This window comes from Mastigoproctus giganteus, chromosome 13 (assembly GCF_048544385.1).
Source record: "Mastigoproctus giganteus isolate SK-2022 chromosome 13, ASM4854438v1, whole genome shotgun sequence".
Lineage (NCBI taxonomy): Eukaryota > Metazoa > Arthropoda > Arachnida > Uropygi > Thelyphonidae > Mastigoproctus > Mastigoproctus giganteus.
The window spans coordinates 53,683,427-53,739,959 of record NC_143587.1 but is presented as its reverse complement, the minus strand read 5'-3'; the positions used below and the strand labels follow the sequence as shown (position 1 = coordinate 53,739,959).

At 39.1% G+C, this 56,533-nt stretch overlaps 1 protein-coding gene across 1 annotated transcript; it reads right to left on the bottom strand.

Annotated features, from left to right (window-relative positions):
* Positions 1-14,183: 14,183 nt before the first annotated feature.
* Positions 14,184-51,338, bottom strand: LOC150076059 (uncharacterized). Its single transcript, XM_090387245.1, has 6 exons — positions 51,010-51,338; positions 34,760-34,923; positions 22,541-22,636; positions 15,884-16,206; positions 14,784-14,892; positions 14,184-14,599 (listed from the first exon to the last, which is right to left on the bottom strand). Exons 1-6 carry the CDS (start codon positions 51,336-51,338, stop codon positions 14,274-14,276), a joined length of 1,347 nt encoding a protein of 448 aa, XP_090243371.1. The 3' UTR covers positions 14,184-14,273.
* Between the last annotated feature and the right edge of the window lie 5,195 nt (positions 51,339-56,533).

Here is a 56,533-nt window from a genome sequence, read left to right as displayed (position 1 = left end):
ATTTGCACATCTCCAGTCCATGGGTACCTCCCCTGAGTCCAAGGAAGCTCTCATAATTATGGCTAAGGATTTGCTTACTTCCTTTTCTGCCCCCTTTAATATAACTGGATAGATCCCATCCACCCCAGGTGCCTTTCTTGTGTTTATCTTCAACACGTCATGCATGCAACACGTCACAGAACCTGCTATAAATATGCACACTGGGCTTCAAACAGACAATTGCAAAAGTAGGCATGCAAGATGACACGTTCAACAGAATTGATCACCTCAACAAATGCTAGACGCCGATGAACATGGTATAAGGAGCGTGAATCCTAGACTGTAGAGCAGTGGAAAACACTCCTATGGACAGAAGAATCGAGGCTCGCATTCTACCAGTCTGATAGCTGTTCCTTGGTGTGGTGAATGCCAGGGAACCAGTTCCTGATTGTATACTCCCAACAATGAAGTTTGGTGGAAACAGTGTCATGGTATGGGGCTCCTTTCATGGTTCGGTTTGGACCCATTAGTTGTTATCAACAAAACTATGAATGCTGTGCAATACCAGGACAACCTGGACAATTATGCACTTCGAGGAAGGCCCACACCTGTATCAGCAAGACAATGCGCCATGCCATACAGCTTGGGTCGTAACATAGTGGTTTGAGGACATAGGTGTGGAACAGTTGGATTGGCCAGCCCAGAGTTCTGATCTGAACTCCTTCGAGCATCTTTGGAATGTATTGGATCACCAGGTACGTGCACATTGATATCGCCCAAAGAACAAGGCCGAAACGGTGATTCCGTTAAAGGCTGAGTGGAGGAACATATCACCTGACATTTATAAAAATCTGGTTGGGAGTATGCTGCGAAGATTGAAGGACATCATAAAAGCAAAAGGCTTTGACACAAAATATTAAATGACAACAAAAGCTCTCTCTCTTTTTTTTTTATCTAAAGAAGGTGTCTGGATATTAATGGTAGGGCAGTGTATATACCATTATGAAAATATAGCACCAGATGGATGAACAGGAAACTCACCAGTTAGAGCTGAAAAACATGCAATAGAAAAGTTACAAAATAAGGAAAAGTACTGACGTCTGCAATAGCTACAAGTTGATCTTTAATACACTGCTCAACAAAATTAATGGAACAATGTTTTTCAAGAATAGTTTTCGAAGGTGAATATTTGATATAATAGGCATCCTGGCATGCAAATTCCTAGTATACAATAGAAATCGATTTACCACCTTACAGAGCTGCAAGTTATTCATGTTTCCTATACAAAATGTTTTGTGACCATTTCATTTTTTGTATTGCTCAGTGGGTAGCCACATCACCAATACTCAGGATGGCAAGCCATCATCATTTTGATGAATCTTTGAGGTGGTAGACCATTGGATGACAAAGAGCAGGCGGAAGTGTTACACTGGCTTAATGTGTCACAGTGTTGTCTTGGCACTGAAAGCAGTTTTCAGGAGACAGGAACCATTACAATAAGTGCTAGCCAAAGTTGCCCGAGAGCTACGTCAACCAGAACAGACCGCTACCTGGCTCTAACAGCAAGATGGAATCCTACAATGTCCTGTCAACTGTCACGGTTGCTGCGGCCACAGGTGAAAAGATTTCCAACCGGATTCTGTTAAGAAGGCTCAATTCAAGTGGATTCTATGCAAGAAGCCAGTGCTTTGTGTCCCATTAACCTAAAACAGCTGAGCTCGTTGAAATGGGTGCCATGAACATGATTTGGAGTCCTGATAAACGGGGTACAATTCTGGTCTGTAATGAGTCCTGTTTTAGCCTACAAACAGATTCTATACATTTCATCCGGAGACAAGGAATGTAACCCTGTAACGGAGAAAAGGACACGTGAATTAATGGTCATTAACCATAACCCTCTTCATGTTTTTGATAGGAATACTCTAACTGCAGAGATACCGAGAATACATCCCAACACCCGATGTGTGACCTTTTAGAGGATACAGTTGGCCCAGATTTTCTTGCATGACAATACCACTACACATAAAGCTCAAGTGGTGGAGGAATATCTTTAAGCTGAAGATGTCCAATGACTGCCATGGCTAGCACAACCACCAGACTAAAGAGAAAAGAATGGAGACAAGGAGTTGTTCATGTATGTGAATACCAAGTGGAAAATGAATAAAATTGAACCAAGGGTTCAATTTTATTCATTAAATAAAGGATGCGGGAAAGTTAGATAACTCTGCTGATGATAGTTTGCATCTATCTGTGCTGACAAAAGACCATGCTGAAGAGTGGCTGTGTGAGTGAGGCTGACCCATATGAAATTACTGATGAGCGTTTATTACAGAAAACTTTCGAGAATATAGCCAAGTAAGGCTCCTGGAGTTTTAGGGAGAATTATGAGGGAATCATTGGACTTGGGAGAGTTTCCCATGGATTGGAAAAGCGCCTCCATATTGCCAATACATAAAGACTGTTCTAAGAGCAAAGTCGGTAACGACAGCCGCTTATTCTGATTTCAGTGGTAGGGAAATTTTTTGAGGGGACAATGATTAAGAGTCTACAGATATACAGAGTGCAGAGAAACTCTACCGACAAACTTGAACAGGTGATAGAGGGTACCAAATGAAACATTTTTTTGTCATGTAAACATAGGTCGTAAATGAGTCGTTATAGCAGCAGAAACTATTAAAGGGTTGTAAAAATCGAACAACACATTCAGTAATTTAATGTCGTTTAATGCATACAAATTATTTGCTGTTGCACACAAAATAGAAAAAACAATACAACACAGTGCTCGAACGTACGACTACCATCAACATTAATGTATGCATGCGTTGAGAGGTCCTCGGAGTGGTGCGTATCTGCCGCTAATAGCATAAACGCGTAATGTCATTTTATGTTCAGTATGGGTACAGACATGGAAACTGAAGAGAGACTCGCAGGATTTATCAAGAACGCTTCCTAGGCAGAAGGTTGCCTCACCACACAACATTTGCTGCAATACACCAAAGATTGGGGGATAGTGGCTCTTTCGGTATGAATATGCATGATACTCGACGTCGACACACTGCTAGGACACCCTGGTTTGAGGAACAGGTTTTGTAGTTCTTCGTTAATACTCCTTCTACCAGCACAAGTACCGTTGCATGCCGATTGGGTGTGCAGCTTTGTTTGGTGTGGGATGTGGTGCACGAAGCCAGACTACATCCTTTCTGATGCCAGAAAGTGCATGCACTAGAACTTGCCGAGTTCTCCCACTGATTTTTACAGGAAATCAACTTGCAGCCTGATTTTGCGAATAATGTGCTTTACACTGATGAGGCACATTTCACCCAAGAGGGACTGTTCAACAGCTGCAACAGTCATGTGTGGGCAGAGAATAATCCCCATGCAATGGTTGAACATGGCTACCAACACAGGTTTAGCGTCAATTTATGGGCTGGCATTGTGGGAAGCGTTTTAGTTGGACCATACATGTTGCTTGAACGTTTAGTTGGACGACTCTGCGTTTTCTAGAGCAAACATTTCCATAGTTGTTGGAGGGTGTTCTTCTGATTGTCCGATCACAAATGCGGTTTCAACATAATGGCGCACCACCACATTTTCACAGACGTGTACGCGCACACTTACATACAACCTTTCCAGGCAGATGGATTGGTCAAGGTGGACCTGTAGCCTGGCCAGCAAGATCGCCTGATCTGACTTGTTTGGACTTTTTCTTTTGGGGATACATGAAGACTCTTGTGTATGAAACGCCAGTTGAGGAACTTAAAGCACGGATTGTCGCAGCAAGCGCAGAGATACAAGACAATCCTAGGAACTTCCAACGCCTACAACATTCAATGATGCGTCGGTGTGGGTTATGCATTGAACATCATGGTCTCCAGTTTGAGCACTTCCTAAGGATTTTTTTTTTCTATTTTGGGTGCAACAGCAAATGATTTGTATGCATTAAACGACATTAAATTACTGAATGTGTTGTTTTGATTTTTACAACCCTTTAATAGTTTCTGCTGCTATAACGACTCATTTACGACCTACGTTTACTTGACAAATTTTTTTTATTTTGGTACCATCTGTCACCTGTTCAAGTTTGTCGGTAGAGTTTCTCTGCACCCTGTATAGAAATGGAATTCTGAATGACAATATGGTTTTATTAAGGAAATATGTTTAACTATCCTGTTAAGCTATTTTGACACAGCTACTAATGAGCTGGATGTAAAGAACAATTTTTACATAGTTTATTTGAAGGTGCTCATCTTGAAGGAGCTCTGCTTGGCACCGTAGTTTCCGATTTTCATAAACTACATCGACGAAGGGATAAAGGGTGTGGATGCCAAAATTTGGAGATGATGGAAAGATTGGGAGAGTCGGCAATGATCAGTGCCAAGCAGAGCTCCTTCAAGGTGATTTGAGCAAACTTCAAGAATGATCAGAAAAGTGGCAGCTGTGTCTTAAAGCAACGAAATGGTAGTTTTTATACTTGGGGAATGGCAACCCCAAAATGAATTATACACTTCGTGGGTTGATTTAAAAACAGTAATGGCAGAAAGGGATCTGGGAGTTACGATACGGACTGTTACGAAGTTTTCTGAGCAGTGTAAGCAGGCAAGCCCATGGTGTCCTATCGATGATTTATGGAACAATTTCCTGTTGATATAGGGAGGTCATAATTTCACTGTATAAGCCAATTGTAAGACCATACTTGACATACTGTAGTCGGGCAAGGAGCTCTCATCTAAAAAAGACATTGAATCTCTTGAAAGAGTCCAAAGCAGGCAACCCACATAGTGACATCAGTAAAGGGGTGACTATATGAGGAAAGGCTTCGATTTTGTGGGCCTAGCTACCAGACACTTTAGAGAGGACCTCACTGAGGTCCTCTCTAAAGTGTCTAAGTTTCTTATAAGTTTCACTGTTTTAAAGAATTCCAGAACTATGGGCTATAAATTCAAATTATTATCTTTTTATTTAAACGAAAGATTTAGCCCTTACACAGCCGGAAGTTAAGGAAGCCATGATATAAATTAAAATCCATCCATCTCATTGAGATTCACACACGCATTCAAGAAGTGAATTGACAGGAAGTTTGGTGTAACATTTTTTATTTTTGCAGATGTGCTTATATATTCAGGTAAAAGTTACAAGTGAGAAATGAAAATATGTATAATTATTTTCAGATAGTTCGATAATTATGATTATCACCGGGATATCGTCTATACCTATTTACAGTTTATAACAGTATTTTCAAATTCAGGCTGGAATTGAATATAGTTTAACTCAGAGACAATAAACTATATTTTCCAGCACAACACATTTCTTCTGAAGATGCAAAGTAATCTGCAGCATGCCTGCAGGAAGTTCGGAGGGAGGATGCATTTTTTAATGATAAACGTCATCACAGTTACTTCGCTCTTATCCAATATCGGAAATGTGCTATATCTCAATGAATTGGTAAATGTTCTTGAGTGCATCTTTCCTGCGGTTATTGTGTTTGTACTGATCTATGGCCAAGCGCATTGTAGGGACCAATCGTTTTGGATAGGAACATGTTTTGAGACATACTAAATTGTTGAATGTAATCCCGAGCGGAATTTTCGTGTATCCTGATTCTCAGCCCACCCGGCTTTTGCATCTAATAATACTTGAAATTGAAAATTGAGGCTGTATGTATGGTCTCTGTGACGAATTTGCTAGCAGGTTCAGATTTGCTGCTGAAATCTGTATTTTCCACGGAGTCAGACTGAGTTTGGATTGGAGAATCGACCTAGAGATTGTGAACCATCGCCCAGTTAACCCGCCTCAGGATCCAGTATTTTAGCTCATAGTATCTGCTGAGCTGTGCTTGTGGAGCTGAGGACCAGATAACGGAGGCGTAGAGAGAGATCGGGGAGTGACATCCTTGGATGTATTGTATCATTAGTGTAAAATCCCTTACCCCATTAGCTCTTGCCTAATCGCCCACAATGGCTGCATATGCTGCCTTGCTTTTATGTAATCAAAAGTGCCTTCAGAAAGTTAATCCTTCATTCCATGTATGGCCCAGATCCCCATGGGAAGAAACTTTCTTCACTGGGGTGCCGCCTATTTGGATGACAATGTTTCAGGTTTTTTTTTTTTTTTTTTTTCTTGTCACTACTTTAAATTGACGTTAAATAGGGTTACCATCTTCTGCGCTCATAAAAAGAGGACATTTACATGTTTTGGGGCGAATAAAAGAGGACAAAAAGTTCATCTTGGATTAAAAAAGAGGACAAATATATTATGCAAATAATAAAATAAAGACAATGTAAACTACATTTACTGATGTTTAGGATTAGTACATTTCATATTTGTCTTGAGAAATTATTTCTTTCAATAGCTCTGGATTGCCTTCCAAATATGTGTAAAAATCAACGCATGACATATGTTTGAGATTGTACTGCAAAAACAAAATACCTTTTACAGAATTGATATTTAACCTATTCCTTTCTTTCGTCCACTGACTTTGCATTAGAGAGAATACTCTCTCTAAATTTGCATTGTGAGGAGGAATTGCAAAGAAAAACTGGGCAATTTTCAACAATTCTGAATGGAATTCAATATTTTTTGAATTACTGAAATATTTGGCCCACTTTTCATGTATAAGCATGTTTTTAAAGTCTTTATTATTCATTTGACCCTCAAAAAATGTCTTCAAATTGTTAAATTGGTCAAAACACTTAACATCATCAATTGTTACCCCTTTGTCAGTCAAGTAGAACATTCTACATCGTTCCAGCTTGGTACTGCATCCATTTTTATCCAAATAAAACTGGAAATGGATTCCATATGGTGAAGCCACTTATCTAAATATTCCATGCAATTTCTATACAGATTTTTTGTATCACTAGAAAATTTTTCACATTCAAGTACAAGTCCTTCATCATGTTTTTTGTATAGCATTTCCTTTACTCTTAATGGCATGAAGTTGTGATCCATCCGTTTCGAGATAATTTCTTTCACTGAGACTAACACATCTAGCACTTCTGCAGCTGAGTTACTTTCCCTTTCAATTCGTTGTATGTGTGTATGGAATACACTCATAAGTGATTGCATGAACCAAAGATGAATCTCACTAAATCCATTTTCAAAGAACCTTGTTATGGGAGGTTTTTCACAGAACCTCACAATGGGAGGTTTTTCTTGGGAGAGAAAATAAGCCTATAAAGCTGGAAACATATCTATGAGCCTTGTGATGCTTCGAAATAATGTAAGCCATCTCGTCTTGCTTTGAGAAAGGAGCTGTCTATATTCAATCTCAACAAACTCACAGTATTCCTTAAGCTCTTCAGTCCGGACTGTATAATTATGAAAATACTGGTAAATTTTAAAAACAATGTTCTCTACATCAACTTCCCAAAGTTTTGCGGCATTCTGAAGACAATTGTTCAAAATATGTGCAGGACAGCCCACTCCAATCAAAGTCTTGTTATGCAACAATTTCTTTAATTTTGCAAAGACATTATTCCCTTCTTCATTTCGTCTCAGTCCTCCAAACATTGTATTGCAACTGTCCCCAGTGAATGCAATACATTTTTCACACGAACCATTTTTTTCAAGAGTTTTTTTAAAGAAATGATATCTGCAGTCTCGTTAGGCATCTTCTAATTAATTAATTCTGTTTCTTCAATTAATTTTGTTTGTAACCCTCCTTCATTTACATCAAAATACTGAATAATTAATGGGAAGTTTTTTTCAGAACCATGATTACTTCCATCAGTTGAGACCCCACAGTATGCAATTTTATTTTCTTTTAAAGTTTTTACAGTAACATTAAGAGAATGATTTGCAAGTACAAAGTTTACAATTTCTTCTGTCTTGGTTCTAGCGCAGGAAAATCTTTTTTGCTATCTCAGAATCAAAAAATAAATTTTTTAACATGACACTTGTACAATCCATCGATTTGTAACTGATGTTTAACAGTGTTAAAAGCAAACACGCGTTATCTACTCTCTAAACCAAAATATTGTATTGCTAGACTATATAAAAATTTATATATGCGTAAATTCTGAAGGTGGGTTGGTAACAATCTCAATGCACTAAACTGAGCGTCGTCGGGGTACCTCACCGTGATGTACCTCTCTGTTAATTGAATAAGATACCTGATGATTTTTATGGGTGACTAAGAGGTACCTAGGCCTAATCATTGTCTTAGTAACCACCAGCTCTTTCCTGTCTATGTTAAAAGTATCTTCTGCGTATATGTAATAGAGCAAGTAACGTCAAACTATCATAAGCAGGTTTTTATATTCAGGAGAAGGACTTTTCTATTGATTTTTCCGGTTGCACACGGTAGCCCAGGGCTGTAACAGAAGCAGTGTTGAACAAGATCGGACTGCAGGAATTACAGGGTAATAATAATACTAAAATTGAAACACAGATTATACTGCATCAACGTTTAGAAATAGTTGATTGGGTAAGGTACATGAGAAGGCATAATTCAAATTCCAGATTCAGAGGAAAACAAAACGGCTGGATATTTACTTGGTTTTAGACTTTGCACAAAATTGCAAAATCTTAAAAGCGACCGAAAAACCAGCCATGTTATTTATTAATTAGATGTACGTGAATGTTTCTATCCCTTCCATCTCTGGCGATAGCAGAACCAGCAGATCAGTCGAGCTCAGGCGAGGATTGCATGGTTCCTTTTTCCTCCCTGAATAATACTCTGGTTTTTCGTCCAGCAAATAGCAGATCGACCAAAGAATAGGTGCAATTGCAGACGCAATATACCGACAACTCGTAGCCTTTGTAATTTTGGCGCTTAACGTATCTAGCATCTCTAATAGCAAGCAGTGTGAAAATCTGTCTTAAGGTAAACCAATAAAACAAGTTACTTAGCCAGCCTATTAGCCCGGCCCTGAATTCAGTCTGACTTTGGGATAAACGGAAAACCGTTTCAGTCGCAGGAAATACACCCTCCTCTTCTACAGCTGAATTTCCAACTACATCGAAAGAGAAACTGGCCACAGATTTCGGCTATCTATTACAAGGAACTTGTCAAAAGTTTTTCACTATGTATATAATTATGCTGTCACCCACAGGTGTTTTCAACTGGTCATGCCAAAATGTGCAAACAAAAAAAAAAAAAAGAAAAAAAAAAAAGAGGTTTTTTCGTTAGAACATTGCTATTCCACAATATTTAAACCAGATAAAGATCTGCCTAATCGTTTAATTTCAAGTTTATGATCATGACAGCGACGAAAAAGTTGCTTTTTTTATGTTAATAAGTTACAAATTATCTTATTTTTTGAATAAACAGTAACAGAAGCATGCGAGACTAGAAACTGGAGCCAATCTTCCTTTGGTACAATCTAGTCATTCTTCGACGTTCCAAAACATCGCTATGCGCATGTGTGGATTATTTGCTATACAGTATGTAACAATGGCAGCCAGTTTGAGAGTGGGACGTCGCTTCGGTCTGTTCTGTTAATTTACGAATACGAGTATGTTAAATAACATCAGTTATAAACATAAAATTAATGTCAATCAGTAATGAATAAAAATAAATATGAATCAATAATAAATACAAAAAAGAAAAAAAGTGTGTTTTATTTTTTCAGTGTTATTGTGGCAGTGCCATGGCGTTATAACCAGCCAGTTATAAAGTGTCATTAAAAATAGCATTCTATAACCAGCTGCCACTGGATGCTGTTATTGGTTTCAAAGACAGGCCTCCATCTTATTAATTTATTCATTAAAACTCCTGTTTTGCCAAACAATTGTGACTGAATACTTTTTGATAAGGTAGTGTAGTTACTGCGCCATTGTATTTTAAACTCTTCATTCATGTGTATGAATGAAATCGTCAGTGCTTCGCAGGATTGTGGTAACGTGGGATCCTAGAAACCGCCACAACCAATAGGCAGCTTTCAGGGGTCACAAAATGAATATTGAAGTTTTCATATTCGAGATGGAGCTGCTGCAAAACGAAAACCGAAACCTTTCCACGTTTTTTTTTTTTCTTTTCAGGAAAGGGCAGCAGTTTATTTTTTGGATCCAGGTGCTGAAAATTGAAATAGGAAATAGTCCTGGTAAGTGAGTTCACAGCTTGTGTTATGAATATTAAATAAACGTTCACAGCTTGTGTTATTAAAAATTAAATAAACATTCATTAATATGAATATTTATTTAATTTTTATAATCATAAAATCATGAAACACTTCTCAACTATTGTCGAACGTGTAGGAATCAATAACTAGAATTTGGTGTCTGCCATTACAGAAGGAATGCTAATCGAACAAACTACTTTTGAAATATGTTCATTCCTTCTTTATTAGGGTATTTTAATGTTATTAAAGTTTTTGTTGTGGTATTCAGTTGTTACGATCCACCATTTCGGTCACTGCTATATATGAATATAAGCATCACTGTAAGCAGTGGGCAATGAGATTCCTGCCCTTTCGAACACAGTTTCGAACCCGGGAATGTGAAGAAATAAATCACTCTGATTTAACACTTCAGTCAAGGCCGTCTTCATATGATAGCGAGATTCTGACATATAGAATTTCTTAAGGCTTCTTTAATAACGTTCGTACAGACCAGAGAAATTTTGAGATCCCTTTCCATCAGCTGTGGATGTTCCTCGTGGGTAGCACAGTTGATATAATCACCGTCCTCCCTACACCGGGTGAAAAAGACCCGAGTCCAACCCAGACAACGACGCGAGGAATTTTTATGGGATTTTTTCCACTTCGTGGCTGAGTGAGTGGGTCTCAGGCGATGGTTGCATGGTTTGTTCTCCCGGAATATTTTTGGTCTGCAAACAGGCAAATCGACCACATAACGTATGCAATTTACAGGCATATTATATATGGTGCAATATGGTCTAAATCGCTAATGCGCCTAAACCCTACTACTACAACAGCCATCTGCTGTCCCCGACACGTGGCTTAGAGAAAGACGGCCCTGTTCCCACTCAGCTGTGTTCTGAACAATGTGGCCAAATTATAGAACATGTTCCCTGTAAACACTTCTGCAACGAATTGGGTACCGGATACGTTCTACCAAAATAAACTGAAACAGTTGAAAAGCAACCATTTGTATCACATACTCAGTGATCCGCATTTTTCCAGTGGAACCTAATTCTAGAAAAATTTCTAGTGGAGGGGATCATTGCACACGCTGTGAAAAATTTGTAATGATAAGGGAGGTCTGTCGGCTGTATAGATCTAGTATATACAGTTCTGATAAGAAGATAATAAGGATATTTTTCAGATGTGTGATATATAAATATTAAACTCCCATTTAGTAATGAATTTAAAAATATCTGTAAATTCCAGCTGCGTTGTTATTTTAACAGCATTGCTCAAATGCATTCTAATCGGAACAACTACTAGTAGAGCGGATCAATAAGTAATGCACAATTACTCACATACATACGTGCATGGGGAAGGGGGAATTTATGATGTACACTTGCTGTACTACTAATAACCCATTAACATTAAGTGTGTTAATGATATTAACACACCTAATAATATCATTTCTGGTGTTTTTAGGTGTGAAGATAATCGGACAAAGCAATAGCCATTTCCACCAACGGTGTGTAATGGAGTTCGTGTTCAAATCAGCTGATCAGTCGGCCACATCTATTCATAGAAACCTCCTGGCAGTCTATGGGAACCACATAACTGATCGAAGTAATGTCCAGAAGCGGCTCCAACAGTTTTGGGAAGGTGATTCGAAAAAGTCAAAGGGAAGTGACATCAACATACTGGAATACAGAAAAATCTGTTCTCGGTCGGTGCCTAAGCTGCTTACACCAGAGATGATGGCTGCGAGGAAAGAGATGTGTGGAGATCTGCAGAGGTTTGGTGCTGGTGGTCCTGAGTGCTTTAAAGGGGTCGTCACATGCGTTGAAATATGGATTTTCCATTATGATCCACAAACCAAATGACAATCCATGAAATCGGCACACCCGACATCACCTGTAAACAAAAAGCCAAAACTTTTCAAATTATCGACAGGACTTATGGCCACCTTCTTCTGGAATAAAAATGGCATGATTTTCATTGATTTATTGGAAAGTGGAACAACTATCAACAAACAAAGAAAGATACTGCTTATCCCTAAAAAAGCTTAATCGAGCTCTGAAAACCAAAAGATCTGAACTTAATCGGCAAGACAACAAGTTTCACCAGGATAACGCAAGGCGGCACACAGCTGTCAAATATCTCCCAGCTGAGGAAGAGCATAATGCCTCACCCACCCTATAGCCCTGAACGTGCTCCATCAGATTTTTTGTTTGGTATTCTGAAGGCATACCTGCGTAGTAAGGTGTTTGAAAGATATGGAACTCATTTCTGACCTTAAACACTGGTGCAAACGTGAGCCTAGTCTGGTTTTTACCAGAATGTATTCACCGGAACGCTGAAGAAGATGCAGCGAGTGTGGTGGTTCTTACATTGAGTGATATTTTCACAAAGTTGAAAAGTTGTATTTTATGTATGTGAAGTACAGTTACAATATCTCATATAATAAAGACGCTAGAGCTTATAGTGCGTTATTTATTGATCCGCCCTTGTACTTATTCACTCAGAAAAACAATAAAAGAAACCATTCATTAAATCAGCACTGACTATATTTTTAAAATCGGTCTAAAATTTCACAGTTCCTTTCCCAGATCTACAGCATCTTAATTATCCATAATTTCTGATATTCATTGCTATTTAAGTGGTGTTACCACGTGTGTGATGAGTAATATAAATGACCCCCCTACCCTTTTCAGAAATCTAGCTGTCTTTAACGCTTTTTGAGGATTGGTATTAATCTTCATCCCGTCTTAAATCTCTAAGGTGCACTTAAAGTGGACTATTAAACAGACGGAAAAAAGTTTGCACACTTACCCTTTGCAAATCGAATTGAAATTGTGCACATAGTTTAAGTAACTGATGCAAATCGAAAAGGATCGCACGCGTATGTGAAAAGAATTTTAAATAACGTAATGGAGTGGTTTGACCGTCCAAATATGATATACTGATTGTGGAGTCAGTTACAGGCGAAGCATCCTGAAGAGCCGTACAAGGTCACTGAAGGATCACGTCAGATGGTGGCCAATACTGGCCCTAACTACCAGACAATACAGGGGATGACAGCGCAATTCTCTTCCAAGTTTGCAGCCATCTCACGGCGATACATCCTCTACCAAACTGTATTCCGCAGATTCCAGTAGAATGACCAGCACGCAAGATGATCCGTGCTCTGTATCCCTGTCACCCCACCGCACAAGAGAGATCCTCTTTCATCCAGTGTCTTGAAAAGGTATATTGGATTTGAAGTGTTCACGGATGATTCAATGTACAATCCGATTCTGGAAGTATTCTCAGCTGGAGAAAGAAAGAGGCGAAGTTCACCGAGGTCTTCAAAACTAAACTCCATTGAATGTGTATGAGATACTCTCTCCGAAGCAAATTTTAAAATTCACTAAAATCTAACACCTTTTTGTCCTATGACACCTTACTTGAGTTAAGATTTGTTCTTTTTGAGATCCCTTTGTAAACGTTGTCTGACTGTGAAGAGTAATCACATCCACCATATACAACCTTATGTGCGGAAACTCATTTTGAGGAATATGCAGATTATTTAAGAAACTATTTTCCTTTTGCCATTTATCCTTAACTTTCGTATTCCTGGCTACTTTGGAATAGGATAAAAACCATGAAGTGGATAAAAATAAAAAAAGCATTACTGTTTTTGGGTTAATAATTCTTGGACACAATATCTACTCAAAAACATGAAAACAGAAAATTAAAACAGAAATAGTTAAAACACTTCGAACTGCAATTATTTTCTAAAAAAAAATGGAATGGAATATGTACTTTGTAGTTCTGGAAGGATCATGGATATTCCACGCTCACTGGGACTGTAAGTATATTTTTCGAGAGGAAAACTCAAGCCAAACTATTCTAATTTAAATAATTGACTTTTATTATATTTTTTTTTTACAAATATCACCTTCCTTTATTAACTCAAGTGCGTTAAATCAAGATAACTTACAATCACTACAGTATTTCACACTCTCTGCTGGATTTTAGAAGTCACATTTTCATCACGATTCTCACTGTCAATATGACTGCTAATACCAGTGTCGTCTCTTTATTTTTGGACTGGGAACAAGGAAGAGGGACACGTTTTACTTCATCTACAAAGAAACCTCGAGAATTTATAGAAATGAATCGAAGATTTCTTATGTCCACTCCAATAACTTTATGTCCAGCAAACGTACAATGCAGGAGAGGTCTTAATCAACAAGTCCGAGGTCACCACTGTCAATCATGTGTTTGACGTCAAAAGACATATCCCTCAACCGAGAGTCGGTTGTTTATTTCTTTCATGCAGCCATGCGAACGAGACGTAAGATCTTGAAGACAGGACAATGGCTGATAGTTTTTGGTTACATTGGGTGTGGAGAGTTCATAGTCTCGAGTCTGTTCTTCACGCTGATGAATCGAGACTTCTACAGGCCGGGGTGGTGCTGGTAAATTTGCGTTAGAATGGAAACCGCTATAGTTAGACGAACTGTCAAACTCTGCCAAAGACTTCTGTTGTTCCTTGAAGGTCAAGGTGAATAAAACGTCTGGGTCAGATACGAATCTGTAGACGTATCGCTCTCCTGTAAGGCAAACAAACATGTTAGGTTATTCTGACTTCAGAAAGCGGCCCAGAGTCTCATAAGACAAGTGAAATCAGCGGAAAACAACAGTTATAAGAAAACTAAAGAGCAAGTTATCGCAGATTTGAGATTACCAATGGTTCGAATATCAACTGTAAGAGAAAAAAGTGAATGAGACACAAACCTGCTACTTTCTGCATAATTCCCTTTTCATAATAGTAGCGCAGAGAGCGACTTAGTTTGTCATAGTTCATGGCCGGTCTATTCTTTTGTAATCCCCACCGCCTTGCAACCTAAGAGACATAACAGGAAGTTTAAGATGCCATGTTAATAAGAACAAAGGTCTCCTAAATAAGCTTCCATCTTATGGTTTGCATAATCTTAATCTAGCGTTAGCTTATCAGAAAATGTCATAAGTTATACATATTTTACTTAACAACTTAGAGAAAGAGAGAGAGAGAGAGAGAGAGAGAACGAAAAGTCAAAAGAAATTTAAAGAAAAGGAAAAGAGGTGGATGAAAGAAAGACAGAGAGAGAGAGAGAGAGAGAGAGTGAACGAAAAGGAAAAGGAAGCGACCGAAAGAGAAAGGAAAACGAAATTAAAAAAAAAAAATGGAAAAGAGATAAAAGAAAAACAGAGACAGAAAACGAAAGGAAAAGAAAATGAATGGAAACAGGAGGAGAAAAAAGATATAAAGGGTAAAAGAAGGCTAAAAGAAAAAATGAAAACAGGGTAAAGGGAGAGAGAAAAAGAATACGAAAGTAGATAAAAATAAAAGAAAAGAAAAATAGACAAATAGATTAAAATAAAACATGAAATAAACACAAAAATAAAAGGGAAGGGAAGAAACGGAAACCGGAGTGATAAAAAGAAAAGGTAGAATTAATCGAAAAAAGAAAGAAAAGAAAAGAAAAGGAAAGAGAAAAAAAAAACAGGAAAAGGAAAGGAATGCCAAAAAGAAATGAGAAAAAGAAAAGGACATAAAGGAAAAAGAGAGAGGCTAAGGAGAAACAAAAGGAGGAAAAAACGAGACAAAAAAGAAAAGGAAAATGGACGGAAAAAAAGAAAAAAAACGAAAAGAAAAATAAAAAGAAAAGAGAGATGGGGAAGAAAAAAGAGGGATAAGGAAAACAGTGAGGCAGAAAATGGAAGAGAAGTAAAAGACAAAGAAAAAAGGAACAGGGAAATAAAACGAGAGGGAAAAAGAAAAAGAGAAAAGGTAAGAATGAGAGATAGTGAAACTTGTTGAATCATTCCTGCGCGGCTTGTTTATTGCTCCTTACCTCTTCTGGCTCGATTAACTTGAACTCCATTCCTCTTCCTGTCCAGGCAATGAAATTTGAATTTGCAGGATCGTCCAGTAATGTCACCAAGAACTGCCACAGTTGAAGGTTTCCTCGTCTATGTGCCGATGCGGATCCTGGCCCAGTTGGACTACTGGTAAATCTCCACGAAGGCATCGAACCCGTACTCCCATTCATGGAGGGACTCGGAGCCGGAGTCAGGGGAGAAGACGGAGGTTCGGATTTAACTCCACACACTTGAAATGTATGATACGAGGAATCGGGGACTTCGCTGGAATTGTGTTGATAACTCGATTCGGTTTCTTAAAGAAAAAAATAGGAACACAAAGAACGTGTGAGAATATTCTAAATTATAATTACTGCAAAATATGGAATAATTAAAATTTAGATTATATTTAGTGTATACGCACGAAGTTATATTGCGGAGCGCCTCAGAATTCTACCTTTATTTATTGTTTTTGATGGCACGCAGCTCTCTTCTAACTTCTCAAGCACTCCAGAAGTACCTCGAGGAAACCGGAAAATAATTATGGACCGGAAATAAGTGTCCATAGTTTTGCTGATAACAGTACATCGCATTCCGTTTTCTTGTTTGATAATTAATGAAATAAAATAAAGTTATCTATGGATAAATTCAATGAAAATGTATGGTGAAACTCAGGCAGTTGCTCTTGACATTTCAAAGTCTTTTGATCATGTTAGGCATAGCGGTATCCTAAATAAGCATCCATTTTATGGTTTGCCAACAGTTTTTTGTAATTAGGAATCCAGTTTTTTCTCTGGCCGCTTACTGGGCGATGGCAAAAGGCTCGCTGTCTTCTAACTTCTCCACTAATGCAGGTATTCCTCAAGGTTCGATTTTTTCTCCCACGCTTTTCCTCTTGTATATTAATGACCTTCTTTCATTGAATGGAAATCCTGTCCATAGTTTTGCTGATGATAGCACATTGCATTCCATCTCCCAGTTTGAAAATGTACAAACGTCTTCAATTTCTACCAATTCAATAAATGCTGATCTCCAGGTAATTTTCCAGTGGGGCAAAAATAATTTAGTTGATTTCAATCCTTCTAAAACTCAGTCTTGTCTTATATCTCGGAAAAAGGATTCTTCTACTCCTATGCTTATCTTCGATGACACTGATTTCTAGACAAGATTACATATCTCTTTTGGGGATTACCCTGACTTCTAATCTCTCTTGACATAAGCACATCACAACTATTGACTTCCTCTTCATCTGAAAAACTTGGTTTACTCTTCCGCTGTCGGGGTTATTTTCTTCCAAACAGCTGTTCACCTTGTACAATTCGCAAATCCGCTCTACCATAGAACATTGTTCCCACATCTGGTGAGGTGTCCTCCAAAACCTCTCTCAGGCTTCTAGACTCCATTCAAAAGACGGCAGTTAGGTTAATTAATGCCACATACCTTACAAAGTCTCTACTCTCTGTCTCATATACGTTCTGTTTCTGCTACATGCCTCTTGTATAGATACTCCCATGGGCACTCTTCTTCTGAATTGGCTTCTACAATTCTCCTTCTCTCTTCCGAATCAGTCCGACACGTGCTGCAACTAGTTAACATCCTTTTACCGTCCAACTTCAAGCGCATAGAACCAACTTTCTTCATCCTCATTCATTCCTTCAACTTCCGTTTTTTGGAGCCTCCATTCACACATATTTCCCGAAACTTACAATGCACAGAAATTCATGTCTAATGTCAACAAGTATCTTCTTTCACCTTCTCAACCTTAAATCCACGTACGGTACTAATTACTATAGGTTCTAATACCTCTCGTGTTTGGGATTTTCATAAAAAATATATACACTGTGCTGCCACTTTATTAGGTACACCTACCTAGTAGCGTGTTGAGCCTACTTTAGCCTTCAAAACAGCCTGAATTCGTCTAGGCATGGATTGAACAAGATGTTGAAAACGTTGTGCAGGAATGGACTACGATGCAGACATGAGTGTGTCACGCAGTTCCTTGAGATTCGATGGAGGTGTAGGCCTACAGCGAACAGCCCTTCCCAGCTCATCCCAAAAATGTTCAATAGGATTGAGATCCGACGAACCGAGCGGGCCACTGCAGCAAAGAAAGGTCATTGTCGTGTTCCTGGAACCATTCCATAGTGATTCGGGCTTTGTGCACCGGCGCAATGATTTTGAAGAAAATATATGAGAACGCTACCTCCTTTATTACACTAGACAAAGACAGTAGCAAATTTAAAATCGAGAAAGGAGTTCGACAAGGAGACACAATATCTCCGAAGCTGTTTACTGCTGCCCTTGAAGAAGCTTTCAGAAGATTAGACTGGTCGCAGAAAGGAGTCGACGTGAACGGAGAGTACCTAAATCATTTACGATTTGCAGATGACATTGTTGTCATAAGCCACGATCCTAAAGAATTAGAGGAAAATCTTAATCAGTTATGCACAGTAAGGATTTTGGACTAAAGATGAATATGGCTAAAACAAAAGTAATGATGAACAAATATGCCATAAAATTGGACATAATGATTGAAGTAGCAGGAGAATTGAAAAGGTGGAGTCATATACTTGCCTGGGACAAGTCATTAGCTGTAATAATGATAAATGGCTGGAAGTCAAGAGAAGAATAAATTTCGGATGAATAGCATTCAGGAAATATAGTCACATACTGAAGAGCAATATCCCACTTTGTCTGAAACGTAAAATAATGAACCGATGTTTACTCCCCACCATGACTTATGGAAGTGAAACTTGGGCACTCACCAAAGGAATGGAAGAGAAGCTGAGAACTACACAGCGAAGAATGGAACGAATTATATTGGGAATCAGACTGTTAGATAAGAAGAGAAACACATGGATTAGGCAGCAAACTCAAGTAAAGGACATTCTTACTTATCAAAACTAAAGAACTAAAATGGTCTTGGGCAGGACACATAGCTCGAAGACATGATGACAGATGGACTAAGAAAATAACAGAATGGTATCCAAGAGGAACTAGAAGAAAACCTGGAAGACAACGGCGGAGATGGATGGATGAAATTCATGAGTTTGTGGGTAGTAAATGGATGGGCATTGCACAAAACAGAAGGAACTGGAAAGTTGCTGGAGAGGCTTTCATCCTGCAGTGGATTGAAAATGGCTGATGATGATGATGATGCACCGGCACATTATCCTGCTGGAAGTAACCATCTGACTGAAGATAAACTGTCAACATGAACGGATGCACTTGGTAAGCAACGATGTTTAGGTACGATGTGGCATTCAGAGGTGACCCTATGGGTATCAATGGACCCAACGTGTGCCAAGAAAACATTCCCCACACCATAACACTGCCCCTACCACCTTGCACAGTAGTCGTCAGACATGACGGGTCCATGGATTCATATTTTTGCCAAATTCTGAGCCTTCCATCAACATGATGCACCAGGAACTTCGACTCCTCAGACCAAGCAACTGTTTTCCAATCCTCGATAGTCCAGTGCTGGTGTTGCTGTGTCCACAGTAGGCGTGCTCTCTTGTTCTTCTTTGATAACAAAGGTACGCCATGTGGCCGTCGGCTGTTGTAGCCCATTCGCGACAAAGTGCGACTAGTGGCCGTTGCGATATTTCGTTCTGTGCATCAAGGTTGTATTCTGACGTGATGTGCAACATTGTGACCCGTCTGTTTGCTTGCACAATTCTAGCCGATTCAGAGATGCTTTGTCCAGCACGTCTTACACCTAGTACCATGCCACGTTTGAAGTCCGTTAGATCACTCCTTTTATCCCATTCTTGCTACGGTTTGTACGCTTAACTGATACTAGAACGGTTGTTCTGCTGCATTTATATCGATAACTGTGGTCATATGACTTGCAACGTTGTGGGACAAACCATTTGTGTGCACAGCAGGGGTGTACCTAATAAAGTGGCAGCACATGTATATACTATATATGATTTTTAAGTTCTTCACCGCTCTGGAGGAGGGTACACAATTAATTTCGTTCCTTCTAACACCTATCTCATCTGCTATCAGTCCTCTCTTAGACCCCGCCAAAAAAAAAAAAAAAAACATGAACCCAAAAAAGCAAATTCCAAACCTTCCAGTCCTTTGTTTACATTAACTTAGCAAGCTATATCTAATACTATTGTCGTGTCGTTTCTTCTGCATAAAAAAAGAATTTCTCCTTCCTTTCGGTTGTTATTTTAATTCTGAGCAGTTACTAACTCTCACAAATCCTAAACCCTCTCTTCCAAGGAATATTATTCGCACATTGGGGTTGAAAACTCCTTAATCAGAGTCAAAATACCCATCTCTTATAACCACCCCATCGCTCAGAAATTCAATTTTACGAGAGCAATTTGCATTCATTTAATGTAATTCCCCCTCTTTCTCCAAAACCAGACCGAAATATATGAGCCCAGTCACGGTACTAAAAAAAAAAAAAAAAAAAAAACGATAGCAATCCTAATGTTGATAACTTTCTTTTGACTTTCCATTCCTCAGTCCATTCCCGATAATAAAATATAGTTTCCAACTATATTTCTTGTTTGTGGTCACCATAAAATAAAATAAGTTAAGTGATGGATGGAGTGTGTTATATTTCAGGCGCGTTCGATATCTTTAATTGAATTTTCATTTCCTGTGATTAATACAAATGAAAAGTAAATAACTAATTAACTTGTTGCCAGCTAATTACTAATTAATTAACTAATAATATATAACAATAATTGTTTTCGCTTCAATGCGCATATCCGATATATTATTCACTCAACTTTTTTGCAATGTACTGTACCTTCTGACTTTCAATAAAAATTGAAATGCAACACGTATGTCACGGATATGTTGTGATTTAATAAATTTAACAAATACTAACGCGTGCCTGAGATCGTAATATGCTGTCAACACTTTCGTAGTGTACTTTATTATTTATTTCTGGATCTTAATAACAACTGAAATATAACACGTTAGTATAATAAGCAAATAGTAAATAATTCGTGATCCATATATTTAGTAAACTGATAACAAAAAAATTGACTTCTCAAAAAGCAAAGATATTCATGTCCGAAGCGAGAACATTTCGTTTCTGCGCATCCGCTGTGTTGCCCATTGATTTCTCCAATTAGCGCACGAAAATAAGCGTAATATCCAGCTCAGTAAACGGTGTATGGATAGCCTATGTGATATGTATGAAAAAATAATAAAATAAACAATAATTAAAATTGCTGGATTTTTATTTATCTAATTTTATCAGGGAAAGTGCGGGAAATGTACTATAAAAAACGTAGATATTTTTGTCTCTTGTTTACAATGTAAACAGTTTTTGAGAGTACAGCCATTTCGCCACTTATCATTTATTTGTAGAAGTTTGAGTTCGGATCCCGTCAGAGAATGGAGGAATTCTTGAAAATACTTGAATTAATCGAGGCTGTAGTTAGCCTCTCTCGGGTGGAGGGACAGGGAAGTTTCTCCGTAAGGTATCCCAAATACAACACCTATGCAAACGTAACGCCCAGCGAACTATATGAAATGGAGTACATTGTGAACTGGCACAATACCACCGAAGTAATCGATGGACTAGAAAATCCTTCAAAGAAAATAAACAAGCAAAGAAATATTTACTTTATCTTTCAAAAACTTGAAATAATAATTCTACCTAATGAAGCCTTCCTTTTCGTAAGGAAATCAATAAAAATTAATTCTTTATTGATTACGCAGAAATTCACAGACGTTCTCCGTAGCCGAAGTTAGTTTTCCACATTTTGACGACTCTCAAGCCTTTGCGCCAATATTTTCAGTGTAACAGTCCCTCGTGCTGATTCTCTCTGTTTCGTATTCTTTTGCAATGGCTGTGGACATTCACTTGAGATGGAACCAGACTCCGTCCTTTGGGATTAATAAACTGCATCCAAGCTGTTGATCTCGTCTGAATGACGTGTCAACTCATTCACGTGGCGTCAACAACAAAGCGATTACGACAATATCGTAATCACTTTGCTATGTCTGGCCTCCTAAGTTTGTATATAACCTGAATTCAATAAGAATGAAAGGTCAAAGGCTAGGTGGCCTTCTGCACACTCCCTTAAGATAATCTTCTTTTCTGAGTAATTTTCGGGCTCTTCAAATGCTAATAAACCTTTTCCATCATTCCATTACTGAGCATTGAAATATCGAAGGCAAGGGTCCTTGTTGTACAAGGATCCTTGCAAATTATCGTAAATTTACAATAAACAATATAAACGTTTATTGAAAATTTACATTAACAAATGCGTAGACCCTGTGGACCTATATATATTCTTTGGAACCAGAGAACATTGGGAGTAGAAAAATGACATACATTTTTCTACGTGTCAAGAGAGTCCCAAAACGTGTTTTTGAGTGGATCTAGGCCCAATCAAAAATGTCAAAATACGAAACCAGATTGCTTTTCAAGTCCTTTTGCTTTTCAAGGCTCAGCGCCTGTTAACCAATACTTAGTACAATGCTGTAAATTTGTAAGCATCTAAAACGTTTTTCATCCATTTGGTGTTCATGGCAAGAAAATTTCATCTACATATGTGCGCTAGAAAACTTATTTCTAGTTCAACACGAAATAATGGTATTCCACTACAAAGATGACAAGAAGTTAACAGAAAATATTAAATTTAAATAGCAATAGTAACGAGACTTACTGTTGCACGTAGCCAGTGAGAAACCGGAATATACAGATCCGCGTACTTTGACAGGACAGTTAATATGTTCTCCGATACCAGTGCGGGGAAACGAGTCTGAAAAACACAGTTTACTTTATGAAAAAGAAAAATCAGACATTTTTAAATCTGAAATAAGTTTTGTAAATATTTATGCGATAAAACCTAATTCTTCTCACAGCGCCAGTAATAATATACTTTCAAACCCACAAATTTTAATTTATAAGTCGATTACGTAATTTGTAACTCATTATTTTCCCGCTATGTGTCGCTGATGACTCTATAATTCAATACGAAGTTTCTTCTTTCCTGAAGTATAATCTGAGAAATATCCAATCAAATACTGAATTTGAGAAACAAAATTCTTTGAGGAGGGAAGAGGGAAGACGTATTAGTATCTGGGAAAGTAGAGATGTTGCAATCCGTACTAACGAAAGTCGGGGATACCGTTCTTAAAAATGGAAAGATAAAGTTCATAATTTTCTTCATCTTTCTGTCCCTCCACCTTGTGCCTCAATGCAAAAATCTATTTTAATCATTAACACAAGAGTCTTTAGTGACACGGTAGGAGACAATTTAAACTCTCCCTCGTTAATTATAATGTGTAATATGCACTAATTAGTCCTCTGTTAATTTAGTGGGCCACACTTTAGCCATGAGGATTGAATTTCTTGTGATTTACTCTGCAACAAACTTTTGAACGCTTCTAATTAGGAGTGGCAACTTTTAATTAGTTCTATCACCTCACAACCCCGAAAACCCCCGCAAATTGTAGACATCCAAAGAACGTAATAAAGAGAATCCGGTTTCTTACAGGTCGTTATAACGAAGGTTGCATTAAAGATATTTGTTTATTTTGCAAAATAATACGAAAACCAAGTGAACATATTAAGCTCCCTTTGAATGAAGTTATTAATTCATATATTTTCAGCACTTTAATAGATTTCCTATTGTACATTTACAAGAGCAGTGATTTTGTGCGCATGCGTTTAACATCACAGACTAATGACTCAACGAAACCACAAGTAAAAAGCACTATGTATGGTTTCTGGAAAATGTGGTTCATCATTTCGAAAAATTTTAAATGAAAATGAAATAGGATTCTCAGGTTTAAAAAATTATTTCTTCCAATTATGACACTTCTATCTTAAAAGCATAAACCGTTTTAAATATTGTGCAGATTTTTAATAGCAGCCTTGTTCTAAGTTTCACAACAGTTGAAGTATTAGGTTGACTTTTCGCGTTTTCACAAAAGTGGAATTCGCATTCGAACAGCATGATGGGAACGTACTCATTTACGAGCTGTTAACAGATCTTGCCTCTAGAGTACGAACTTTAATGAATTCTCCTTATTTTTAGTATAGAAAATTAAACTTATATTTAATTATTCAGTAATAAACCATCACGTAATGAAAGTGACAGCATTACGTGTTAAAAAACAACTTTATACGCCAAGTGTAGAGATAGTAATCTGGCTCTTATGTTACGTCATAAGGTGTGTAAATACGCTGTGAATACGTTAATTTTTTTTTTTTTTTGTAATTAGAAGAAACAAGTTTATATTTTAAACCATCTTATAGCAATGCAGTTCTTTACAGTTTTCGAAACATTTAAGAATTATATCAGGTATTTTCCAAGTTTATATCACAAAATTAGGCGGACTATTTTGCCTACGCCATATACCCTTTTGTCATTTCATGTTATTACGTTTGCTTTTCTATAAAAGGTGGGTAGTTATGAAGATAGGAACAAATTCTATTTGTTCGTATCTGTGTATTACATTTACTCAGATGATTTCCCTTTTTTTTTCTCTCTCTCACTATGTGTGCGTAGTACGCACTACAGAACTGAAGCGTAACACAAACAAGAGAATTGCACATCGACACTGTATGGGGGTTCGTCAGTATGCTCGTTAGACTTGCAAATTGTGCCAAACGATCGGATTCATTGGTCTCGGACGCCAATTAACGCTTCGTCGGCTTTGAATAGCCGGTGACCATCTTGATAGCATCGTGCGCATTATTTTCTGCCTTATTAATACCACCATTAAACTCTCCCACTACATGTGCTTTCGATTGTCCCTTATTCCCGTGGTCCCTTTACTCCAAAGCGCGCGTGGTAAGCGAAACGCTAACGAACGTTGTGCAGTGGTTTGTCCGAAGGGGAGACACAGGGGGAAACTCAGCTGATCCCACGCCTCGAGTCTCATGGCTATTAGAGACCGGTACACAATGGAGACGTAAATATCTTGTACTACAATGGGACGCTGTGGTTATTTTCGATTCCCCACCCTCCCCCAAATGCATTCAGGAAGTTTGCTTGGGGGTGGGGGAAGAAAATTTGTAGGAAGCGCTCTCCTTTCTACGCAGTATACAGAACGATGTTTAAACAAAGCTTTCAGGGATCTATTGTGGGGTGGGGAGGATCGTTGAATGCAATTTGAATTTTAAACGTACTTTTTTTATATTTCTTGTTTATATTCATTTATGATTAGTAATAATCACTAGAAATAACTAATAACTGCAGTTTCTCCTCATGTTTGTAGTCCTACCATAATTTTCTGGACGTGTCTGTAGTTTATCGATAACAGGAAGGATGCATTTCTTGTTTAGTAAACTATACATTTTGGCCTACAGAAAAGTCAATTAACAATTGCCTATCAGTTATCAGAGACTCTTTTGCTGATTAAACTTAAGGCAGTCGAATAAAAAAAGTGGAAACTAGATAAAAGCCATGCGATTAGTATCATATAAGATTTGTATTTGATACCAGTTCTGAGAGAGAAAAAATATACTGAGGGGGAAAAAAAAGTAAAATCATTATCTTGATTGCGTATTAGTGCGTAATATATTTGAAATAATTAATTCGAGATAATGTACCCTAATTTGACAACAAAGCGCTATGTAATTAAAAGACTGATAAATTGATCGGCGAGCAGTTGGATCAGGTCTCATTGTAGATACGTTTGTGACAACGCTGTATATCCAATACTTTTGTTTACCACCTGCCCCAGAAGTGACCTCGAACTTCTGTGTATACTCCGTGGGTTAAGCCTCAGACGTTACAAGCAAGGGATGTAGAGCAACCACCCTCTCAAATACATCCTACATTCTAAATTTGCGTTCTTTTCTCATATTCCTATTGCAGCAGAGGAAAGCAGCGGATAATTTTCATCAAAATCAGATTTAATGCGGAATATATTCGTTCAATGAATCTCTCCAACAGGCGAGTATTAAATTTCATTTTCTTTTTTTTTTTATCTAAGCAGGTATCTGCAGGAGAAATGACTATTAAGTAATTCTCCTAACATTAAGAGCCACATACATTTCCAATTAAGACGTTCCCTCGCAGATCTGCTACTCTTAATTCTCTTTAATCATTAATTATCCTACTGGCCCTATGTTGTCCACTGTTGTCCATACACAGAGGTCCGAATTCGCTACGTTATACAAAATACATGACCTCCGGAGAAGATGTAATCCGCTTATACTGTTGATTTACCCTCTACCTGACGCCGCTCTGCACCAGAATTAATAGTTTACTTTGGATAGCTAGAACCCAGCTTTTGGCGAACTGTAGGCATTCTTGCTTTTTTGTGTGTGTGTATATGTGTGTGTGTGTGTTTGTACATAGTAAGTTATACGTTAACAATTTCCCCAGCTATTCAAAATTTAGAGAATTTTGTATTTTACCTGAATAGGATGTGTACAAAATCAATAGTTGCAACTCGCAATTATAGCGCAAGTGAATAAGAATAAATCATGCTGATTAATTAATTAATTTAGAAATGCGACAATTAAAGATATAGATAGGCTTAAAATTCCTACCTCCATTTAAAACTTCAGCTTAAATCTAAAATATAAATGACCTTTCGAAGGCGATAAATATAATTAAATTGCAAACATTTATGATTATACATCAATGTGCACGACTCTACATTATACCTCGAAGACCATATAAAGGAAAATATATACGAAATTAAGTTAAACAAATATAATCATTTTAAATTTTAATTGATATAATAAGCATATCTTGTAATTTCGCTTACTGAGATATGTGTGCTCTAGCGCCCTCTAGTTGTTTCGAAAATTTTCTGTTGAAATTTAATATCGTAAAATATATTTTAAAACATGGCGTAGTATACAAAGTTTTTTGCAATACATGGAATTTTTTAATACTGTAAAAATATATATTTTCAAACAGGGCGTAGTATAGAAAGTTTTTTTGCACTACGTGGAATGTTTTTAATACTGTAAAAATATATTTTCGAATATTTCGTAACATAGAAAGTTTTCTTTGCAAGTGCTTATCTCTTTGGAATGTCTTATTTTTATTTGGTTTTCTTTTTCGAGTGGGTGCTCTCATTTCTGAGAGCCATCTTCCAACTCTCTCATGACGTCACTTGTTCAAAGAAACAATCGTCCGTAGTTTGTTGCAACCCTAGACAGGTATAGCGTATTAAACCTCAGCTACACCTTTTGCTAGCACCTCTCCGATGTTCATTGTTCGCCTTGCGCGCGAAATCCAGCTGATGATATACAACTGTAGGACTTCAACAAGCATGTCGTTGTCATCCTAATTGGGTCCCAAGAGGAGGGCGAAACGTGAGCGCGCCATTCACTGCCGCATATTTATGAGGGATTTCAACATAAATTTTCCTTGCGTCCATCGGTCCATGTTTGACTTTTACGCCTAGTTTCCGTCTCTAAGCGCACGAATACCACGCCATTTAAACGCTAGAGACTGCAGAGGTATGGCTGGAAGGATAGTTGCGTGCCGTCTACTGTTTCATTGGCAACAAAGTCCCACAGACAAAAGAACAAATGGCTGTGAGTACACACAACGGATAGTCGATGGAGAAAATACGTCATCTTCAAATTTGGGCATATATGTGTGACTCGCGAAGTGTCTATAGACAACGGGGAGGGATCAGAATAACCGCGATACTTTTGTCGTTTATGTTGCCCGTGCGTGAGTTTGCGATACACGGTAATAAAGAGAAACACAGCCGAAATTACACTGTACCTCGCTATTTTGATTTTTCAAAACCGTTGTTAGAAAACAATATTTTTACAATTAGTAATTTATTACAGGTTTATTACTTTAATATAACTTCTAAATCATAACGCGCAGCTAAGTAATTAATGTACATTACTTTGTAATCCCAGCATGTTATGTCAATCACTCTGAAGAAGAAGATGCGAAATTATGACTGAAACTTTTTTATAATTAAAATAGTTTCGCTATCGTAGTATATACTATAGAGCTTTATAACATTTTATAACTTTTTAAAATATTTTATTACTTCTTTTAAAGCATATCTAAAAAGGATTCGATCCAGATAATGTGGATTTATCTTTATTTCAACTTATAGGGTGTTTATTCGTTTTCTTTTAAAATTCCTTCTTTCTACAACATCGGCTACACATTATCACTCATGATTTTCCAATAATTTTTTTTTTATTTCGTTGTAAACCATTACATTTTCGACATAGGTGTTCTTTTAAAATAATTCGTTTCACTGAATTTTTCATCCCAACTATTTCATTCAAACGAGACATTCGTTCTAGTGATATCGATTATTTTCAATCAAGGAACTTATCTTTCTCCTGTAAAACGTGCTTTCCTGCATGTACTAGTAGTGTCAGTTAACAGTTCTATAAGCCAGGAAGAGCCAGTTTTTTTTTCTGAGTAAGAAAATAACAAAAAGATACGTGATAATCAAAAGGTTCATTTTGGTGTTCTTTTTTCCATTAATTTTTCTCTCTCTGATTTTTAACAGAATTTCAGTGCGTTCTTCGTTGAATTTTCCACGCGGTCCCAATTCCAAAAGAAAACCCGGATCTGTGAACGAGTGACGTCACTGCGGTGTCTTATCAGTATTGACACAGGGGTTCTGACCTGTCGTGCCGACAGCAAAGTCGCTTCGCCGAACTTGGGAGTTTTAATCCACAATTTACATCGATGGTGTTTTAAAACTAAATTATAGGTGTCACTGTTTGTTCTTGTATCCTTAGACCGGATCACGGAGTCACTCCCACTTAACACGGGCAATCGATTGGTCCTCGCGGCTCTTCGATGGCACATATTTCATCGGCGAGCGACATTGCTGACGGTCAACGCTTCGGAGAAATGGACGCCCAACAGGATTACAACTTTATTGTGATTTGTGGAGTTTGCCGGTGTGTATTGCATCGTGATCACAAGCGCGCGCGCACACACACACACGCTGTCGGAAAAATTATCTACACAACTGATTTTAATGGTAAACTTCCTCTTTTTGCCTTTCCTGCTCTCAAAATAGTTATCATTTAGCTCAGTAAGGAATTAGAAATATATTTTATACGAAAAGTATTTCGATAATTCAAAACACGGAACAAATCTTTAAAATAGAAATTTTAAAAAATAAAATTGGAGTGTATTTTCAACCAAATCTGTAAAATAGTTTATCTGAACTATTGAAACTCGAAGTTCAAACTTTTGATTGGCTGCTCAAAATTTGAACCAATTATTAAAAGCGTGCGCGCGTGTCACAATCACGTGCAAATTCATAGTGAAATCGACTCGTTGACCTTGTTACCATGTCAACCACACTGGTTACCTTGGTTTCATTATACTGTACATTTCTTCAGCTTCCAGCTATGGCGATTATTGGTGGAAACATCTGGGGTCGACTTATTTTTGCCCTTATTAAAAGAATTCTAACGGGGGGAGGGAGATAAAGTTGCCCGCAAATAAAATTAACAAACCGCCACTAATTGCTATACATATTATTATCCAGCCATTAACGGTTAGTTCATTAGTTGTGGTGAATTTTGTTCAAGAGAGAGAGAGGGGAGAAGACGAGGCGACTGCTTGACTTGATGATAGAAAATCGCGTTCATTAGAAGAACCACGAGGGAGTTCGATGTATAGGGAGGAGTCTTGTCTAACGTGCGTTCCAATGTCACATGGTACTGACGTTCTCTTGCCATCACAAAACCTTCGGTCGCTTCCTACAGTGACGGCCCTTGGAGGCCCTGTTATGTCGCCCGATTTTCCTCAGAGCCCAGCGGGTGGCTAACACCTTTACCCACCGCTAAACAGAAGATAGTTGAGGCGAAGTATGACGAGTACTTTGCTCTCGTAAACGAACTTCCCCAGGCCACAACGCAGTGTTATCTGGGAAGACGATGCCAGCCCCCCATGTCGATGATATAATAGGACGAAATATGCAGGAAAAACAAGGTGGCTGCTTAGAGACTAACTTATAAATTAACGAGTCACACTGTGGAGTTAGTTTGCTCATATATTTATTAATTTGAAAATTAACATATGATCAAACTAACTGCCTACTTTGAGATTAATGATATGCATTAATCTCAAGCTTGGGAGGAACTTCACTACGAGTTGTCTCGGTACTGCACTTGTGCTTTAAATAAATAAATAAAAAATGATCAAAAGGGAGAAGTATATTGCTCTTTATTTAAAATGTATGCCATTTTAAATAAATAGACTGACAAATAAATAAATATTTAATTAAATTCAATTGACGTATTATTTTAACAGCACCAGAGTTGTGGCTCATATTCGTATCGTGTATTTATCCGCAGAAGTGCCCGTTCGCGGCCTTATTTGCATGTTGTACAGCCTTAAAAATCCGGAATAACCACGGGGCACTCTACATCCTTTTCCTCAGATGGTCCTGAACAATTTAATTTGATGAATTAAATTGAGGTGGTTGAAGTGGAGTAAGGATCAACCTAAATGATCATTCATTTGCTCATTGTACTCTTTTTCATCTGGTTCTGGCCAATGTAATACACATTTTTCACTGTTCATACTATTTAATTCCACTGAATTCTCAATAAAGCGCTTTAACACACTGGAAATACCCCCAAAACACAGCGCTATTTTTGTTTCAGTGGCTATTTTCAAATCATCAGTTCGGTCTTCATCATCATCGGTCTTCAAATCATCAGATTCGGTCTTCTACGTTCAAAGGCGTATGTTTGCTTTTTGTTTTCTCTCAAAACGTCTGTTGATGGAAGTCGACAAATAGTCTCCTTACAAGAGCAGACTGTTAAGCAGACTTGCATAAAACCTAATTAAAATTATTTACAGTATTTTAGTTTTCAATCGAGCAACTATTCACTGAACAGAACTAATAATTTAATGATAGTACTTATAAATAAAGATTAATTATACTGGTCGACAAGGTTTTGCTAACATAGGTGAAAGCAAGAATTTTTTGTTAATTTGTATGTGCTGATTACGAATATGACAGTAAAAAGTTTCTATCACATCACATTTTTTATAAAAATGCAAAAACAGTTTTAAAAAAATAGCTTGAGCTTCAAAATCAACTAAAATCGTCTAACATCGCACTCTGTACCTTTCCCGATTGAATTTATTGTAACAAAAGAGACATATCTGTGTTGTTTAATGGTATACTAATACCTCTTTTTAATTTTATGGCCCTGAGGCATGGCCGCTCTGAGTTATATTGCTATGACCCTTATTATGCAGTAGAATGTTTGGACCCTACTACATTTCCGGCGAACAGGCGCTTCTGTGAAAAACAATTTGTTTTCAAGCTGTCTTTAGCCCTTATGTACATTTTTGGGGTTAGTTTCGGTTTGTGAGATCTAGTGGTAGGTTGTGATGTTTTAAAGTTCCGTTTTTGTCTTGTGAAAACTCATGAAATGGAGCAAAAACGCCGTGCGTGCTTTAATTTTCCAAACAGTTTTTGTATGTTTGTGGACAATTTACAGTGAAGTCGCAATGTCGATTAATCACAGACAAGGCGAAACAAGCTTATTATTTTTATTTTGGTTACCACGTGGGTGATCAGGATAAAAACTGGGCACCGTATATGTGCTGTATAACGTGCTATGGAAATTTGACTGAATGGATGAAGGGGAAGAATTCTAAAATGCCTTTTGCTGTTCCGATGATCTGGCAAGAACCAACAAGTCACCTCGAAGATTGTTACTTCTACCTCACAAATACTAAGGGGTTTTCAAGGTAAAATAGAGTTGAAATAAAATACTCCAATCTTCCGTCCGCAATAAGACCAGTGCCACAAACACCAGAACCCCCTATTGCTCCACCTAGTTGTGAAAAAATCACTATTCCAGAATTAGAGCAAGAGTCACTAGAGTCCGAACCTGCCCCCTCAATGTCTGCAGATCTCTTTGTTACAATCCTGAAAATGACAAAACCCCGCACTTAATTGAGCAAAGCGAACTTAACGATTTGGTTAGGGATTTAAATATTTAAAAGCAACAGGCTGAGCTATTAGGATCTAGGTTGCAAAAGTGGAATTTGCTGGCATAAACCACGAGGATTTCTGTGTTTACAAACCGAAATGAAAAGTTTGTGGGTTATTATCAAATGGAAGGTTCTCTTTGTGTCTGCAAAGAGAACACCTTTGTACCTATAAACAGATTGATGGATGAACTATGGTTTGAATACAATCCTGAAGAATGGAAATTATTCATCGATTATTCTAAACTCAATTTAAAAGCAGTTTTGCTACACAATGGTAATATTCAACCGTCGGTCAGTGGCTCATTCAGTGGCTGTAAAAGAAACCTATGATAGCATGTCATTACTATTAAATGCCATGAACTATAAGAAATATTGTTAAAAATCTGTAGGGATTTAAAAGTAATCGTTTTTTTTTTTTTTTTTTTTTTTTTGCTTGTACTACAGGGTGGTTTTACTAAATATTGTTGGTTCCTGTGTTTATGGAATAGTTGAGCAGTAGAACATCATTGTATTGTGAAGGAATGGCCCATCAGAGAATAATACATTCCTGGGATATTCAACATCAAATGCACGCCTTTGGTGAAACCTGAAATGGTGCTTCTCCCGCCTTTGCACATTAAGTTGGGTCTCATGAAAAATTTTGTAAAAGTTCTGGACAAAAATAGTGAAGGTTTCAAGTACTTATAAAGCCAATTTCCAAAATTTAGTGATGCAAAGTAGAAGGAGGGTATATTCGTAGTTTCACAAATTAGATGGCTTTTAAAGGAAACAATCTTTGAAACTAAACTTAACGCCACTGAATTAGCTACGTGGAAATCTTTCAGAGCTGTTGCTAGTGGGTTTTTAGTGAATAAAAAGGTAGAGAACTATAAAGAGTTGATAGAATTATTGCATAACTATCAAAAGTTAGGATGCCGAATGTCGCTGAAGAAACACTTCCTACATTCGCACCTGGACTTCTTTATGGACAATTTGGGATCTGTCACTGACGAGCCGAGCAGGAGGAACAATTCCACCAAGATATCCACACGATGGAGCAGAGGTACCAAGGACGATGGGATCCAGCAATGATAGGTGACTATTGCTGGTTTCTGATAAGGGAGGACCATTCTGCTTATAAGAGGAAAAAATAACTGTAAGCAGTACGATTTCCTCTTTTTGTCTCCACTTTTGTGGGGCAATTGCTTACTTAAATCCAAATAGATGTTTATAAAGTTCAAATATGTTATTTTTTTTATCCATTTGGAATGTTTGGAATGAAATAGAAATGACGACCGGATGGTCGTCATTTCTATTTCATTCCAAACGAAGGCTAAATTTTAGTCAAAATTTAGTCTTCGTTTACTTCCTCCAGAGTTCTGTTGGGCCCAGGTCGGAGCTCTGAATGACAACCACGTATAGTATCGGAAAAATGATGCAAGAAAGCGCCTTTGGTAGCACCAGCCAAAAAAAAATTAAATTTAAACTAAATTAAAAACAATATAAAAGACGAGTATCTCTCTCACTTCATTTACTTAATTTCATTCAAGTATTTATCCAATCCCTCCTTAAATTTAGATCAACCTCCGCAAGAGTATGTGGAAGTTGTTTTTTTTTTTTTTTTTTTCCAACAGTCAATCGCTCTTTGACTAAAGGAAAATTTTTGGATATCGAGTCTACAGTTATCCCTTCTCAATTTAAATTCATACCCCTTATGTGAATCACGTGATTAAGTACAAACATTCCCTCCACATTTATTTTACTCAAACCTTTAAGGCCTTAAATACCTCGATCAGGTCACCCTGCATATTCCTGGTTTACAAACACTGTGACTTATAAAACTCGAGTGTCTCTTGATAAGAATACCCCTTTGTGCTCTTAACCAATCTCGTTACTTTTCTCTGTACCCTTTTCTCTAACCGGCCCCCTACCTCTCCTAACATGGAACCTGAGAGCCTGTTTGTAATATTCAAGACGCGGCCTAACCATTTTCATTACACAGTATAACGAACTAGTAATCCCTTTATCACTACTATCAGGTATGTGTTAAACGCCAAAGAAACTAAGGCAATGAGGCGTCAGTATATTATGTCTGTAATTGCGTGTATTCTTCGGTAATTTTGTTGTTCGCTGCACGCAAAAACCGTGGAAAATAAACCGTACTACCTCGCCTGAGATCTACTAACTCAGCCACGTTGTGAAAACAACCCATAAAACTTCCTCGCGCCATTAGCTGGATTCGAATTCGCGCATTTTCCACCCGGTGGGAGGGCGGTAATTATAACTTTACTGTAGGATTACTGTTACCCAAATGCAAGTCCTTGCATTTTCCAATAAATAAACCTCAGTTGCCATTTTTCAGCCCATCCAAATAATTTATCTGTAGACCGCTTCAGCCAACTGTTTCTCTATCTTGTAAATTCCTCTGGCCCCATGTGGTCATTCCGGAGTATAAACGTACAATTTACTTTTTTTATATATTTTATCCACGTCTTGTTGGCGTAGCATACCTGCTTACTGTCATTAACTACCCCTTAAAATAGCTATATCAATTATGGATATGTTAAGAAAGAGTAAGGGGCTAAGAATCGAGCCATGGCGTTGAGCAAACTAAGTCAGTAAACCGATCTCATATTGTGGAGGCAGCTTTGCCACGAGTTGTCTTGGAATTCCACTACTCTAAATAAAAAGCTGCTTCAGTGGAGAAGTATATTGCTGTTTTATTTAAAGTGTTTTCCACTATCCAGACTCGCCAACCACTTAATCCCTAAACTCAATATTCCTCGAGTTGCCTCGGTTTTGCACCATCACACCTGAAATGAATATCAACATGCTCCTTTGGGAGCGGCGGTTTTTTGACGCAAATGCAATAGCGAGGCAACTCGTGGTGACTTGTCCCTCAGTATAAGATGGATACCTTGTGCTCACATAATAATATCTTAAACCAACTTTAGATTCTCTCCTACTGACCTTCGCTGTGGTGGTGAACAGTGACCTCGTCTTTCACATGAAAGGTGCTGACGTAAGAATCCCCCGACGTCCTGGTTCCTTCCGTAGGACTGGGAGTTGCCATTGGAGTTATGTACGGGGTTCCGCTGGCAGGTGACAAACAGGAGTTTCCCTGGTTCCACTGCCTAAAAAGAAATAACAGCATCATTGACGAGTAATTACTTTAATAGTGCATTACTGTACTCCTAAAAGTCCCCCTTAGAAAGTTTTTTCCCTACATGATGGCTACACATATTCATTACCAGTGCAACTGTTCTGGAATTGGTTTCTAAAATTCTATCCCAACTGTAGATTTATTGCCATCATCATTCTGACCGAGAAAAGCGCCTTCGAATTATTAGCGAGTAGATGCATCCAGTCGCATATTGTTCCACTGGGATTCGCTACTCTATCATGACAGATGGCGCTCATAATTGCTAAACCAACACCCATATATCGCGGACATAGAACAGACCACTTACACTCTATATATCTAAATATCACACTTTTAAACCTTAGAATACATTGTGGAATTTGTGTGTACACTGCGTAGTAATATTAATGGCGTGAAATTTTATTTCTATATATATATTTTTTCAAACAAATTATTTCGAAAAGAAGTAGACGGTATGGATTGAACCTACTAACGAAGGTGCTACTTGAAATACTGTTTCTCAACCAGTTGGTCGTGTGAGAATTTCAAATGCAGTCTCAAATAGACATAAAACTCCAGTTAACTTTAATTTTCGCCTTATAGCAAGATATGAACCAAAGATCGTTGAATAAAATAATGTTCTCGATTGTCTATCGTACTGTACCTTTATCGAAAGCCATGCTAGTGCTTGCAAAATATAGATCACAACGATTGTAAAGCAAAGAACTGGCATTTGAGCTTCACAACCAGTGGACCTATCTGTAAAACACTATTCTTTCAGTCGAATTGCTTAATAACCTTGGCAACAATAGCAACTGTATTTGTCGAGACCTGTATCATACATGGCTGGATCCTTCACAAGAATTCAGCAAGCTTATGGAGTCATGTTTAGCGAGATACTGTTTAACCAAATTGGACCGGTATACAGGTGCGCTATTATACACAAAAATTGTCATTCCGAGCTCGTTTCTCTGGTTTTACTGATCGCATCCTCAGACAATGTAGCGTCTTAGGATGCGATTAACATAAATTCTGGTCTAAATTTGGAGTGGAGTATGTCTTTGTGTTCAGAGAAACAAAAACTTCCAATAGTTACTATAGCTAACAAAAATAGCTCTTAACACCAACAAAAATAAACGAAATTAAATAGAGACAGAAAGGAGAAAAACGTAATGATCGAGAAACTCAAAGACCTTACCATTCACTGTACTAAATCTAACCGAAAACATAAGGAACATTGAAAGATCCGACTTCAAACAAAACGCCATTAAACGTCACGAATGATCTCTAAGCGCCACCTAATAGGGAATCCAGGTACTACTCGGTATAGATTTCTTTACATTTTCGCTAATAGTAGTACGCTTCGATTTAACAAAAGCGTGGACTTGTCCATTAGAATAGCCCAACGAAAAAGCCAAAATCATCACACTGGCCAACAAGTTGTAAGAAAAGCCAACGAGCTACGTTTAACGACGAACACCGCACATCTTAAGTGTCACTTTATTGCATCTCGACGCAGTTATTCGCTCCCACGTGCACAATTTAGCAAGCCTAAACAACCCTCCAAACATGACCCGCAAGTATTCGGTTTCATAGACAGTGTTTTGTTAAGGTTCTGGGGCAGAATCGCTGAGACATCCTCCATCGCGTTGGTGAGCTGCTGGTCATTTAGCGTTCTCTCTATCTCTCTGTCTCTCCTCACTACCCCACTCTCTGTCTCTCCCCACCACCCCACTCTCTCTCTCTATCAGCGCTCGACCAGGAGAAGTCCAAATGAAGCGTAAAGCGATACACGCCAGAAATTCGAACTGACTCTGCATTTCCGTGTCTGTGTGTGTGTGTGTGTGTGTGTGTGTGTGCGCGGACGCGTGCGTGTGCACGCACGCACGCACACCATCCTCCTCGTTTTGTTGCTTCTTTCTGCCATCGTAGTACTCACAGTTTCATTTGTGACCTGTTGAGTCACGGCAGAGGGGGTCAAAAGTATCATGTACAAGTCTCCTGAATGTGTGGGGTGGGTTGAGGGGAAGAGGAGGTGCGGATTGCACCAGTTAAGTTGAGCAACACGAGGGAGAGCATGGATTACTTAATTATACGACCTTTCTGAGTTTCTCAACCAAGATTTAAAACAATGAGGTAATTTTATACCTCTAAAGTATTCCCGTCTCTGGTTAGATTCGTGTTTGTGGCTGCAAAATTTATAGAAGTAATTAGAAGTAATAATAGAAACTTTTATTCTTTTTATTTGACTGGTTGTGGTTTTTAATGCGCCTATTATCGATTTAATTAAATTAATTTTCTGTTTATACTCCCAAGCGGCTGTAGAGGGTCAAATGAGTTCACAAGATGGAGAGAAAATACAAGGACATCGCCGTATTTAGCGGTTATGCGAACTTTAACCACGGTCAACTCAAACACGTGTACTTATGTACTCGCTTGCTTAACCACTTGGCTACGGATTGGGTTGTTTCTTCCTATAAAGGCTATTTTGTATTCGATTCGGTTTGGTAGAGAGGGAAGAAGATAATCGCATATATGAAAACATTTTTGCTTTGGGAAATGATCTCATCAGAGATGTCTGCCTCCAATATCAAGATGCATCTGGAATGGATTCATTACAGCATTTGATACTGCATTTGAACAGAGGTGATGCCACGATATTTTTTGTTTTCATTGAAGAGGTCTCTTAGTGGATCAAGGACACTGCATGGAGAGACAGGGGACATACATTTTATTGAGGACATGGACCTCGTTAGAATTTGCACACATCTCAATGATTCTTGTGCGAAGCCACAAAAGCCAATGCGTATTCTGACATTGAAAGAATGTGTGAACGATGCGCCAAAGCTACTAAGGCTGTGAGGTGTCAGTACGTTGTGTTTGTAGTTGCATATATTCTTCGGTCGGTTTGTTAAATACTAGACGAAAAATCCGAAATTTCTGGAAGAAAAAATGCAATTTTCCCCTGAAACCAAGCCACACTGTGAAAAAAACAAGCGGATAAAGATTCCTGGCCATTCACAGGATTTTAATTCGCCTTTTCCATCAGATGCTAGAGGACAGTGATCATATCCACTGTGCTATCTGCGTGGTCAGCTAGAGCAACTGTGTTCGGGTAGTAAACAAAATGTCAGAAGTGTTGTCAATTTGAATTCCTGGTTAGGAACAACCAACGCCGTCATAATTGGACTAACGGAAATTTGGTACCACCGAGAAATAGGAGACAACCAGTTTCGGTGTAACATATACAAAGTATTTAGGGAAGACAGACAAAAGAGGTAGGGGTATCATCTTGCTCAATGGGAAAGCAAAGAGAAAACGAGTGAGGAAGGGGTGCGTAATTGCAAATTCCTTCTTATGGTAGATTCAATTTCGCATATTGATTGGAACAATTGGAAGATAACTTCACCATGGGATTCAAAATTTTTAAATCACCTGGATTATTGTTATACCAGCATGTTGGGGCAGGAACATTCTGAAGTTGATCAATACCCGAAATACTGAGAGCATTACAGTTGACAGAACAGGAACTTTTATGGGGGGTGATGAAGAGTGAGGGCTCGATTGTTAAGCTAAGGGAAGGAGTTTTAATTTCAGAAAAGAGACTATGAGAGCCCTTTAAGCTGCTTAAAGGCAACATTATGGAAAGCAATAACTTTAAAGTTACTACAATGGAAGCTATAAATTCATATATGCCATTAAGAAAGCATGGCACGAGATGAATAGTGAGAAACATGAACAGGAAACCGACTAGTTTAATAGAAATAAAAAAATAAATAAATAAAATAACATGAAAGATTACAGAGCGATTAAAAGCACTGAAGCATATAACAGTTATAAGTTGATTTGTATCCTTACAGTGTCTGAGCGGGTAACACAATGATTATAACCACCGTTCTCCACACACCGAATACAAAAGGCCCGGGTTCGAATCCCGTCAATGACAAGAGGAAGTTTTATGGGCTTTTTTCATCCGTGGCTAAGATCATCATCAGCCATTTTCAATCCACTGCAGGATGAAGGCCTCTCTAGCAACTTTCCAGTTCCTTCTGTTTTGAGCACTGGCCATCCATTTACTACCCACAAACTCATGAATTTCATCTATCCATCTCCGCCTTTGTCTTCCAGGTTTTCTTCTAGCTCCTCTTGGGTACCATTCTGTTATTGTTTTTAGTCCATCTGTCATCATGTCTTCGAGCTATGTGTCCTGCCCAAGACCATTTTAGTTCTTTAGTTTTGATAAGATTGTCCTTTACTTGAGTTTGCTGCCTAATCCATGTGTTTCTCTTCTTATCTAACAGTCTGATTCCCAATATAATTCGTTCCATTCTTCGCTGTGTAGTTCTTAGCTTCTCTTCCATTCTTTTGGTGAGTGCCCAAGTTTCACTTCCATAAGTCATGGTGGGGAGTATACATTGGTCCATTATTTTACGTTTCAGACAAACTGGGATATTGCTCTTCAGTATGTGACTATATTTCCTGAATGCTATCCATCCAAAATTTATTCTTCTCTTGACTTCCAGCCATTTATCATTATTACAGCTAATAACTTGTCCCAGATAAGTATATGACTCCACCTTTTCAATTACTGCTCCTCCAATCATTATTTCCCTTTCCGTGGCATACTTGTTCATCATTACTTTTGTTTTAGCCATATTCATCTTTAGTCCAAAATCCTTACTAACTCTACATAACTGATTAAGATTTTCCTCTAATTCTTTGGGATCGTGGCTTATGACCACAATGTCATCTGCAAATCGTAAATGGTTTAGGTACTCTCCGTTCACATTGACTCCTTTCTGCGACCAGTCTAATCTTCTGAAAGTTTCCTCAAGGGCAGCAGTAAACAGCTTCGGAGATATTGTGTCTCCTTGTCGAACTCCTTTCTCGATTTTAAATTTCCTACTGTCTTTGTCTAGTCTAATAAGGGATGTAGCACTCTCATATATTTTCTTCAAAATCATAATATATGGAGTATCTATGCCTTGTCTTTCCGGTGCCCGAAACATTGCCTTATGCTGTATGGAGTCAAATGCCTTTTCATAATCCACAAATGCCAGGCATAATGGTGTTTTATATTCATTTGCTTTCTCCATTAGCTGCGATATTACGCGAAGGTGATCCATAGTTGAGAATCCTCTCCTAAAGCCAGCTTGCTCTTTCGGTTGATTCTCATCAAGTATTCTTTCTAATCTGTTAGTAATGACCCTTGGGAACAACTTGTAGATGTTGGATAACAAGCTAATTGGTCTATAATTTCCAATTTCTGATTTATCTCCTTTCTTATGCATCAAAACTATGATTGCATTATTGCACTGCTTAGGTTTCACACCTTTTCTAACGCACTTTATGAAGAGCCTTGCCAGTTTTTGTGTTATGTCTCTTCCTCCCAATTTTAACAACTCTACAGTAACATCATCTTCCCCCGGGGCTTTCCAATTCTTCATTTTCTTCAATGCATGTTCTACCTCATCGGGAAGAATATCGGGTATGTCGTATGTGTTGCTACTTTGCAATCCATCTTCCCCACTGCTGGTATCATTCCCTCGCTCCTTGTATAATTCTCTATAGTAGTCTTCTGCTGTTTATAAGTACACCATCGCTATTCTTCAGTTTCAGTATCATTTGTCTTTCTGTATTACTGCTCATGGCTGCTGATTTAAATCCTTTGTTTTCCCTTAATACTTGTTCTACTTTTCTTGTGTTAAATCTTCTTATGTCCTCTCTGAGTCTCTTTCTAATGGCTTTGCATAACTCAGTATACTCAATTTTCTCCCTGTCAGTGTTTTTCTTGCTTTTCATTTGTCGTCTCCAGTTCATCATGACAAGTGTTTCTTGACTACTTTTTTCTTCTTTGGATTCCTGTTTCCCAATAGGTTTCTTGGGCTTTATCACTTTCAGAAAGTTGTAATATTCCTCGTCAATATCTTGGTCCTGAGCAGTCTGCAGAAGCTCAAACGTGTTCTTAAGTTCCAGTACATACTGCTTTTTCTCCTCCTCTGTTATTTCAAAGACCTTTGTATTATTTACTCGAGTCAGTTTTTTCCTTTCCTTTCCTACATCTATATCAAGTGTACATCTTACCATTCTGTGATCACTTCCAACATTTACCTTATTCAGGACGGTAACATCATTCACAATATATCTTCTGTTAGTGAGGATGAAGTCGATTTCATTAGTTGTTAATCCATTTGGACTCTTCCATGTCCACTTTCTGTTCACCCTTTTCTTGAAAAAAGTGTTCATTACTGACATTCCTTGAGATTCTGCAAATTCCACAAGTCTTTCACCTCTTTTATTTCTTTCACCAATTCCAAAATTTCCTATAGTTCCTCTTTCTGCGCTGTTTTGCCTTTTTCCAACCTTAGTATTGAAGTCCCCCATAATAATAGTGTAGTGGGTTTTCTGCTCATCTAGAAGACTCTCTCAATTTCAGTGTACATTTCTTCAACCTCTTCATCATCATGGCTCGATGTTGGTGCATAAATCATTATAATCTTTAGCTTGTACTTCTTAGAAATCTTGAGTATTAGTCTTGACACCCTTAGTGATGTACTTTTGAATTCCAAAATGTTGTTTTTAAAATCTTTATGGACCAGAAACTCAACTCCACCTTCACTCCTTTCACTGTTTCCATTGGTATACAGCAGATTTCCACTTGATAAACTTATAAGTGATTCATTTCTTCTTCTTGTTTCAGCCAAACCGATGATATTCCAATTCACATTTTCTAATTCCTTTTCCAGCTCTAATATCCTGTCTTCACCGATGAGTGATCGTACATTATAACAGGCCAAGTTCAATTTCCGTGCATGGCAGCCTGGTCGTACCCAGAGATTCTTAGCACCCTCTGCTTCCACTCTGATCCTCTCGCTGCCGTAAGAGGGAAAGTGAAAGCTGCTGGGGACTGAGGGCCATTTGTATTGTTGTGCTCTCATTGCTGGAGGGTTTGGTCTTTTCCTCTTCACGCTGACCAGGCGTCTTGAAGAGAACCACTCTACACGTTCGTTGCTACCTAAGTGACGTAACAGGGCTTACCATCGAGAAGGTGTGCATGAGTGGATTTTAGGGAGGCAGGCCAACCGGACTTCTCCTAAATCTTCTGTAATAGAGAGATATTGGATCCATCAGTGTTTTAGGCTGAGTGTCTGATAACACACAGGATACCTGTTCCCCTCTAAGCCCCTTGGCTAAGTTAGTCGGTCACATCCAGAAAAAAAGGCAAACCGACCAGAGAACACGCGCAATTAATGGACATTTTATACATGGGTCTTCAGTGACCATAATAACACAATTTTGCTTTGTTTTTAAGGAGAAATCATTGGATGAAAGGCAAATAAAGGGAGTTAGCAGTTCTACACGTGTGTAAAATCGAAAGGAAGAGAGCAAATCGCACCTTTAGTTGTTATAGTAGAGTTTTTGGAGCATTAGCGACTAGGGTCATATTGCTCAGTATATATTGTGCGTAAATTGTGTGGTTCTGTGATTGATTTTCTGCTTTCTGGACGAAAAACCCCGAGTTTCCGGGAGAAAAAAACCATGCCACCTTCGCCTGAGACGACTAACTCAGCCATGTTGTGAAAAAGGCCCATAAAATTCCTCCCTTCATCGACCGGACTCGAACTCAGATCTTTTCACCGGGTATGGGGAGGATGGAGATTCTACCAACTGTGCTACCCACGAAGCCCACATCTTTCATGATGGATGTGGGAAAGTATTTGACTGTACAACTAATCAAATGAACACGTATGAGGAACTGAACTCTTACCTGAAATCGCTCTTCATAGAAGAAAGACCCTTCATACTGAGGAAAGGCTGCGTGATTGAACCGAGCACCGTGAAATCAGATAAATGGCAATTGCAGAGGATTGGATACTAGGACCACTTTTGAGTTTGAAGACAAGTAAGAACTCCTGGTGTTGTTGCATATACCCAATTATTTTGACCACAAAGTTAATCACGAGGGCTCCATCAGACTCATGAGCGATCCCCGTGGATTGGAGAAGCCAATCCTGCGAGCGTATCACTAATCCTGAAGGTGGCTTCTAAGGATGAAGTGGGTAACTACAGACCGATTTGTCTGATTTCATCGGTAGGTAAAATCCCAATTGCAAGGATTAAGAATGCAAGCTATATCGGTCATATAGATAGCAATAGTTTTCTGAAAGGCATGAAACAGAGCATGCTTTTTTAAAAGAAAAACCTTGTTTAACAGCAGATCTAAAATTCTAATGTATTTTGAAAATGTCACTCGTAAATTTGATGCAGGGAACACTCGTAACTTTGACATTGTGTATTTAGACTTCAGCAAAACATTCGACTTGATCTCGCATGAGAGATTGCAATATATCCAATATATAAACATATTTAATCCCACATGATCGTTAGACGAATCACAGGATGGTTACAGCACAGGGGAAAGGGTTATAATTAAGAGTTACTTTTCAGAATGGAGTAGAGTTGTAAGTGTGATCTCTCAGAAATAGCTATTCGCTTCGTTTCTGTTTCTGGTTTTCTAAGATGATGTTTATGGAGGGATACAGGTGTGATGTCAAAATTTGCAGATGATGTTGTGATCATGAGGGTGTTTAACGACCAGCATCAAGCAGTGTTCCTTAAGGACGTCTTGGACAAGTTTCAGAGACGGACAGGAGAAATTATTATGTTTTATTGCAGCCAAGTACAAGGTTTCACAATTGGAAATAATAACATACGTTTGGGGGCTAAGTGCATTAAAGATGGTGCAGGAAGAAAGGGCTTTGAGGATTACGATCCTGCCAGACATGAAACTCTCCTTGTAGTGCAAACAAGTGGGATGGTGTTCTGGCGGTGATTTATCGAGTAATTTCTTGTAGAGATAGGGAGGTCATGAAGAAAACAAGACCAGCAAAGTCCTTAGTGAGATTGGCACAAGGGTACCCATATGAACAGTCAGTTTACTTTCACCATGGTTCGATTTATTAAATACGTCAATACCCTCCCAAAGAGATGCGCTTCTCTGATTAGGTAAATTGACATATTTCAAACGCACGATGTGAGGATATGAAGTTCGCAAGAGTTGTATTGCGTCTCAAACTGTAGGATCTTCTTGACTTTGCATTAAGCCGCCAGTTCACGATATGTGTTTATAAAACGGCTCTTCAGTTGTCTCCACTATCTTAGTGCATCGTGATCCCTGTAGTCCAACTAAACGAATTTTTACAACCCCATCCCTGCTCAGTACAAATGTCAGAAATCTGTTTCACACTTTTTGCTTTGTACGAAGACCGAATCGGATACAAATTATTTCTACGTTCCCTTTTGCTCAACATATCTAAGGTTTCTCATTCATGGGTGAGTTTAATTTACAAATTAAAAGCTGCCATGTGTTGCTTTTTAATTATTGTCTTGAGTGCCACATTTCTTTTTTGCGATGTTTACGACTTAAGCAAGCTAGAAAGATCGCGATGGGATGTGCAGGGTTTCTCCAAGGATTATTCAGAATTTCTCATATTGCAAAACAAACACCATATCGTGGATCTCCTACAAATAAATATCGACCTGCACCTGAGCTTATCGCTATATTGAAAGCCAGGTGTTTTCACCCTGTTTAAGAGATAAGCGATGCTACGAGAAGGCTTTCGATAAGTACTGGCATCGCTGGGATGGATCAGAAAGTGCGCGTCCTCTTCTAGATATCGAAATACCCTTCAATAGATTACCATTTGATACCGCATTCATACTTTCCAACAGGATTCACAGAGTTTAAATTGGACCGGCTACATCTTCCGTGATAGCATACTTATTTCTCTACTTGTCAATCATTTGGAGAGATATGGATTAATTGTGAGAGTGGAGGAATTCTTGAAGTCCTCTTAAATTCTTTAAAGTTTAAACTCTTAAAGTCATTTTCAATCTGGATTTTATTTAGGAGTCTTAGAAGAGAGGGAACAGGATTTTTCCATATGATTTATTTCGGAATTTTCAGTCACCACAACGTGCAAATAGATCCGTACATACACATACACACACACGTGCGTGCGCGTTCCCCAAAAACCTCCAGAAACGACAACAACAACAAAATCGGATAAGCTGCACTGAAGGCTTTTTTCTCTGCTTTTTGATTTATTCATAAAACGTTTCCCACTCATTGGCATTGGAAAAGCAGCTCAAATTGCAATGTTCACTAATGATCTGAAACCATCGACAAATGCATTAGAATCTCTATTATCCAAGGTCAGATTCACAGGGTTTCTACAGCTCCTGTAAATCTGACCTCTAAGATAAGTCGGATAACATAAAGGGAAACTTGGAATTTGTTACAGCTGTTGTTTCTTTACATTTTGTGTTTTCTGCCCTTGAATTTCTCAAAAAACATCATATCCACCTTTACTCTCTGCCTACCGACTCACTCTAATCATATTATGATCCGACGTAGTTATACTTTTAGAAAGTTTAGTGCAATAGGATTGTAAATGAATTTACTTTTTTTTTACATTTAAGAGTTTTCGGATTATCCAAGATTTAGACCTTGCTTTTCAGATTATCCAGGATTTAGGCCTCGAGTGGTCAACAGCATGAGCGCAATAGCACGCGCTCTTTGGATGGACCACGGTTCAAGCCCTCATGACCGGTAAATACGATCGATGACTGTATTCATGATATATTGTAAACTCCGTTGACCACTAGGTCAAAAGAGTTTGACCGCCAGATCAAAAATATAGTTCGATTTGAGCGTCTACTGTATTTCCACTTGCACTTTCTAACATTACTGTAGTTATCCTTACAAACTTTCTATTACGTCTTTATATACTGAGTGGTGACTTTATTAGGTACACCAACCCTCTTTCCGAAATCCAGTAAGCCTTCAGTAACAGAACCGGGTGTTCGTACCATGCGATAGAAAGCAGGTGGGCAGATACGTAGCCATTCTGGATGTGTGCAATTCAGCGCAGAGTAAGAAAGACGAAGGATTTAAATAAAGTCGAACGTGGTGTAGTAGTTGGCCCAGATATGCCGGTATGAGTACGTCGAAAATCGCAACCTGGTTGGGATTTTCACGTACAATAAGGTGTGGTTGGTTTCAGTGTGCTAAGAAACACAAACCAGAAAGTGGTGGAAAACACCGTTGCTTGATCACAAATCCTGGATCCTGCTGTTTCACGCTAAGGGAGGACCAGATTATGGCGAGAACAGCACGACCCCCTGAACCTATCTTGCCTGGTGTCATTGCATGTTGGTGATGGTGGTTTAGTGGTGTATGGGGAGCGTTTTTGTGGTGCAATTCAGTGCGACTCATCCCTTCATGGCTGCAATGTATCCGCCTGCGAATGAGTTCCTCCATAGGGTAATTTGGCATGTTACAACGCCAAAATTTTACAAAACTTGTTCCAGGAACATAACAGTGAATTAGTAGGTATACTTAATGTCAACTTAATGTGTATGTCGTATAATCCTATTGCCCCTCAGATTTGATCGTTTACAAGGAAGATATTAATTTGCTGGAAACTAAAATTGATGAGGAGCAGTACTTTAAAAATTGTTCTGTCATTTTATTAAATACTGTGATGTTACTGTATTTTAAATATATTTAAGACTTTTTACAATTCTTTGAAGATTGAATGAAGATATAACTGTAGCTACGCTTGTTTCCGTATTAGATTGCACTACTGAAATCTAAATTCTCATGGGCGAAAAATGTATCGATCATCAATAGACATGTCCATGCTCAGGATTCGACAAATTCGGCCTTTGACTAGTATTTTACAGGCAATCTGCGCGGGTAGCACAGTGGTATCGTCACCATCCTCCCTACACCGGCTGGAAAAGGCCCGGGTTCGAATCCGGTCGATGACGCGAGGAATTTTAATGGGTTTTTTTTTTTCACTCTGTAGCTGAGTTAGTCGATCTCAGGCAAGGTTTTTTCCCAGAAACTTGGGGTTTTTCATCCACCAAAACAGGCAAATCCACCAAAGAACACACGCCATTTACAGACAACATAAGAAATTATGGGTGGCCGAAATATAACAGTTTGAGTATTTTACAGGTCAATTCAGTGGCTTTGAGGTGAAATACGAGTTCTTTGTTTCATGATCGCTGTGGTCTGTATCGTTGCCAGTATCTTAGACTTAAAACTTTCACAAAGGTACAGTTCAAACTTCATTCAAAGGAAGGCAGTCAGGTTAATTAATAACTTGTCGTTTACAATGTCTCTTTACTCTTGGTTTCATATATTCTGTTTCTGCTGCATGCCTTTTCTATAGACAATTTTCTTCTGAATGGGCATCTGGATTAGATTTTGGAAAAAAGTCAAGTTGAATGTCACTAAGAACCTGTTGTCTTCTTAATCAGATTTCAAAATCTATTCCAATTTTCAAATGGTCCAATGAAATCCCCACTTATTTGGCATCGCATTCGCTGGCCGATCAATATTTAATAAATAAATAGCAATTTATAACCAGCTACGGCTATCGCATCCAGAAGAATTTTACGAATTCATTGTAATCTTCCATCAACGATTTAGTGTGTCTCAAGAACATGTTCCCATCTAACACAAGGGGTCTCTATAATGCTCTCAATGTAGATCCCTTCAAATTTTGTGATGACAACAGCTGCAGGAATCACTCACTCAGGAACAGTTACCACTTCATGGATAAATAACAGGACACCTATCTCTAATGTGAGACAGGTTCCACTTAGTTGTCAGGGCCAGTTTTTCATAAAAACTTAGAACACACCTGTCAGACTACCAGTGTTAACCGCATGATGAAGCTTCCATTGCGCTTTCAGAAGAAATGTTATTGAAAATGCCCTACAAACCTTCTATAAAACTGCGTATTTCCTAGCTGAATCTGAGACATCTCCCTCCACGAATATTGTTCATTGCGCCAGAAATTCCCAGCGCATGCGTAATTTCGACAAAGACATACCAATATAAAAAATCTCGTGGGTCTGCTTGTGCAATAACAATACGTTAGAAGCCAATATGGGTCGTGAATCATAACTTAGAATTTCAATGTTGAACGGTGATGTATGGCCCATCAGCAATCATTTTTGTGGTGTCCTGGAAGGCGTCACAAACTCCGGAACCTGTTCAACAAACCATAAAGCAGTTAGTTTATGTCTCATCCATGACGTCTGTGGAAAGCATGGCAGAGCAGGTTCCAGAGTCCATTGGATCATCAGTCAGTAAGTTAACTGTCCGTAAGGCTTCATGGCCTTGAATTCTATGGTAGGACATCTGCACATAAGGCCATTATTACAGTCAGTAATGAGAAACGACGTTTGGAGTGGTGTTGTTCATGATTATTCTGGAGCACATCTTCATGTGCTCCAGAATAATGGGGAGAGGGCTCTGGAGTGATGAAACTCACTGCTCAATTTTTAACTCCAAAGGACCGGTTTGGGTGAGAAGATTACCCGCAAAGCGCTTCCTGTAAGAGCGCATCTTCTAGGCTATGATGTTACTATTAGTAAATCAACTATCCGCTGGCTGAAGGCAACTTTTCGCACATAGTACCTGCAACCATCCTTCCTCAATTTGAATTTATGCCCACTAACGTGTGTAATCCGAGCAAGAGGAAGCGGATTCTGTCAACATTAAACTTACTCAATGCATCGAAAGCCTTAAACACTTCAATCAGATCACTTCGCAAGTGCCTGGTCTCCATACGCTTTACTTTGCAGAACTGAAGTTTTTCTTGGGAAGAACACCTCTTTGAACGATTTCGTTCCTTTTCTCTGCACCCTTTTCAATAGATCAATGTCCTTCCTAAAATGAAGCTTCCAAACCTATATGTAGTACTCAAGATGCTGCTTAAAATCGCATGCAATGGGATAATCACGTACTTGTCGCTGCTGGAAAATTTCTTGTATATCATTGACAGAATCCTATGAACTGTCTGAACTGCTCAGAGAACTTCACTGCTGAGTACATAATTACCACAAAAGAGAGAAATCTAAGCATCCCTTTCCTTTTCCACCATCTTGATTTACCAACGCTAAACATCAATTTCCACTTCTCAGCCCATCTACATAATTTCTCTACGCCTTAGTATAGCATACTGGCTGTTGACTACCCATTAACGTCCCTTCCAACCGTTAAATCATCAGAACCTTAGACATTAAACTTGATATGCCTTCATCAATATCGTTAATAAATATTGAAAACAGTAAGGGGACCCAATTACTTCTGCCATTCAACCATTCTTTTATCCATATCAGTAAGTTGCTACTAATGCCACACTGCTCCAATTTGTACCGCAGTCTTTCGTGTGGAACAGTATTTTTTGCATCCAGTCCTTTGTTACTGCGTCATAGTAGCTAATCGATTAGTCAGACAAGATCTCTCCTTAATAGCCCTCGTGGATGGAATCGCCTTCTTCCCCACACCGGATGGAAAAGACCCGAGTTAGAGTCTCTGCGATGACGAGGAGCTTTTGAGGGCCTTTTTCACAACGTGGCTGAGTTAGTTGGTCTCAGGCGAGGGTAGCATGGTGTTTTCTCCCGGAAACTCGCCTTGTTTTTCTTCCAAAAACAGCAGATACACCACAGAACACACGCAATTTACAGATATGTTATATAGGTGCAATACAGCCTACGTCGTTGATGCGCCTAAAACCCTATTGCTTGTTCCACGAGGACCGGAGGAGGCCTTGAATCCCCCGACACCTTGCTTTCCATTCTACTGCATGTTCCAGTAGAAGCACTGCCTAGAAGCATATCCTTGCGCCCCTTCTATTTAAGTGTGTCCTATACCTGTAAAAACAGTCTCTCCTCTTAACAAGCACAGAAAAACCGTGAAAAACTGTACCTCACGAGCCTTGTACACTCTCTTCAGAGCCGGATTAATTGACAATGCTCTCATCATGTCTGGGCAAACTCGAGACACTTTCAAATTTAATCTTAACTCGCGTCTTTTTTCTCAACATTGTCCTCTCAAATTTAGCCACTTCCATAGATACCCTGGTCCTTTTCCCGCGATATATTTCAGTTGGTTTGGACTTGATCCGTTGGTGTTAGTAGCCGAAGTCCATGACCCACTTTGGTGTTTTGAACAGTAATGCGCTACCTACATTGTTGGTGTACTGCGCAAACGAGCCTGTCATTATCAGCACAACAACTCGCCATGTCATACAGCGAGGATCATACAGGATTAGTTTATGGACAACGCCTTCAAAATGTTGGATTGACCTCTAGACCTAATCACAATTAAAATGTTTGTGTGACAAATTGTAGCGTTGGATCATCTGGCTATGGTGGCTGTTTTGCAGAGGGAATGGCAGACACCTATCAAGGTTCCTGGAAAATGTGCCTAGGGGGTTGTGATAAGGGTGACCTAATATTTTTTTATTTTGGTGTACACCTTGTAGTATAGCACTACTGCTCCTTCCCACCTGGCTACCGAGGTGGGCGACCCTACTACAGAAGGAATACTTTTTTTGTGAGGTATTCCATTAATTCGAACAGAAATAAACCAAAGATGGCTTTTATACCTATAAAAAAGTAAAAGGTGTTCTAATAAATTTGCATATAATAACTATTACTTCAGAAAGAGCTAATTAAAGAAAATAAATTTCCCTTTTCATTATTTTTACATAAAAATTACAAATCTTTGGAGAAAAAAATATAAAGAATGATGCGAATAATAAATTCCAATCTTGCGTGACGCCATGGCATTTGAATGGTCAAATTATTGGCAGGATTATTTTTACCATTAGTAGGAAGGGGAGGTTGTGCAATCTACAGAGGACGAATATGTTTTAATCTTCGTACTCCCTCGTGCTAACTGTTGATACCTCCCTTTAAAGCTGTACCCTGCGATCTATCCCTGAATTAAAATGATATACAAAGTCTGGATCTTTATCTGTGACGTCATAGACTTTTAGCGCAGTCTCATTTAGATTTCATGAAGACTGAAATGGCTATTTTTTTTTTTTGTTTTTGCTTTTTCCCTTACAAGTAGAGTATTCGAAGTAGAGTTTAAACTTCGTGAAAGTACAAAGGAGGTCACAAAAAACAAGAAAAGCATTTAACTAAGGGGGGAATTCGCGCAATATAAACGGGGAAAGTTGAAAAATAGATTGAAAAGCGCACTTACCACGCATTCCCCTCTACGCAATTGTCTACAACGTAACTGGGATCGTGAACCCGGTTCGTGGGGTCCCAGTCCGGTCTTCCTTGCTTCGAGTCCATTTGTCTGGCGTGGCAACAGACGTGCGTGGAGAAGCCCTCGGTTCCATCTAGTGGACGGTGGTTGCAGATTACGGAGTCTATCGTTCTGCAAGGGTCGGGCCGTCTGTGTCGGACGTACTTCGTGTCCTTGACGCAATCCGATGCGGAGGAGGTTGTTCCCGCAAAGACAGACGTTCTCCACTCCGAGGGCTGCACACCGCATGTCACTTTGTCCTTTCCCACTCCTCCCTCCATGGCGAGTTGTGACTGCAAGAAAAGAAATGATGCCAATTAGCTGCGGGCGCTTAAAACTGCGTTTTTTTAGAAAGGTTTTCTTTTGGAAAAACCAGAGGGGTTTCCGAAGTAGACAAATCTACTTTGGAATGGACGGGGTCGATGGAATCCGCCTTAGCATCCGGACGGATCGAGGGTGAGGGGGGGGGGGAATTACCCCTAGAAAAGGTCAGAACTGGAAAAAAGACATTTTTGATGTTTTAATTCCAGTGTGGGACTTGAAGCACCCCCATTCTGTTAGCGAGCATCTTCTGCCCATCTTACGACTGCGGTTGCTTCTCACAAGTTTCAACAGATTCGTGAAATGTCTCGTAGCGAAGAGCAACAGATGTTTGAATCACGGCATAACTATAAGAGACAGAAGAGCAACGGGTAGATGGGGGAGAGAAACAAATGATACGTAAATGTAGAGGGAGAGAGCGAAAGACAAAAAAGAGAGAACACTGCCGGGGATAGACAGCCTAACAGATACTGACAGAAAGAGAGAGAGAGAGAAAGAAAGAGAGACAAATATATATATCGAGAGAGAGGGATGGAAAAAGAGAGATAGACAGCCACAGGATGAACGAGTGAGAGAGAGAGAGAGAGAGAAAGACAGATAGGGAGAGAGAGAGAAAGGAGAGAGGAAAAAAGAAAGAAGGGAAGAGAGAGAGAGAGAGAGAGAGAGAGAGAGAGAGAGAGAGAGAGAGAGAGAGAGGCAGATCGAGAACAAGAGGGAAAGAGCGGCTAAAGTGAAGAAAGAGGGACGTAAAAAGAGGAAGAGAGAGAAAGGCAGACAGGGAGGGAGAGAGAGAGAGAGAGAGAGAGAGAGAGAGATCGAGAAAGAGAGACTGAAAGAAAGAGATAGACAAAGAGACGCAGAGAGAGATAGGTCGGGAAGGAGAGACAGGGGAGACAGAGAGAGAGAGAGAGAGAGAGAGATAGACAGACAGAAACAAAGAGTGATAGATCAAGAAAAAGAGACTAACAGAAAGGTAGACAGGAGCGAGAGAGACAGAGAGAGATCAAGAAAGAAAGGAAAGAGAGAGAGAGAGAGACAGAGAGAGGGAAAGAGAGACAGAAACGAGAGAGAGAGAGAGAGAGAGACAGAGAGAGAGACAGAGTGATAGATCAAGAAAGAGAGACTGACAGAAAGGGAGACAGGGGAGAGAGAGATCGAGAAAGAAAGGAAAGAGAGAGAGGGGGGGGAGAGGGAGATCAAGAAATAGAGACTGACAGAAAGGGAGACAGGAGAGAGAGAGAGAGACAAAGAGAAGTTGTTCTTATTGAGAGCTATTGGCACAAGAGCAGCGAAAGAGAGGGAAAAAATAGACAGGCAAAGAGACAGAAACAGAGAGCAGTAGATCGAGAAAGAAACACTGAAATAAAGAGAGACAGAAAAAGAGGAGAAAGCCACAGAGATCGAGAAAGAGAGGGAAAGAGAGTGAGAGAAAAAGAGACAGGAGAGAGAGAGAGAGAGAGAGAGAGAGAGAGAGAGAGAGAGAGAGAGAGAGGGAAAGAGAGTGAGAAAAAAAGAGACAGGAGAGAGAGAGAGAGAGAGAGAGAGAGAGAGAGAGAGAGAGAGAGAGAGAGAGAGAAACAGATCGAGGAAGAGAGTGAAAGAGAGAGACAGGTATATCGAAACAGAGAAAGAGGCAGAGTGAGTTAGAGAGGCAGATGGAGAAAGAGAGAGGGAGTGAAGGAGTGAGAGAAAGGGAGAAGACGGTGCACATCTGTTGGAGCCCAACTATGAAAACAGTACGAGCGTGGCAGTGGCGAATGTTGTGGGCTCGGACGAAGTGCTGCGGAAAGCCAAACAGTACGGAATTACGCTGTCGCAGCAAGGGGGGGGTGGAAGAATGTCACGAGTGCTGCGGTCCCTTTCCACAAACGCGCAGGTGTTTATTAATGCCTCGAATGTTGGAGCGGCGCGTCTCGTACAAAGAGCGGGCGTAACAAGAAAGGGCGAGGCAGCAACGCGTCTTTTGTGAGCAAATCCAATGAAATCCTGACAACGTCAGTCTGCACACAGACAGACAGACCGACAGTGACCCTCGCAGCTCGGCTTCCCAGCCCGGTCCCGCAGGAATAGCAGTTTATCCGTGCTGGTCGTCCGCGTCGATCCGCGGACTAGCTAACAGGTCCGACGGAACATATTTGCAACTTAAGCAGCAGCCGTAACAGTGCGTTGGACGCCAGCGGATTTGCAATGCAAGAACGCCGTCTTCTTCACCTAAATCCAGGCGGTGGCGTTGAGATGCCGACAGGGAAGGCCGTTATTGAGTTAGGGGCTGTCGCGGGGCCACCAGCAGCTGCCGATTGAATTAAGTGTAAACGATGCCAGCCACTTCTGCTTCGTATACACAACGACCAGCACGAATTTTAAGTTTTGTATCTCGAGCTGCGAACAAACAACACCCCCTCCCCTCCCCATCCCCCTTATGCTCCTCCAATTCTCTCCTTCATCCCGCATTCAAAACGTGCCTATTTCTGACCATTATGACGTCACTCGTGACAGCGCCAGTTATCGTTTTGAATTTCGCGTTTGTGTTTAGTAAATCGTTTTAGGCTGTCACACAGTTCTGCCATCTTTCTTTTCTGGTATTTAGCGATACGTTAATTTTATTTAACTCTTTCAAAATATGAATTAATCTTCATAAAGTTAAAAATCTTCAAAATTATCAATAATATATTAATACACCATTTTGAAATCACCAAGTAATGGTTACTTTAAAGGGAGATAGCTATTTGAAAATTGTTGCACTTAGCTTCGCAGTGCAATCTTTTGAGGTTTTCATTCCTCATGAGGCATCCACATTGCAATTAAATGGAATGAGAGTGCAACGTTGTGACAACTCGTTGCAATATAAATGCTAAATGCTGTTTATTTGAGTACAAGACCGAAGCAACCCATTGTGAAGTGCTCCGGCATGACAGAAATGTGAAAGGACTTTTGTTGACTTTTATTCGTCCACTTCGCCAGGATTGATTAAAAGGACAATCGCAGTAATGGAGGTAAGTGATACAAGAAAGCGAGTGTTATGAGCTTATGCAACATCAGCAAAAAAAAAAAAAAAACAATTTCACAAATCCATTCCCTCGAAAAGTTTGTCCAATTCCTCCTTGAATTTATTTAACCTATCAACTTCCACAACGACAGATGGAAGTTTGTTCCAGCAATCAACCACCCAGTGCCTAAAGGCAAAATTTCGCACATCCATTCCACAAATGCCTTTCCTCAATTTCAATTTATGCCCCCTTAGGTTGATAATCTGAACAACTGGAAGAATCCCATCAGCATTGAGCCTGCTCAACGCATTCACGGCCTTATACACCTCAGTCAGATCACCTCACAGGTGCCTAGTCTCCAGCCGCTGCAATTTGCAGAACTTAATCCTCTCTTGGTAGGAGGATCCCATCATTCCCCTCACCAATCTTGTTGCCCTTCTCTGTACACGCTCAAGTAAATCTACATCCTTCCTAAAATGAGGCCTCCAGACCTGTACGCAGTACTCAAGGCGTGGTCTGACCATTGCCTTATACAAAGGGACAATCACCTGCTTTTCCCTGTTAGCAAAATTCCTATATATCATTGACAAAACCCCATGACCTGCTCTGGCAGCCTGTCTGCACTGCTCAGAAAACTTCATATCTGACTGCACAATTACTCCCAGGTCTTTTTCATTTTCTACCAACCGAAGTGTAGTACCACACAGTTGGTACGTTTCTCTGGGGTTACTTCTACCCATATGCAGTACTTTGCATTTGTCAATGTTAAACTTCAGTTGCCACTTCTTAGCCCATCTGCCCAAATATTCTAGATCCTGTTGCAGGATCTAGAAAATTTGGGCAACACTGCCATTACTATCATTAACAACCCTGCCAACCTTTGTATCATCTGCAAACTTCGACATTAAACCTGATATACCTTCATCAATATCATTCATAAATATACAGAACAACAGTGGGCCCAACATCGAACCATATGGGACTCCACTAAGAACAGCGTCCATTGATTACCACCCTCTGTCTTCTCCCACCCAACCACCCTTTTATCCATTGTAGCAACTTACCCTTAATACCATTCTGTTCCAATTTTTACAGCAGTCTTCCATGTGCAACAGTGTCAAAAGCTTTCCTGAAATCCAAGTGTACCATGATATGCCCGAGCTTTAACTGAAGTTTTGTCTAGATGATCGTGCAATGCATCTTTAACCAGTGACTCCATTATTTTACCCAAAACAGAAGTTAAACTAACTGGTCTGTAATTACTCGTGACACCCTTCGATCCCCCTTTGTGAATTGGGGATACATTTGAACATCTGCAGTCCGTGGGGACCTCCCCTGAGTCCAAGGATGCTCTCATAATTATGGCTAAGGGTTTGCTTAGTTGCTTTGCAGCCTCCTTTAATATAACTGGATAGATCCCATCCACCCCCCCAGGTGCTTTTCTTATGTTTAACTTCAACAATTTCTCCTCCACTTTGCTCTCAGTTATTACTAAATCATTAAGTATCCTGCTACAATTTGATAACCTTCTGCCATTTTCAATCCTTAATAATTCCTCATGTGTGAATGTCGATGCAAAATACTCATTCAGTTTGTTAGCCACCTGAGCAAGATCATCAACAGTTGAACCATCGATATCAAGTGGACCAATCAGATTCATCCCCTTCCTTCAAGAGTTTACATAAGTAAAGAAGTCCTTGCTGTTTTCGCTATCATCCTCTGCCAAAGATTTCTGGTAAATCTGCCTTTGCCTGCCGAACCTCCTTTGTGACTTGACTACAGACGAGCTTATATCTACCATAGGCTTCTGTGTCACGTGTTAATTTGTATGTATCCCATGCCTTTTTCTTCTCTGCCATATGTCTCATTAGTTCATCTGACATCCATTTAGGCCTAAACCTTGAACAATATTTCTTAGTTGGTATGTAAAGCCTAGTAGCTTACAAGATAAGTTCTTTCAATGCTTCCCATTTTGAATTTGCTGTTGGTAACATCATTATGTGAAGGAAGAGCATAATATGAGATACAGAGCAAATGATGCCTCCCACACTACCATCGTAGTTTCTTAAGAGTTATCTATGGTATTGGTCCCACCCTATAGAATTTAAAAACTGTCTGAGACCACTGTACTCCCCTTTACGGAAGCAAAAACCCTTCCCTTTACCCCT

Excerpts from the sequence above, each read along its gene's own strand:
- LOC150076059 (XM_090387245.1), bottom strand. The coding sequence starts at position 51,338 with ATGGAGGGAGGAGTGGGAAAGGACAAAGTGACATGCGGTGTGCAGCCC. Across the intron at positions 22,637-34,759 it reads TGTTCACCACCACAGCGAAG|ACTCGTTTCCCCGCACTGGT; the intron begins GTCAGTAGGAGA and ends TGTGTTTTTCAG. Across the intron at positions 14,600-14,783 it reads AATTATGCAGAAAGTAGCAG|GAGAGCGATACGTCTACAGA; the intron begins GTTTGTGTCTCA and ends TTTGCCTTACAG.